At 36.0% G+C, this 72,089-nt stretch overlaps 1 long non-coding RNA gene across 1 annotated transcript; it reads right to left on the bottom strand.

Moving 5' to 3' along the window:
• Positions 1–36,367: 36,367 nt before the first annotated feature.
• LOC116599147 lies at positions 36,368–48,426 on the bottom strand. The gene is made up of 4 exons (XR_004289258.1): positions 48,387–48,426; positions 45,008–45,160; positions 42,915–43,007; positions 36,368–37,858 (listed from the first exon to the last, which is right to left on the bottom strand). It is a non-coding gene; the product is annotated as an uncharacterized LOC116599147 (long non-coding RNA).
• Between the last annotated feature and the right edge of the window lie 23,663 nt (positions 48,427–72,089).

Genomic DNA, 72,089 nt, shown 5'->3' with positions numbered 1-72,089 from the left:
GATCCTGGAGTCCTGGGATCCACCCCTGCATCGGGCTCTCTGCTTAGCAGGGAGCCTGCTTCCTCCTCTCTCTCTCTCTGCCTGCCTCTCTGCCTACTTCTGATCTCTGTCTGTCAAATAAATAAATAAAATCTTAAAAAAAAAAAATGTAGATGGTTTCTCTGTAAATGGCCTACTCTGAATATCCTCTTCTATGCTGGTTGCTGACTGGTTTTTCATGGTGACAGTCTCTCAGTTTTCCCTTCATAAGGTGGTGGCTTGTTAAGTAAGCTCATGCATGTGAAAGTCAATGCACATGGACTCTACTCTTACATTCTGTTCCAGTTTAAACTGATTCAATTCTATTTTCCCAACCATTCTCTGTCTACCAACTACCTAATGAAACCAAAGTGGGGATTATTAGCCTTGGTTCTAACTTAAAACTGGCTCACTCTCCTTCTGATTTGCCTGGAGCACTTTCTAAGGTTGCTGATTCCTCATAGCAGACTTGACAGTTACTCTAGTTAGAAACAATTCTGTTTATTCATTCAGACTTCCTCACTCTCATTTTGATTCCTACTTTGAAAAAAAAAAAAGAAAAAAAAATCACTGGAAGGAAGCTCGTAGTTCTTACTTCTTATATTGTTATATAATAGGAAGGACAATACTGAACACAACTACCATTTATTAACTAGCATATAAGGGACTGAGAATGCGTTAAATGATCTACATATGCTCTCTATTTTAATCCTTATGATGCACATCTGTAATCTATGCAATTTTTTCCCACTTTATGTAGAAAGAGAAAAAGTGACATAGGTGTGAGATAAAATCAAAATTCACAGTGTGGATTTTACTTTTACTGTTTTTCTAGCGTTGACTTTCTTTGACAGTGTGAGGTTTTAAAGTGCATATGGCTTAAGGAGAAACCTGATTCAACTCCAGCCTCTGTGCTGAATACCTGTGGGCACTGGGTCAATGCAATCAATTTAATTCAATTTAGTGCAGTTCTACATTTAGTAAATACCTGCTTCATGTAAGAATCTATTAAGGCACCAAGAGAAATGAAAGTTGAAAAGGAAATGGTGTAAGTTCTTATTGAATTGAGAACACAGTATAGGAGATTAGATATATACACAAAGACCTTCATTACAAAACACACTATGACAGTTCATGTTAAAAAAAAAAAAAAAGGCACAGACAATTAGTAATAGAAACAGAAGAGAGAGACATTTTGACAGGGAGGATCAGGAAGAAAGAAAATTTAGACAAGGGACCCAAGAGAAGGCAACTGATCTTAATAGTTTGAGAGACAGCGCTCTTAAAGACCACTAGATTCAAATCCTTGCTCCAGCAGCAAACAGAGAGCTACAAAGACCATTAGCAAAGCACTTGACCTCTGGCAGCTTTGGTTTCTTTATCTCCAAAAGGGTCTAAAACAATTCATACCTACTAGGAAGAGGATTCTGTGGATGTTAGAAGCAAATACACTGGATATAGAACATATCACAGCATCTAGCATACTTCCTGACACCAAATAAGCATTTGATAAAGACTAACACTGAAAACAAGAGAGCTAGTATTTGTTTTTAAAGATTTTATTTATGTGAGTGGGGGTGAGGGGGAAGAATAGAGGGAGAGGGAGGATCCCAGGGAGAGTGGGAAGCAGAGAGGGAGAAGTAGACTCCCTGCTGAGCAGGGACCCCCCCCCCCCCGCCCGCCCAATGTGGAACTGGATCCCAGTACTCCCTGGTGATGACCCAAGCCAAAGCGCCAAGTCAGGCGCTTAACCAACTGAGCCGCCGAAGTGCCCAAGAACTAGTATTTTTAATAAATAGCACAAAAGGTGGAAGGACAGGATTTAGATCTCCAGGGACAAGATGACTCAATAGGGTGAAAACACATGGAGGAAGGAATATGTTTGTGGAATAGATTATAACTGAAACAGAAGTTTCAGTGTCACATTGATGGTTTGAAAGTAATCCAAGCAAGGAATAACAAGGCAGGCTTGATGTGGAACAGCACACCTAGCCTGGAGGTCAGCTGAACTAAGAGGGGCTAGGAGATCTTGGCAATTTCTAAGCTACAGGCTGGAAAGTGAAGAGTTAAATACAGCTTTACCTATGCTCTCCCCACCTGTGTACGAGACAGCATGATGACGCCCTCCACAAATAAAAACAAACCAAAAAAGTGAAGGTTTTTAAAAACAAAATCTTCAGTTTGAGGTGAGGTAATCTGTAGTTGATGTATGCAGAGTTTGAGAAGGAAGTTAACCACATCAATAACAATTGGAGCAACTCTTAACAGCAGATTCTTTGCCCACACTGGTCTAAATTCTATACTCATATTTTCCAATACTAGCCATACAAAATGCTCTGAGCTGGAAAGTACTGTTATTTTATAAATGAGAAAATTGAGGTTTCAGAGGTTTTAGTAGCCTGTCTAAAGTTATGAAACTGTGGACAAGCAAAAATTCAACACTGTCTCCAAAACAATCAATCTGAAAGAATTACATCTGTTGTAACCAACTTAGTATATCATGGTAAGTAATAAACTAAATAATGAAATCTAGTGATGCCCTCAAATACACTGTAAATTGCTATAAAAATGTTGGTTACTATTTTACTAGTGGTAGTGTCACTAATAATAGGGGTCTCTAGTGAATAGCCCCTACTTTCCCATCCAATCCTTTTCATGATTATTTATTCAACAACTGAGTCCTAAAATAGTCATTAATTCACCCTGTGGGGATCTGAACCAGGAGAGAAGTATTTATAAAGCCGTGGCCCAGAAAATAAGAGAAGACTGTAGAAAATGCCTGACCTTCCGACATAAGGATGAAAACTATGATGGCACTCTGGTTTGGCCTGTCTTCTAAAGAACTAAAGATCAGGTTTACACATCAGATGATAGATACATTTACAAAGACCTGGTCAATCTTCCTTTACCTGAGAGAACTGGAAATTCTACTTTCTATAGGGACTTTGACAACTCTTTTATCCACTCCAACCTATTTTTTAGGCAGACTGTGGAACAGAAAGCCATCCATGCACAAATGGACCAAACCAAATACAAATAAATGTCCAATGTAGATCTCAAATATAAATGAAATTGTCTTTGAGAAATCAGTAGCAAACAAAATACTACCAGTGAGTCAAAATGTCCATTTACCCACAACAATTTAGCAAGAATTAACTGAATGTTTACTATGCTTCACACACTGTACTACATTCTTTACATAATATGATGAATTCTACCGAAGCCTAGGCAAGTCAAACATTATCTCAGTTTCACAAGTGAGGAGATGGGTTCTGCAGGGTTTTTCAAAATCATGTAGAGTAAGTGCTGGAATGGATTTAAATCTGGATCTGTTTGATTTCCACCCTAAACCTAGATATTGATAATGGAAAGTGAACAAGACATGATTTTTATGTTCAAAAAAAGCACAGCCTTGGGGCGCCTGGGTGGCTCAGTGGGTTAAGCCTCTGCCTTCAGCTCAGGTCATGGTCTCAGGGTCCTGGGATCGAGCCCCACAAAGGGCTCTCTGCTCAGCAGGGAGCCTGCTTCCCCCTCCCTCTCTGCCTGCTGCTTTGTCTGCTTGTGCTCTCTCTCTCTCTGTCAAATAAATAAATAAAATCTTAAAAAAAAAAAAAAAAGCACAGCCTAGTTGGAGAGTCAGATTCCTAACTGATATATTACAACGAGATACAACTGAATAAAAGATGTAACAAAGGAGCTCACTTGGGTATGACTCTGAGTAGACTTTATACAAAAGCTCAATTGTGAAGGTTTGGTAAAAATTTGTTCAGACAAACAAAGAGATTAGAAGGCATTTTAGGCAAAAATAACAGAAATTGCAAAGCATAGGATCACTAAATGTTGTGTATTCCCATTTAGAGAACTGGAGAGTTCCCTTCCATCTCTACCAGTGGATATATGTAGGTTGAGAGCAAGAGAAAGAATACCCAACAACTAAGCTGGAATATCAAACTAAGGGTTTTGAATTTTTTCTGACTGATAAATAGGGAGAAATAAGGAGGTTGAAGTATATGAATTCTAAAATTTTTAAACTGTATAGCTATAAAAGGAAGCACAGCTTAAAAGTTGACAGGCTTATAGAAAACACAGAAATATACTGATTCTCCTTTTGTTTCCAAGACTGACACAAGTTAAAGTAAAGCCATCACACAAAAATGCATTAATAAAAATGTCACTGCCTATCTGGACAATTAGGGTAAGGAAAGTAGAAGACATTTTAAATTTCTGATTGTACTAGAATAGCTATGAAAAAACTTGGTTTTCTAGTCTCACAACTTTATAAAGCCATAGCAATTACCATTTTTATCTACCCCATCAAATATGATGCACTATCAATGCTCAAACTATGGCTAAGAACCTGGTCTCCTTCCAAATTAACAAACAGAATTAATGGATTTGAGCCCATAGTATATCTGCATTAGAAAAGTTTCCAAGGTGAAGCAATCATCATTAGAAAGGAAACTACAGTAACTAAACAGAGACAATTTAAAATATGTAAGCAGTAATCTAAGAGGTAGTTATTATTGATAACAGTTTATATATTGATGCAACATTCTTGGGGTAGCTCCTAGAACATATTCAAAGAAAAAGGAAATGTGTGTCCTCTAGTTTGAAAAAGCTCTTGTCCCTATTGCAGCACTATCACATGGGAACTAATAGGATTGGAAAGGTGCTTAGTATGTCCTTGGAAGATTGTCCGCTAATTCAGTGACTTTCAGTTGAAAGTAGGGATGTGGACTAAAGGAAAAAAAAAAAAAAGTCAAAGAACAAATCTGAGAAGTTAAAAGAAAGTAGAAAACCAACAAATAGTAATTTTAAAAATACAGTAGTTTCCTTTGATTAAATACAATGTAGACTAGAATTTGAATAATCAAGTTATTAACCAAAACACAAGAAAGGTAAAATATTGGTTTGAGTGTTTAATAATGCAATAAATCCAGAATCCACAGAAAAATGTTTATTACCTATCTATCTAATCAATATATATATATAAATCATTATTACTCTTTGCTTTATCAAGCTTCCTTATCTTTTTTTTTTTTTTTTTACAAAAACATAAAGCATAAATAGTATGTTCAAAAGTCATTTCCCTGGCATAAAATCTTGTCTTTACTGTCATCCAGTCTAAGAAAAAGAGAATGTGACTAAGTTGGAAGAAAGAGTGTTGGTGAGGAATGGACCAGCAATTCCTATTAGCCTTTCTATAAGCTGATACTGCTCAGCCTTTGAAAATGACATCTTAAAGTCATGGATTCTGGCACTCACTCTACTGTTAATTAAGACATATCTTTGTTATCCAAGTGTCTTTTAAACAACTACACTAAGCTTTGCAATAATAGGGTCACTGGTTAACCATCTAAGCACCTGCAGTATGAAGGCAGCTCTAGCCTGTCTCATATTGGGGAACCTCAGTTTTCCTTCCCTGTGAATTTCCTTTCTCAAATACACCCTCATTCACTTCTCTTCCTTAATTACTATTCATTTATCTGCTAAAATTAAAAGAAGGTATGGCACCTCTGAAATATGGACATTTATAAGATAGGATTCCTACCCCTCTTTTCAGTGTTGCTTCACTGGATAGAATACAGGGCTTGGGTTCTTTTTCTTTTTGTATGTTAATGATAAAAATAACAGCACATATATTGAGTGTTTACCATAAGCCAGGCACAGGTTAAGAAGTTTTGTGTACCCATTTAATCCTCACAGTAGTTCTCTAGGGCACTACAGTCATTATCATTTAGCGTCTGGGGAAGCAGATACGGAGCAAGTAACTGCCCCACAATTCCACAATCATTCCTGTTGGGTTGGGATTAAATTCCGGATCATCATATATCCACCACCCTTCTCTTAACCAGTGATTCCCAAAACAAATTGGGGAAAATTTGTTTTCTATTGAACACTGATTCCTTGGATTGGTCCACAAAAAATTATCAGTGACTAGACACCACACAAGTTTTAAAAACAGTGCACATTTTACACTTGTCTTGGAGATTCAAAATACATGCTGGGACATCCAACATTCTAAAAAGTCATGCAGTCAAAAGACCAGTTTAATTTTGATTAGCTGTAAGTTTGTTTCATCATGGAAACTTGTTTCATTCCTTGTATAACATCTAATAAATCATCCATTTTGGAAAATATATGCCATACTTTCTTCTCCTGAGTCATTAACTGTAAGCCTTGCTGGATTCTTCTCTTCTACTTTCATACTGCATATATGACTTATTCCTCTACTCTACCTCCTGAAGTCCATTTTAATGAAAATGGTGACACTTTCTTCTCACCAGAAAGCTACTCTTCATTGGATATATGAATTAAGTTTTAACTAAAGAAAAGGTTTCTCTTCCTGGACTCCTCCCTCTTCTTGATCACCTTCCTTCCATCCTCTAGCTTGGGCCTGACCGCATCTGAAAGGAGCTTGAGGATGTAGCCAAGCACAGTCTGCACCAAGAAGTAGCCTTCAAGAAACACAATGCCCTTCAGACAAGGTGATAATCTCATCTCTTATCTCCATGGTATTATAGTATAGAGTTCCAAATATTATGTAGCTGTGAATGTTACACTCAGCTCTCAATTACTCCTGTATCTGCTACAAAGAAATCTATGCTACAAGAAGGACAGCATCGCAAAACAACTTAAAAACTTCCTGGATGCAGAGCAAAACCTAAGTTCTATACTCACAAATTCATTATCTGGCAGATTAAATGCCTTTATTTCTTGAAAAGAATATGCACAAATTTGAATTCAAGCTCTTAACCCTGGTCTTTAAGATCCTTGATATTATGAATTTATTAACTTCCATGGCCTTTCTTAGATCTGTTAATTCCTACTTTTCCAGTTCAAGGATCTTTCTTTTCATTCCTTTTCTAAATAAGCCACAAAGATACTGGGAAGAACAGAGACACCAGGGACAGACAAAATACCACCTTGAAGTCAAGTGAACACTACCAAGTTAGGCTGCTATCTTGTGTTTAATTTTCCCCACCTGTAGCTCAAACAAAGGAATGATGTCCCTACCTATATAACATATATGAAATGACCTGGTGTCTAAGCAGTGCTTGATCAATGTTAGCTTTCCTTTCAGTGCTAAAATTTTTACTCATGCCATTCCTACTATCTGGCTAAGATTTCTTATACAAATTTAAGAGTGTTAACGAGCTTGGCTAAAGCTTGCCAGTAAAGCCAATCAACATGGAATGGGGGATGGGGATATGTTTTACAATTATATAAACCTAGACCTGAACTCTGTCCCCTCTCCATTTCTTAATTATGTGCCTGCAAGCAAATTATTTAGCCTCTCAAAACCTTAGCTTCCTTATCTCTAAAGTTGGGGGTGTAATAACTACCACATAAGGTTACTTATGCATTCAGTGAAAGAGCAAACAAAGAAATCTCTAATGTTGTGCTAATGTTAATCTCTATCATTTCTTAGAGCATTCAACAATAGCATCATTTCTTAAACAGGATGAATAAGAAAATGTTTCTTTAGGTTAATACTAGAGATTACTAGAGGTCACACTGAAGAAAATACAGCAGGGGTGTCCCAAAGTTGATGAGATTTACCAGATAGGATTTGCACTCTGCCCTGGTGGGTCTGGGCAGTGCAAAGAGTTAAGAAGGTATTAAAAAGCTTGCAAACAGAATCAGACAAAACATCTCACACTTTCAGATCATGCAACCCAACCATCAGACTCATTAACAGCACAAGGCTGCTTATCCCTATTGAGCTTGGCAGAGAAAGAGAGAATCTATGAGATACCCATGTCATAGAATTAGGGTCTGAAGCCTGGAATTAAATTAAAAAATAGTATGTAGTCCTTCCCCTTTGTACTGAAACTATGTATTTGTACAGCAGATCAGATATCATGATAGTTAGTTTGTTCCAGATTGCAAAATGGATTTCTTTTTTTTTTTTTTTAAAGATTTTATTTATTTATTTGACAGACAGAGATCACAAGTAGGCAGAGAGAGAAGTGGGGGAAGCAGGCTCCCCGCTGAGCAGAGATTTTTTCCCCATGCGGGGCTTGATCCCAGGACCCTGAAATCATGACCTGAGCTGAAGGCAGATGCTTAACCCACTGAGCAGCTATCCAGGCCGCTCCAAAATGGATTTCTGATAGAAAATGGATTTTAGGGACATAGAATCTTCTCATTCAGTGACTGGGTTACTGAAAAAAGTTGGCAATCTTTTTTCTCTCACTGCAACCCCTCACTTCTTCAATCCACCCAACATGTACTTTGCCAGGTTTACCTTCTCCATTTTCCTTTATTATGGCATTCAAAAACTGATTTTTGTACTGGTGGATCTAGATTCTAAAATGCCATATAGTACATCTAATCTCTTTATTAGCATATCTCCTAATCCACAAACTTCCTCAGTTACCTCAGCATTCAGAAGTACTGAAAGTTGCTCCATTTTGAATTTCCATTCTAAAAATAATAAAAGAGCTTACTGATGTAATAAATAACTGCTCTGAGTAGACACAATTTAGGCATAATCTCTATTGATGATTTTCTAATACCTTACTTTTTAAAAAATAATTTCATTGAGGTATAGTTCACATGTCATGCAATTCACCCCTTTAAATAACACAGTTAAATATTTTTTTAGTTATCCATAATCGCAGTCATTACCATCATCAATTTTAGAACACTGACATTATTCCCACGCTGCCCCTCAAAAAAACTATGCCCATTAACAGTCACCCTGAACCTCCACCCCTCTCCAAGTAACCATTAATCTACTTTATGTCTATATAGATTTGCCTATTCTGGATATTTACACACATGGAATTATCCAGTATGTGGTCTTTTGTAACTGGCTTCTTTCACTTAGCATGATGTTTTCAAGGCTCAACTATGTTGCAATAGGGATCTGTACTACATTCTTTCTTATTGCCAAATAATATTCCGTTGTATGAATATACCACAATTTATCCATTTATCAGTTGATGGACATTTGGGCTGTTTCCCCTTTTTGGATATTATGAATAATATGTACACATTTTTAAGTAGATACATGTTTTTTTATGTCTCTTAGGTATGTACCTTGGAGTTTCATTGTCTTGTATCTCTAGGCAAAAGTATTTTTGAATGCACTTTTATAAGACAATACCTCATTTTAAGTAGGAAAAGAAGTTAATTTTGTGATCTCAATTAATTATAACTCCTATTATTATTATTAGGAAAAAATTACTTAGGGGACTAAATGATAACTAAGTCACAGAGCTAATTGGTGAGAAAATAAAAATGCAATGTAAGAAATACAGATGTAGTGAAAAGAAGGGCCATATGTACCCCAATGTTCATAGCAGCAATGGCCACAGTTGCCAAACTGCAGAAAGAACCAAAATGTACTTCAACAGACGAATGGATAAAGGAGATATGGTTCATACATACAATGGAATATTACACAGCCACTAGAAAGGATGAATACCCAATTTTTGCATCAACATGGGCAGGACTGGAGATTATGCTGTATGAAATAAATCAAGCAAAGAAAGTCAGTTATCATATGTTACAATATAAAGTCAATTATCCTATGTCACATATCACATATCAAGGAAGTTTTACTTACTTGTGGAGCGTAAGGAATAACATGGAGGACATGAGGAGAAGGAAAGGAGAAGTGAATTGGGGTAAACTGGAGAGGGAGACAAACCATGAGAGACTGTGGACTCTGAGAAACAAACTGAGGGTTTTGGAGGGGAGGGGGTAGGAGGTTGGGTGAGCCTGGTGGTGGGTATTAAGGAGGGCATGTATTGCATGGAGCACTGGGTGTGGCGCATAAACAATGAATCTTGGAACACTGAAAAAATAAAATAAAATTTAAAAAAAAAAGAGTCCATTCTTTGACCTCTAGTGCTATCTTCTTCCCCCTGTGCCTTTCTGGACAAGGCATACTGCACTATATGGTTTTGTGGCTTATGTCAGTCCATTGTATCCTTCTTCTGAGCCACTTGAACAATTTGAGTAAAAACAATCAATCTTATAAACAAAATAATTTGTAGGAGAGAGGTAACGTTGGTAAGCGGATAGACCTTTAAAATCAGTTAGGCAAAATATGAACCCTCCCTCATCCACTGCCTGTGTAATGCTGAGCGTTTCATACAGTCAGTGTGTATTTTATGGGGTTCAAAACAGCCCCTTTGCAGTACATACACGAAGCTAAAATGATAAGATATATATATGAAAAGGACTTGGCTCTAGCTAACATTAGCTTCCTCTCTGCTCCCCTAAACCAAAGTCAAAAGGGACTAGTAAACATAAGGGCTTATACAACTGATGCAAAATGAGTGTTGCTTTGTTTCACCTTCTCTCCTTGAGACCAACACTTCCGTCCTCCAATAATGTCCCCATTGTGAACAACCTGCCTCAATCCATGAGAAATTTGAAAAGACTCTCATTTGGGTGAACTAGTTGCAGCTGCTAACGCAACAGCAGAAATAAGGTGCTATATATGCCCAAAGTTGATTACCACCACCGCAACTCATTATTCTGATCAGCTAGAAGCAATTTACAATCATCTTTAAGCAAGTGCACATCATTTTCATAATTGGCTTGCAGAAGCTTTGACACAACAACTTGTTGTAGCTGCCAATCACTGTCAAAGGACAGAGGAGGAGGAAGCCCTTCTGAGCAAAGCAAAAGTAGTGCTTGGCCATACGGGCCAGTGGACAAGGTGGCTAAGCATCCTTCTCCATGTTGCTATTTTCCCAGCCTTAGGACAGAATCTCTTCTAGAGAGAAAGAAACCAGAGAAAAGGTGGAATTCAGTGACTCAGTGCCTTGTTAAAAAAAAGAAGAAAGAAAGAAAGAAAGAAACAAACAAACAAACTTGGAGTGAGACTGACAGGTCTCAGCCACACCTAAGTGCTCTCTTAGCCTTGATTTTTATTATTTTTGGTATCTACCCTTCCCTCAGGTAACCACTCTGATCATTGATAGATGTAGTGAAAAAAAGCTGGTTTGCAAATGCACTTTTTCTCTCAAATAATTATAGATTTTTGGGTGACCCCAAGTATACAGCACAGCATCTAGAAAGACAGATAAAAAATATATAGATCCCTGGGGTGCCTGGATGGCTCAGTGGGTTAAAGCCTCTGCCTTCAGCTCAGGTCATGATCCCAGGATCCTGGGATTGAGCCTCCATCAGGCTCTCTGCTCAGCAAGGAGTCTGCTTCCACCCTCTCTCTCTAACTGCCTCTCTGCCTACTTGTGATCTCTGCCTGTCAAATAAATAAATAAATAAATTCTTTAAAAAACAAAAGAATACATAGATCCCATCTTTTCTGAAATAAATAGGACTAGGAATATTTATTTAAAATTTGCACACTCGGGGCGCCTGGGTGGCTCAGTGGTTTGGGCCTCTGCCTTCAGCTCAGGTCATGATCTCAGGGTCCTGGGATCGAGCCCCACATCAGGCTCTCTGCTCAGCGGGGAGCCTGCTTCCGCCCTCTCTCTCTGCCTGCCTCTCTGTCTACTTGTGATCGCTCTCTATCAAATAAATAAATAAAAATCTTTAAAATTTGCACACTCAATCCAGTAATTATTTAAATAGTTTTGAATGAGAAATTGCCTAATTTTGTATCCACATTACCTAAGAAAGTGAGGAGGACAAGAACTAAAATAAAGGGTCTTGAAAAATATCAAAGAACAAAAACAAGAAAGGAAATCAAAACAGCAAACAAGTGGTATTAAATGTTAGTTAATAAAACCAAATTTATTATCAGTTTGTTTCTTGGTAAAATGAAAATAACAATATTTTCATGCATAATGATATAAAAGCACTTGGAAAAATGCAAAGCTGGGAATGCAGTACAATGTACAAACAAGCAGGAGCCTTTATGACCAAGTTGGAATGGATTCTAGTTCTACAAAAAGTAAGCAGTGATGATTAAATCACAGATTATTGCATATGATGGGCAATATGATGCATGACGCCCAAAGCACACGTGCAGATGAAATTCTTTGTATGCTCAATAAATAGAACTTGATTTATTTATTAAAGATAAATGCAAATATAAGGGGATATCTGCTTTCTATTGTCTGCAAGATAAATTTTAGAATGTCAGGATTATTTGAAAGAAACAATTTGAATGAACTATTCAACTTGCCTGTGTTTTCAGTCATGTAATTTAAATTGAGAAATATTTACTGAATACTATTTTTTTTTACAAAGACCCAAGTAGGCTTGTGTAAGTAACACACAATACTGGGACAAACGCTGAGAATGCCAGCATCTAAGAGGGTACATTTTACATGGAAAGTGTATCAAGGACGTTTAGAATGTGTTGCGCTGTGTGATTGTGCCTCTGTGTATGAACATTTAAAGATGGCAGAGATCGAATCTGAGCCATATCCCATGTTCTCCTTTACCTGGGTTATAAATATTGAAAGGTTGCTTTATTTTCTATTCAGCAAAGCCATTAACCATGTTTTTACAGAGATGATATAGCTGATCAGGTACTACAAAATGGAAATATGCTAGATTGTAGTTCCATGAGGGCAGAAAACATCATTCTTCTTATCATTTAACCTGAGGGTCACATGCAGAGCTTTGCACATGAGAAGTCCTCAGTAACTATTTGTGAATGCATGAAAAAAAAAATCAACTTTCTAAAATTTAGAGCACTACATAAAATTGTACTTTCATATCCTTGGCTTGCATCTTTTGACCATCATTTATCTTAGATTAATGTATTGCTTTTTTTATGAAACTGTCAGTAACTCTTAGTATCTGGCAAAGGCCAAGAGAATAGGAGCTTTATTTACATCCTCTCTTCCTCAGAAGTCAGTTCAAAGATAGATGACTACAATTGGTACTCTGTTGATAATCTGTCATTTCCTTCTGGCACATTTTTAGGGTTTCTTAAATGCCCTTAATATTTTGAATTTTCACTGTGAAGTGTGCACGTGTTTGCTTAACACTATCTGAAATACTGTAGATCTGTAGACAACCTCTAGACTCCTGTCTTTCATAACTTCTAGAAAATTCTCATCAGCCATTATTTCTTCAAATATTGATTCCCTTCCATTTTTTCTATACTTCTTTTTGGAATTTATAATAGATGGAGGGAGAAATTCTGTGTCTGTCCTCCACAGCTCCCAACTTTTCTTCCATACTTTCCACTTTGTTTCTTTGTACTGCTATCTGGAAGAATCTTTCTCAATCTTTCAGACTTTTAATTCAGTAATAGCTTGATCAGGTCTACCTTCGGGTCATCCATGATTTTACAGCTGTGCTATTTTACAATTCTAAGATCTCTAATTGTTTTTATTCTGTAACTGCATGTTCTTTTATGCCTATTCTTACATTATAGAGGTGGGTTCCTCATTATGGATCTGATGATATTAAATATAGCTATCTCTTTTCCATTTATATTTTAGATCTTTTCACACTTGCCCTCTCTGAATTTTATATTATCAATTTTTTGGTATATTCAACCTTTTCCTCTAACCCATTATTCTTCTCATTGACATTTAAAAATGCTCAAGTTTTCCATCTTGAAAAATAAATCTCCCTCACACCATCATCCAACCCTGAACTCTCTTTTATCAAAGGCAGTGAGCAAATATTCTATATTTATACTTTATGCTTCCTCATCCTCTATTCATTTCACTCTGGTTTCTGTCCCATTATCAAATACCTTATAATGATAAGGCAATGAATTTTGTTGTCGTCGTTGTTATTTTACCTGGCTTTCATGAACACTAACCACTATTGTCAGCTCTTTTTGCCCTCTTCCAGTCTACTCTCCACAGTTTAGGCAGGGAGATCTTTTCAATATACAAATCATATCATTCCTTCATTTAAATAGAAGGTTTCTACCTTTTTGTATGTAAGCCAAAAATCTTCAATATGACTCACAATGTCCTCCATGGTTTGGCCTTATTTATTCTACTAGCCAAGTCCAACACTGTGATCTCACTCAGCTTCTGAACTCTGGCCATACTAGCTTTCTTTTAGTCTAGTCCTTAGACTGCATACCATTTATCTCTACTGTGAGACTTTTGCATATCTCTTCCCTGTCTGAAATTTTCTTCCCAGTCCTCCACATTTAGTTAATACCTACAATCCATCATATCTCTGCTTATATATTATTTCTTCAGGCTAACCTTCCCTCACCCCTGGACCCCCTGTTACACACTCTTGTACTAAAACATTTCTTCTCTACATGGCATTCACCACAATTTAAATTCTCTATTTGTTTTGTGTGACTGATGACTACCTATACATCTAGACTATAAACTGCTTGCCCAAACAATACTTTGGCTCAGCCTTTTGAGTAGTGAGGAGGCACTCAAGAAAAGTTTTTTAAAAATGAGGGAAAATATTTGAAAGAAGGGTGAGATAGAGTCAATGTTAGCTGCAGTGTTTGACTACCTTATAGTTTCCATTTGTTGTTACAAGTTATTTTTTGTTTTGGGTAGACCAGAAGATATTTTAAGATCTCTATGCATATCATCAGAAAATAAATGACACATTAAATTAAGTAACTTGAAGAATGTTTAATAAAAAATGATTTACCAAGGTGTGAGATGGGTACAGGAGAATCATAAGAGACACTTGTAGTGCTTCCCAGCTAATAACAGCAATAAGAGTAGATGGCAGAGGGAGAATCACTTTCCTCCCTTCCTTTAGTTTCCTGATTGTACTCATCTTTGGCTAAACTCACGCAAAGCCAAAAGAAAAGAGAATCAGTTGTTATAGTTTGTATAGATAAGCTTCTCTGGGCAAAACAAAGGTAGAGAATGGATTTAAAGAAACAAACAAAATATTCAGCACATCAGGCAAAGATGATTATACCTAGAAGAACAAAGTCACTTATTTATTTACTGGTTCATTTAATTTTACTTATTTCTTTAGGAAAAGGCTGAAATTGTCTTTTGTCAATACTTTGTTAGGTAATGTTTCCTTTTGTGGGCTAAGATGTCCAAAATCACTTGTGAAAAATGGGGAAAAAAGTATTAAGGAATCTAGCCACATAAACCTTTCTGAGTAGGCATGGCCAAAGTCAGTAAGATACCTGTCTAGCCCCGTTTTCTACAATCTTCCACATTCATGGGATGGATGACTCAGATCTTTCTTGTCATCATCTTGTGGTCAGAAAACTCTTCCTCTCCTTATCTCAGCAGTGAGGAAATATGCACAGAGAGGAGGAGGAAGGTTTTTTTTTTCCCCCTCTTTCTTCTCTATTCTCGTATTTTAGATAAAATCAGTTTTCTCTCAAGTGCCAGTTTTCTCTCAAAACATCTTTATATTTGGTCTTTTAATCCAAATGATGTTGGAACAAACTTTATAGATAACATCCCCTCTTCTTTCTGGAAATTTGTAAAGGAAAAGAGGCAATACAAACCCAAAATAGATGGATACAGCATTTTTACTTTTTTAAAGGACAAGTATCTCAAACTTGGCCTCAGATTAAATTCATAATTATTCTCCATGCTTATACAATAAATTTAATTAAAAAAAACTTGACAATAAAATTAATGCACGTTTCCTCATACATGTCATGAGTTTTGCCTTAAATTGTGCTCCACTGATAGCTGATGTTCATACAAAGAAGAGAAAAAAATTAATTAAGAGTTTTGAAGCTTGAATGAATGTTGGATTCCCCTTATCTAGCTACATTGTTGTCTTGTCTTCTTTAATCCATTCAATCTCTATACTTGTCATGATGACATTACACTCAGAAGCAGCTCATTCTAACCTGGAACATCTCCCATTCTGTGTTCTTCCTTCCCCTCTTCATTCTATCAGACCCAGAAGGATATAGTCACCATTTATTAAGCAATACTGTGGACTGTGGATTACCATAAGTCTTCTGCAAATGTTACCTTGTTTAGCCCTCACAATACCCCATTAAGTAGATTAAGTAGGTTAATCACTATATTTAACAACTAATCCCTATGACCACACCTTTTGCAATTTAACTGTTTCTGCCCCTATCATTCAGACAGCAGGGCTCTTTCCTCACCTTCTTAAATCTGCACTAATCCCTTATCTTCCTTGGAAAAATATAATGTGGTGGAAGTGACACTGAATATATTTTGTATCCTACATCTCAAATATCCCTGAAGGATCTTCCTTTCCTCTCTTAGAATCTTGTCCTCAAGGCATCAAAAAAAAAAAAAAAAAAAAAATCTAGATTACTGAAGAATGAGAGGCCATGGGGAGAGGATCCCAAACACCTCACCCAATAGTCAGAACCATTATCAAACATAAGTGAGTCCGTTTTGGATATTCCAGTCCAGCTGATACTCTGACTGAATGTAGTCATATGTGGGAGTCGAGGCAAAAACAAGAGGGACTGCCCAGTTTACCCACAGAATTGAGAGATTTTGGAGCAGTTTTTTTTTTTAATTTGTTTCTTAAAAAGGCTAATTTAATTGATAGGTATTATAATTTTCTTCAACTTATACATGAGGAGAGGGGGCAGGAAAATATTTAGAATATTGTTCAGAATACCATACATGTTTCACAATGAGTCCAAGTCTTTCTGAATCTAAATTCTAAACCTGAAGATGCAATGATACACCACCTCTCTAACCCTATTTCATATCTGTCTTAAATTTACTTAGGGTACCTGGGTGGCTCAGTGGGTTAAAGCCTCTGCAGCTTAGGTCATGACCCCAGGGTCCTGGGATTGAGCCCTGTATCAGGCTCTCTGCTCAGCGGGGAGCCTGCTTCCCCCTCTCTCTCTGCCTGCCTCTCTGCCTACTTCTGATCTCTGTCTGTTAAATAAACAAATAAAATATTTTTTAAAAAATAATTTACTTTTAATTATTTAAAGGTGGCAACCATGTTGCACAAAGTGCTTTCTTTTCCCAAGTAGGTATTCATTCCATTTTCTTTTTATTTTCTTCATGTAGCAGTACTTTTCAGTCTTTTTTTCTTTTTTAGGATTTTATTTATTTCAGAAAAAGAGTGCATCTGCAGAGAGTGCATCTGCAGAGGTGGGGAAGAGGGGCAAAGGGAGAGAATCTCAAGCAGACTCCCTGCTGAGTATGGATCTGATGCAGGGCTCCATCTCAAGACTCTGAGCCCATGAACTGAGCCAAAATCAAGATTCAGACACAACTGAGCGGCACACAACTTAACCAAATGAGAGCCACCCAGTTGCCCCTAGTACTTTTCAGGCTTAACATAATTATATGCATTCCTTTTTGAAAACCTAACAATTTATCTATTTCTGTTCAAATGGTTAGCATCCAACAAATTCTATGAGGACTCAGACTATAACAGAATAGAGCAGTGTTTGCTGAACTTTGGCCTGTGGACCAGGTTTAGCCTAGTTTTGTATGGCTCATGAGTTAAGAATTTTATTTATTTATTTTTTTTTACATTTTTAAACAGTTGAAAGGAAAATTTATAAAAAGAATACTTCAGACAATTATACGAAATTAAAATTTCAGTGTATATAAAAGTTTATTGGAACATAATCACTCATTTATTTACCTATTACCTATAGCAGATTTCCCATCAGAGCAGAGGGATTGAGTAATTGTGATAAAGAAGAACTTATGGCCCACAAAGATGAGAGTTTGACTATTTAGCTCTTTTCAGAAAAGTTCACTGGGGCTTGAAATAGGCAACTACAATCTTCTTCACTTGGGATGCTCTACTTCTCTTATTTCATCCTTAACTCATATAATTTTATGGATAGTAATGCCACTACTTTGAATGATACTGTACCATATAAAACTGTGCTTTCACTCATTTTCCTAAAGTCACAATTTCTCCATTTTTTTCATTGATCTTCTGAACCAAAATGATGCTATTACATTTAGTCCCATTAAATTACATTTTGTAAGTCATACCATGATTTCAGTCCTTAAATACCTTACTGGACATTAATTCTGTCCTCTAACATGTTCAACCTTTCCCCAGGTGATCAAAAGTACAAACTTAAGAAACATAATTGGAATGTCTTAGATGAAGTGATAGAATAAGTGTGGAACAAAAGAGAGATATGAAACACTACACAAGACATTTCCCTCCAATTGGAATCCCCACCCCTTAGCTAAAATATTCTTATCAGTAGCCTCACATATTTTTTTTTTACCCAACTTTGTCTCCAAGGTCATTATTCAATACCATATTCGCTTATTCAACACAAGTATATTGAACCCCTACCATGTCCACGCTGGGTGCAGGGGAAACAATGACACAGAGAGCATAAAGGCGCCCTGCCTGTAAGAACTTTTAGCTTCCTCAGTTTCATAATCAAGTAGTCATTCCCAGAATATGTAATTACAAACTGTAATGACTGTTATGAATAAAAATGCCTTGAGTTTTAGAGTGTCTCTTCACAGGTATACAACACATTGTTAAAATCACCCTTATCTCCTTAAGCAATGTCTTTGATAACCCTATGAAAGAAGAAGCTGGGTTAGGGGAGCATGACTAGGTTCTCCTTGGTATATCAGCGCTGGTACCTAGTAATCAGGGTTTTCCCAAAATATAAGTCTGAATCTTCCAAGTGTTCACAAGGCACTTGAAGGATCTTGTTAAAATGTAGATTCTGGTTCAGGAGGTCTGGGCTGGAGCCTGAGAGTCAGCATCGTCAGCTCTAAGCAATGGCAAGCTGCTGCTCACCCACCTCACTTTGAACAACAAGGCCTCAGTAGACGCTCACAACCTAGATTCTTTAATGATTTGTTCCTGCCCTAAAAGGGCAGGCCATTTTAGAGAGGCATTACAGAAATTTTTGAGCAGAGTAAGGAAATAACCTAGCAGAAACCACAGTCCCTGGAGTCACAGAGATGTGAATTTATACACAGACCTGCACCTTGATAATTTTGTGAGCTCAAACTGTGTCCTCACCTTACTGTACCTCAATTTCCTCATCAGTGAAAATGGAAATGATAGCTTGCTAGAGGGTTATAGAGAAGAATAACCTTGAAACACAGTAGACTTTAAGCAAATGGTACCTTTTATTGTGTTTAAAAGAGTGATATGAACAGAACTGTACTTTGAGAAAATTAATTAGACAGCAAGACATAGTTTGATTTTGAATAAGGAGAGACTGGGGGCACTTGGATAAATCAAATGTCAAGTCAACCAATATTTAATAAGCATATACTATATGTCAGAAACTGGGCTAAATGCTAAAATATAAAGATGAATCAAGCAGAGTTTCTGAAGTTCATTTAGGAAGACCCATCAGCAAACAGGCATTAGATACAGGCACTTAATGAACCTGGATCCACAGATTCATTTGACAAATGCCAGGGAAGTAGCAATTGTGATGATAGGATGGAAATAGGTTTGTTACATATATAATAGTGGTTAAAGTAACAGGATAGGATATTATAAGGAAAAGAAAGGTGTTAATGATAATTCTGAGACCTTAAGACTTGAGAGGATGGAGGTCTCATTAACAGAAATAAGCAACATGAAGAAAAAATCAGGTAAGTGAAAGACAAAATTGAGTTTCCTTTTATACATTTGAGTTGAAGAGGTGCCAGGTCATCTCAGCGCAGATGAATTCAAAGACATTTTGAAATAGAATCACCATGGGTAGTAATATGTGTAATTGAAGCTCATTTGCAGAATTCAGGGAAACTAACATGCACTTTCTGGTTATTTTTGTAACAATATGATTTGGATCACATGTTTGTGTATCTACCATGCATTTACAGATATAGAGAGAAAGGAGTGTATGTTTATGTTTGGTGTTTATTCCACATCAGCAGTTCAAAAAAATTACTACACTGTTTCTACTCTATTAATGACAGTCTGAATTTGGAAGCCTTGATAAGTTGTTTACAAGGAAGTTCAGAGAGAGAAATCAGAGCATGTTTGCAGAATATTGTGAAAACATTTTTCTCAGGGTGTGTTGCTGGAAATGGCAATTCAAGTCACACTAAAACAAACACCCAGACCAATGCAGTTAAGCTTCTGAGAGAATAAATGAAATTATGTTGATATATAAAAAGTTTCACACAATTTACATTTGCTACCCATGAATTCTCATCAGAGTTTTAAGAATAAGCCAAAAGGGAAGCTTTCATATGTATGGACAAATACAGTGAGGAATGGGGAAACCAGGGGCTTAGAGACTCGCAGACAAAAGGAATGAGGGCCTGAAGGTTTTATGTAAATGACTACTGAAAGCTAAGCTCTGTGCTAGGAACCTTCACATTGGCTCTTTTGTTTTGTCCTCGCAGTAATCTCCTAGTGTACTAAGTATGATACTATTCTCATCATCTTGCAGACAAGATAATGCAGTAGCACAGAATGAACATAATTACATCAAGATCATGCAGGTGCCCTGTGGAGCATCTGTGGGTTGCCTTTACTCCTCCCTTTCCCCTTGACAATGGCTGTAATCTCTGTTTAGGGGTCGACATGGTTTCAGGGAAACTGAATTTATTCCTGGCTCCATAGGTGAAACATGTGCACTAAACTAAGCCCATCAGGCTACTGTTTTATCAGAAGAGCTAGGTTTATGGATGGGTATGCCATCTAATTCCTCCAACCAGACAATCTGAGAAGAATCTAAGAACTTGCACCAAGAATGCTGAGCCAAATGCCACTCTCTCATGCTGGCTGTATGAATAAAATGGGATTGGCAGTCATTTTAGAACCAATGAGTCTCAAAGTGAAGTAAGCAGAAAGAGAGATGGAGAGAAATTTGGTCCCTGGTAAGCTGCTGGATCAAACCTTGCAGATTTTTGGAGATTGGAGGGATTTGGGCCTCTTAATTTGGAAGGCCCATAATTAACCTTCTGCAATTAACTAAGTTTGAGGCTTCCAATTACAGCAGCAAATATTGTAACTGAGATAGAAATCACCTAGACCAACCCTTTTTCATCAGAAATAGGTTATGAAGCTGAAATAAAGAAATCACTTTTTTTAAGGTAGCAAAGCTAAGTCAAGACAAAGACAAGTCTAACATTAAGGATTCTGTTTACCCAATCTAGCAATCTTTCCAATGCAACAAGCTCAGTTACCAAGGTACGCAGTAGGGCAAAGGTCTAGGATTTCTAGAATACCTAGAATTTATCATTTCTAAAAGAGGTATGGTTAAATACAGACTGGTTTAAATGTTCAAGGAGAAAAATACCAAAAGAAAAAAAAATACATGGGATGAATATTTTCATTTTTTATTAGGAAATGTATCTGACTACTTTGAAAATTCTTTGAAGCTGGATACTCTGACTTATGTACTTCTTTATATCTCTTACTGTGCCAAGCACCACATTGGTCAAATTAGGTATTCAAATAAGTCTTTGTTTAACATCTGTCTTCCTCACTAGGTTATATATTTTGACAGCAGGGATCATGGTTGCTTATTTCAAACTTGCATTTTCAGTGCTTATCGCAGGGTATGCTGCATGGTAGATTCTAAATAAACATGTATTAATGATATTATATATTGCCACCCTCTGTGTTTCCACCCAAAATTCAAGGGCAACACACAAAGTAGCCACAGAAACTGGCCCATTTACATAGTTTATCTAGAATGGCACTGTCAAAAAGAAATGTAACCTAACTCACAAATGTGAGGCATGTATGTAATTTTAAATATTCTAGTAGCCAGGTTAAAAAATAAAAATAAACCACTGAAGTTAATTTTTATTTGAATCAATATACTCTAAATATTATGATTTAACTATAATCAAGACAAATATTAATAAGACATCATTCTTTTTTCTGTCCTGAATTTTCAAAATCTGGTATATAACTCATCCTTACAATATATCAGACTAGCCACGTTTCAGGTGATTAGTACCCACGTATTTATAAATGTGGACATACATTACCTCAAATTTAGACTAACCTATGTCTACAACATTGTATAAAACAATGCCCCCAAAGCTAAATTGTGATAAGATTTTACATGAAAAAGTCAGAAATTTATATTAAAAATGCAGAGTACCGTTACAATATGCATAAATTTATCAGAGTTACTTTGAAGTCTCTAAAGTAGTTCTTGTCACACCAAAGCTGTTCCTTCACAATGCCTAAACATTAAGATGTTAGTATCATTATGGAACACGCATCTGGTTAGCACTCATTGTCTTTTGAGTTTTTGTTTTTAAGTCATGTAAACCTAACCCCAAAATACTATATCATGGCATAAATATAAGTCTAGTTAGAAATGTTAAAAACAAGGCAATGGGCCCAATATGGAGTCACATATGCTAAGCTCTGGAGTCACCCAACTGTGACTTACTACTTACTTGCAGTTTTAGTCTCCCCAGGAATGGAGTCTTAAACAAGTTGATTAAAATTATCTGGTCAGTGTATCATAGACCTCTGCTTTCCCCTAAAGAAAAGTGACCTTGCCACAATCAGCTTTTTTGCTAGTATAACTTCCTTGCCCCACCCCTTCTGCCTAAAAGTGTTTCGTTCTGTACAACTATTGGGTGTGCCTTTCTGTTTACTAGATGGGATGCTGTCTGATTCATGAACCACTAAATAAAGCCCATAAGATCTTTAAAATTTACTAAGTTTAATTTTTTTTTTGACAAGAAGTCTTAATGTCTTATGTAAATTTAAATGGCCTGTGAGAAACCTACATATGATTTCTAATAGTGGGTTTGAGGAGTCATAATAAATCATTTTTAATCTATTCAGGAAAGCCAGTTTACTATTGCATAATTATATATTATATAATGTTACATAATGTTATATGTATTATATAACAATTATTGTATAGCTTAAATCAATTTTCTGTGAGCTTCTACTCAATCAATAATCATGTATTGAGTAGGTGAGGTAACATGTAGTTGCTAGGAATGCAAAGAGGAGTAATAATTCCTTGCCTTCAAATAAGTCACAATCTAGTAGAACAAACAGACAGATGGATTTGTGAGAAGCTGTTTGTTTGTTGGTTTGATTGAGGTTAGCACAGGACACACTGAGTTCTGACAGGAGTCAGTGGCGGTTTTACCTGGAGGTACACCAAGAAGGTACAAACAACTTCTCCATGGAGGATAAGAGCTTAAAATAATTCTGAGAAGCGGACAGCCACTAGGACCTAGAGAACTAAGAGAGAACTAAGACTAGAGAACTAAGTTTACTCTACTCAACTGCTCAGAACTGTAAAGCAGGATTCCAAGGAGAGAAGGGGGTGGCCTATGCCCAGGTGGGGGCAGCAGCATGGGAACCCATGCTGCAAAAGGCACAGAGGGAAGTTCTGGGCTTGGGGGGAGATTCAGTCAAATGCAAAAGGCCAAATTTGCTGCAATTTACATATTTCCATTCTGAGACTCCCCCAACCCTTTTAACCCATATGGTTTTGATAATTATTTTTAAATGGAAATTCAGAGAGCAGCAGGCAGTAAGTATTTGAAATAGGACTTCACATTGGGAGACTCTGTGGGGCACTTGACAAGTTTTATTTCCTACTCCCAATAAACCAGAGGAGGAAAACTGGCATTTCTAATTCTAATTGCAGGAGCTCTACTCCCAATCTGACCATCATTCTTAAAGAGGTGAATACAGGGGAGGCTACTCACTCCCTCCTCCATGATTCTCTCTACCCTCATGAAAAATAAGCACTTGTTAAAGACAGGTTGACCCAAATGTAAACAAACACAAGGTATGATGATGCCTGTATTTGGACTAGCAGCACACTGGCATGCTCTGACTAGTGTCTATCCAAAAAGAAAGGGTGACTATTAAATAGCACAGCACTTGCCTAATTGTCCCAGGTCAATTACTAGTCCACTGTAGTAGTTTCTGAATACTAATCCACAAGAAAGTTTTCAGAAATATGAAGGAATAAATTTTAGAATAATGCGGGATGTGTGTGTGTGTGTGGAGGCGGGGGGGGGTTATATGTGTGTGAGATAGAAACTGCCAACTCTACTTTCTTGAAAATGACTGCTTTTGTTCTGTACATATGTCTGTGCTAATTTTTTTATTAAAATTCCTTCTTTTTTTATTAAATGGGATTTCTAATAGATAATAGCTATTTTTCAAAATACCATTACTTCTTAAAATGCAATGTATGATAAATCTCCATTTAAAAAAAAATTACTTTACTCATCTGTGAAATCCAAAAAATGAGAACTGGTACAGCAAAGAAATTGGGCTTGAGAAAAAAATCTGTTAAAAAGCAAAATTAAACTGAGTAAATTTTAAAGATCTTATTGGCTTCTTTCAATGATTCATAAATCAGGCAGCATTCATCTATCAGAGAGGGGCTCTAAGGAGCTATACAAAATAAAAGACTTTTTTAGGGAGAAGGGAGCAGGAAGAAGGAAGTTACAGCAAGCAAAAAGCCGTCTTTTTTTTTTTTTTTTAAAGATTTTATTTATTTATTTGACAGAGAGAGATCACAAGCAGGCAGAGAGGCAGGCAGAGAAAGAGAGAAGGAAGCAGGCTCCCCGCTGAGCAGAGAGCCCGATGCAGGGCTTGATCCCAGGACCCTGAGATCATGACCTGAGCCGAAGGCAGAGGCTTAACCCACTGAGCCACCCAGGTGCCCCCAAAAAGCCGTCTTTATGGCAAGATTACTTTCCTTTAGTGAATTGGAAAGATCATCAGGCAGATTACCTAACTAACAATGATGAGGTGATCCCTGATTTTCTGGTTTAAGGAACCATTTCTAGGAGCATTGAAACAGTAATTAAGTCTCAGTTTGCTAACATGGAGTTTAACATAAGAAACTCCATTTTAGTCCTGTTGTTTTGTTTTTAACAAACCAATATAGCATTAAACCATTGCTTGAATAGCTACTAAGTGATGATTTTGTCGAAATTACTTAGCTTCTCTCAGCTTTGGTTTATTGTTTAGAATTATAACAACTGATGCTTATTTAATAGGGGTAATGTGAAAATTAAATACTATCATATACATAGAATGTTTTAGAATTAACTTTCCTCCTTTTCTTGCCATTTTCTACCTAGTTAATGGCTGTATCCTTTAAGGATCAAAAAGGGTCTGGAAATTAGGTTTAATAGACTCAGATACCCTCTTATATGCACCATCCTCTCCATACACAAAATAAGTTAGACCCCACTTGACATTTGTATTTATGGAACCACTAATTTTTGTGTTTTTAGTTCTGCTTACACTATAATGAATTACTGTTCATCTATCATCCACATCATATGTGATAGAATTCTGTGTATCTTCAGCACAGAGGACAATGCCTGTGTTAGAAGAGGTGGCATCTAAACAACGGTCAGCAGTACAGGAAGAAGGAACACAAGCATCTATTCCAGCTCTATCATCATTCCCTACTCTTACACAGAGAAGGTTCAAGACTAGAACATATAGCTTGGTCAAGTTATCATTCTGAGTGAGTCTGAACATATCTAAGGACTACATTAAGTAATAATGTGGGCCTTATCTGAATGAAAGTAAGGGTTTTTAAAAGTCAGTGGCAGTGAAAGTAGAAGAAAAGGAACATACTGAGGATATAGGACAAAGAACATTCTTGCTAAAACATCATCTTGTACACATATTAGTAGCAGCTGGGAATTCCTTAATCTAGGATTAAATTGTATCTACTGCTTCTCACCATTAGATTACTGTCAATTTATTTCTGCCGCTGTCATTATGTGAAAGGATAGCTGATTAAAGGGGAGACAAGTTGCTTTAAAAAAAAAAATATATCTTGCTTTAGGTAAATAGAAAAAAATTCAAGATAAATATAAATATCCATACATGCATTTACCAAGACATTAGATAATAATCACATAAAGAACAGTAATTAGAATCAATACATGGCTTTAAAAAAGGACTAGAAAGACCTAAATAATTAGGACAATTAATAATGTATACAACATAAAACCATCCATACAACATAAACAAACATGAGTTCAAACAATTTATAATATAAAAGCAAAGACAACAACAAACTCAAATTGTCTATAACACAAAAATAAAACTTTAGGTGGTTATGGAGCAAAGATTATTTTAAATCATGTTATAAAACACTTTGACTCAATTCCCACTAAATATCTGTGCACTAACATCCCCAAAGTTTGAGGTACAGGAAGAAGGGTGGGAGGTAGCATTTAGAATATTATATTATAAATATGAATCCTTGTCTGTGTCTTATGAGCTGATTCCCTTTGAACAAGTAACTGAATTTCTTTAAATATTCGTTTTCTGAAATATAGAGATAATAATGCCTATTTTACAAATTTATTTTGATAATATAAAGAGTTGCATATGAAAAGATCTGACTTAGTTTTTATACCTATTAAGTCTTTATATTAAAAGTCCTCTTTGTCTATGAGGAAATAAATGTAGCAAGAAAGTACGGACTTGAAACCAGAGAACGCCACCCTGCCACAAAGTGTAACTTTACTTCTCTTAGTCTCAGTCCACTTAGTAGTAAAATGGAAATAATATCAATCACACAGTGTATATGTTATAAAGGCAGAGTTCATAAGTGCTCGGCAACTATTTTTATGTATGTTTCTGTTTGCTTTCTATGCTTTTTTCTCTCTAAAGAAAGACTAAACATTCATTTGCAGCGTCCTAAGCCACATTCAACTCTTTTTAGCCTTGTGCAATGCCATAATAAAGGAAGAGCTTCCTTACTCGCAGCCTCACACCTCCCCAGGTGTGTAACATATCAGCTCTAACACCACTCTCTCTTATTCCTAGAGATAAATGTGTTTCCAGCAATCCAGCCTAACTGACGTGACAGTAATGAAGGGCCAGCAGGCTTGTTTTGAATGGATTTGGTGTGGACAGACTGCCTGTCCAATAAATCTAGTAAAACCTCACAGCATGTTTTATAGCCAAGAAGGATGCTGAGTTTGGAGGGTGTCCCCTCACCCCACTCCCACCCCATGCTCCATTATACCTGTACATACCAGTCTCCTGTACCAAGGCCAAAATTTACATTATTTTCTAATGCTAATAACATAAATAATCACCAGAATGGTATGCTGATTCATTTGGGGGGGGGGGGATTTTCAGATGGTAATAATTACAATGTCATTATTCAGATGGTAATAATTATAATGTGTTGAAAACACTGAGACCGATATGATGGCAGTAGTTCTGGAAGTGATGGTGGTAGGAATGATGGTGGTATTGGTATGGGAGCATTGGTGGTAGGTGGATTCCTGGTGAGCTAGACTATAAACATCACTGGTTTATTGTATCTTCTAACTTCCATGGGATAAAAACCCTGATTTTAAGTTACCAGTGTGGTATTAGTGAAGGCAGAGTTGAAGAGAGATTCTAACAGTCATACCACGAGCTGGTATGAGCCAGTTCTAGACCACCACTAGGGGTAATGATATAGTGGTATCAGGGGTACTAACAGTTATGGTACTAGCAGTGGTAGGAGTAGCAGTCATGATGGTGATGATAGTGGTGATACCGATGACAATTCTGGTATTGCTAGAGGTATAGTGGGGATGGTGGTAGTTGTTCATGATAGTGGAGCTTGTGATAAAGGTGGTAACAGTAGTAGTGGAGAGGACGGTAATAGTAGTGATGATTGGGGTGTTAGTAGTGATGGTGATAATACTGGTATTGAGAGTGGTGGTGGCAGTAGTGATGGTGGAATTGGTGGTGATTATGGAGGTGACAGTGGTCACTTTTGCATAAAGTTTTATAATTTATGTAGTACTTTCACCTGAACTACTTTATTTAACACTGCAATTAATACTTGGTTAACAATACTTTTATCTCTTTTTATAGATTAGCAAACTGAATTTCAAAGGGTAGTAAAGCTTAGTGTTTAAGAATGAGGCCTTGGAGTCAGTATTACATTAGATTTCTAGCTCTTCCCCTTCCTAGCTATATAAACTTGCACAGTTGCCTTACCTTCTGAGACCAGTTACCTCATCTTTAAAATAGAGAAACTAACCATATTCCATTAAGAATTGTCATGAGAATATTGGGCACTAGGGTGGCAGTCAGTTAAGTGTCTGACTCTTGGTTTCAGCTCAGGTTGTGATCTCAGGGTGGTAGGGATTGAGCCCCTCACCAGACTCCAGTCTGGTAGGACTGAGCCCCTTATTGGGCTCCAGGCTCAGCACAGAGTATGCTTGAGATTCCCGCTCCCTCTCCTTGCCCTTCCCCTCCACCTCCCTCAAATAAATAAATTCTAAAAAAAAAAAAAAAAAAAAAAAAGGAAAAAGAAAAGATTGTCATGAGACTATTAAGACACTGCAGTTATTTTTAAATTGTCATGAGATTTGACGGATACTGTAAGTAAAAATGAAACAACTCTTTTGTAACAATAAGAAAATAAATTCTCACTTTGTAGCTATCATGGTTTCTATTAAATAGATTTTTGTTTACTATTCCTGTATTTTTTGTTTGTTTTGGTTTTGTCTGGAGTACCTTGATAAGTACGCAACAGATGAGTATATAACCCTAAGGACTGAGGAGGATAAACTTGTTTTAAGTAATACATGGAGAAGAGTTTAGCTGTCCTTGAAAGGAAGAGGTTGCTAAAACAGAAGAGGAGGAATAAAGAGAAGAGGAAGTAACAATATGGAGATAGGCTGTAATTAGCTGAGAATACTGTAGGATAAATAATGGCCACTCAAAGATAAATGGTACCCTATAGGGAAGGGGGGGGTGTCTTTGCAGATGTGATTAAATGAAGGATCTTGGCATGGGGAGATTATCCTGGATTATTTGTTTGGGCTCTAATGTCACCATAAATGTCCTTATAAGAAAGAGGAAGAGATAAATTAGACAAAAAGAGAGGAAGATTTAATATAAAAATAAAAGCTAAGTTGGAATGATGTGGCCACAGGCAAAGGAATGTCAGCAGAAGCTGATAGAGGCAAGGAATGGATTCAATTTGAGAATTTACTGAGGGCATGTGGCCCTGTTGATACCTTGATTTTGGTTCAGTGATACTAATTTAGGATTTCTAGCTTCTAGAACCATGAGATAATACCTATTCATTGTTTTAAGCCACGAAGTCTGTGGATTTTATTCTAACAGCCATAGAAAACTAATGTAAAAAGTAAAACTTTGGGGGATTCCCACAGAGAAAATTTAGAAATAATCTGTTAAATATGGATTTTCATATTGTTTGCATTGCTTCATCATTACTCCTATTTCAGTATTCCCCTCCCTCAAAAAAAAAATCCAAACATAACAGCAACAGAAAACTTCAGCAAAGTCAATTGTGCCCACAAATCTTTTACTCAAATGGATTTTTGTGTTTCTGTTTTATATGCAAAGGAATGCAAAGTTGCATGTCAAGGACAAGGAATAGTATCACAGAGCTGGTGTGTGGAAATAAGAGCCTACGGAGCAGAGAGACCATGACAATGAAACAACAGAGAGGTTGAGCAAACTCTAGGAGAAAATGCTTGGTTTCCCATGATCTATGAAATGAGAGGAGGCTCAGTTCAATAACTAGAGTGGTGGGGTCAACAGAGAAAGAATTCTTCTAAATGGTCTATCAGATACATTATAATTACGGCTGTTGTGTTGTTATTTTTATTGCGATTTGTCATAGCTCTGGCTGCTATAACAAACTATCATCAACTAGGTGGCTTAAACAACACACATTTATTTCTCACTGCTTTAAGAGATCTTAAGAAGCCCAAGACCAAAGTGCCAACAGATATGGCTCTTGGTGAGGGCTCTCTTCCTGGCTTTTAGGTGACCACCTTCTTGCTGCAACTGCTTATCATATGGAAGCAGCTCTGTTATCTCTTCCTTCTCTTTTTATAAGGAAAGAAATTAATCCCATCATAGGGGCTTTAATCTTACAACCTCACCCATACCTAATATCCCTCAAAGGCTCCACCTCTTAATACCACCTTAGAGAGATAGTTCCATTTTTCTTAAATATTCAGAACACTCTAGAAGCAAGTTTTTCTGTCCACCATAAATAACCGGGGCAATTCACTAGCTTTCTACAGGGAGTGTTTTAAGGGTGAAGAACAGAAGCACAGGGAATCCCATTGACTAAGTGAAAGCCAAGGAGCATTCATAGGTCTTTTGGAGAGTATGGGTTTCAGACATCAATAATTATGGATTCTAGTCAGTTTTCAAAATTTGAGTGAGCTGACTTCCTGATGACTCTCACAGAAGGCAGCCATCATATTAAGAGGAAACTTGAACTGCAATCCCTCATTTTCTTTTCATTTTCATGAAAAAAGTTAGCATAATGGGAACTGATAAGAGAGCCAAATCACTGAAATATGAAAATCACAGAATTAGCATTTATCCAAATTCCTCAGCTGAGTCTATCATGGAAAGAGCTTGTTTTAATCACATCAAGTTGCTGCTTTGTGACTACGGAGTTTCTTATGAGCTAAAATATTCCTTATTCTTAGAGGCAAAATTAATGGCTCCACCAAAGAATTAGATTAGTGAAACGAAGTGCCTTTGTAAAGCTCTGGGAAAGATATCCTCAACATTTTCAAGTTGTCACCCCATGAAAAAGAAATGTCAGTGCTAAACCCTTTGGAATTAATCAATCTAATGGTCACCTCCTTTATGTTTCCTGTGCTCAGACTAAAAATTTTGCTCTGTTCAAATGTTAGTTTTGTTTAAGATCTAGGGTAGTTTGCATGACCACTGCTCTTTCTCCCAGATAACTTAATGAAAGATAAACCAATGAAATATATCCATGGACCTTATTTTCAAAGGCCTTTGTCACTTCAGATTTGGCTTTGCCACTGAGGGGTCCAGAAGATAGATGTCAGAAGTTAGCCTGCCTTATTTATGGGTCATTTCATTTTAATCCTCAGTTTATATATATGAAGACATAATATATTCATGGAAAAAAGAATCTTTATTGTCTTAACTGTTTTTCTCCCCTATTTGTTGACTGCTAAGTTGTTCTTAAATTAATCATGCAAATTCTCTTGGCCTCATTGAAAATTATGTGTTCATTCTGATCTGAAGAATAAAAAACTTGGTTAGTCAAGAGAGTAAACTCTAAGTAGTCACAAAATACTAGTTTGTCTGAAGTGAAGGAGCAAATTTGGTGTGTAAGCCAGAGTGTTATAGAGTAATATCCCTTTAGTGATTAACATATGCCAGTGTAGGTCAGAACACAGCAACATAGCAGAGTTTTGGAATCTCTTTCCATCACACCACGCTATGGACACCGGAGCTCCATCCTCATCAACAGATTCAGGAATGTCACCTGAAAGTTCTGGATGTACTTTATATCATCTTACTTTATTTCACTGAATGATTTATTCAAAAGTTATGTGCTGGGGCGCCTGGGTGGCTCAGTGGGTTGAAGCCCCTGCCTTCGGCTTGGGTCGTGATCCCAGGGTCCTGGGATCGAGCCCCACATCAAGCTCTCTGCTGGGCAGGGAGCCTGCTTCCCCCCCACCCCCCGCCTGTCACTCTGCCTACTTGTGATCTCTGTCAAATAAATAAATAAAATCTTTAAAAAAAAAGAAAAGAAAAGAAAAGAAAAGTTATGTGCTACTTCTCTGCCATATACTTTGCCTTCTTCTTTGCCCCATATACTCTATAATCTACTATCCTTTATAATTATTCTCCCAGATTAATTTTCAAGTTCTAAATGTATACATGTATATAAATGCAAGTACAACAAATCTTCATTATTCATGGATTCAATATTTGCAAATTTGCCTACTTACTAAAATTTATCTGTAGCCCCAATATTAATACTTACAGGTTTTGATGATCTTCCTCATATACATGTAAAAGGGTGAAAATATTTGAGTTGTATGACATGCAAGTTACCACCTGAAGTCAAAGTAATGCTCTGCTTTCTTTTTTAGCACTTAGACTGTAACTATTTCCCCCTTCTCCCCAGTATATTTACTACCAGTTTTTTTTTTTCACTTTAATACATTTTTCTGATAATTTCACTGTCTAAAATGGGCCCTGGAGAGCACTAAAGTGCTGTGTGGTGTTCCTAAGTGTAAGAAGGCTGTAATTTATTTTGTGGACAAAATGCATGTATCCAAGAAACTTTGTTCAGCGTCAGTTATAGTGCTATTGGCCATGAGGTCAATGTTAATTGAATCAGCAATGTATATTAAATGTAATGTCTTCAGGGGTGCCTGGGTGGCTCAGTGGGTTAAAACCCCTGCCTTCAGTTCAGGTCATGATCCCAGGGTCCTGGGATCGAGCCCCACATTGGGCTCTCTGCTCAGCGGAAAGCCTGCTTCCTCCTCTCTCTCTGCCTGCTTCTCTGCCTACTTGTGATCTCTGTCTGTCAAATAAATTAATTAAAAAATAATAATAATAATAAATAAATAAATGTAATGTCTTCAAACAGCAACACACAGAAAACAATGTTATGTATTAATGAGTTGACAAAAAAATGTAAACAGGAGCTTGCAGGCACCCAACCCTGTATTTCCTCTAGGAACAATGTTTAGGATTCACTAACTCAGTGTTCATGGCTATTTTATAGAACATAACTACCATAAATAGTAGAATCAACCATTTTTATTTACAGTGGGAAGTTTATCAGTTCTTAAAATATTAGAGTAGAATAGGGATGAAACTGATCTAAGAGTCAGGAAGTATTTAAGCTCTAGGCTCATTAGACATGCAGCTTTTTTCTCTAAGACTTCTGATCGATTTTTTAGATGTTCAGAATGACTTGATATGTATCTCTTTGCATCTGAGTGAGGAGCGAGGCTTAGGGTCGCCCTACTCCTCCACCATCTTATATCCCTCCAGCTCTGCACTCATTAATGACTACTGCTCTGAGATTCAGGTACAACACCTTGTTCAAAAACATAATAAAACAGGAAGAAAAAATATATATACATACACAAAATATGATAATAAATGGATTTATTTTGAATGATCATCGTTCCTTCCGTTTTTACTTTTTCCTCTACTGTGGAAAACTGTGTTTAAACTTGAGTGATCTATTGTGAATAAATTATTGTTAATTGAATATGATAATACTATTTGGGTTGTTTTTATACAAAATGACTTATTATCCAGAGAAACATACTTAAATGTTTACAGATACATTTTTATGATGTTTGCTACTTGCTTCAAGATAATGCTCAGTGGATGGGAGACAAAACAATCTGATACTTGTTGAGGCTGAATGATGGACGGACAGGCTCACTATTCTCTTAGGTCTATTTTGTATGCTTTTATAATTTTCTATAGTAAAATGTTGCAGAGATAAATAATAAAGTATGAGCACCATTTTTCTGTGCCAAAATCCATGCTTAGAAATTTACGTATGCTGTTTCATTCAACCCATAATAATTTTGCGTAGAAGATACTGTCTTTTTTTAATTTAGAGCAAAAATATATATATGTAATATATATATTTATATATCCAAAATTATATATAAATTAAATATATATCCCCAATTAATCAGTGATAACAACTATATGTTAAACATTTAGTCTTCATTCTTTATTTTTTCTTATAATGTATTATGTAGCTTGCAACAATGATAAATAAATGTCTTTTCCATTTCCAATTTTTTAAAATTTCTTTCTAATCTTATAGTAAGATACATATACATTTTGGATATATATATATAATATAGAGAGAAAATCTATAGATAAATACATACATATATATAGAAAGATATCTAAAATATATATACTATATATATAAATATATACAGAAAAAAAAATATATATATATTTTCAGAGTCACTTAATCTTTTGTGTTCACTTATCAAAAGTCCCAATTCACATTTCTAGATGTAATATCTGAAATGGCAAATGACCAAGACAAATTTTGTTCAAGAGTTCTAGAACTCAGACCCAGATATGGAAGACATAGTCTAGAATGTAACAACAATTTTCTTTCTGAAGTAGATTTCATCATTATTAAATTTAGAATCATAGTATTTTAGAGTTTGGAATTCTAGATATCTAATCTTCTTACATTTCAAGAAAATAAATCCCAGAGAAAGAGAGTAGCTAAAAGTGGAGACCAGGTCTCTTATTTTCCAGGAACAGAAATTTACTGACACATAGATTTATATTACCATACTGAAAAATGTATCAGGAGTTCTAGTCAAAGGTGGAAGAAAGAATAAATAAATGTGCACAAACATGTACATGAACACAGATGCACTACACATACAAATTCAGATTAATATAAGATATTTAAGTTAACTGAAACTTTCCCCACTTTAAACCCAGAATAGGCATAGGTCAGATAGAGATGATTTTATCTAAAGCTGTTTGCAAATCCATAATTAAATCCATGCACACTGGCAGTTACACAAAATATCACCCTGTGGTGTTATACTTGGTTAAGGATTAATTAGATTAAAAGCTTCTAAGACTAATTCATTGAGATAAGAAATGATAATTTGAGAGTCTATAAAACAGAATTATTCTTACCATATTGCTTTTCTAAAGAAAGTTTTAATTATCTCTCTTTAGCCAAATGTAAAAGTATCTTTTCAGCTTAAAATATCTACTGAGGGAAGAAAAAAATAAAGCTCTATTGAGATGAAATATCTACTTAACACAGAAAAATATTCTACTATGCAATTAAAATATTAAAAATGAATAACATAAGTTAAAGATATACTATAACAGATGCTGTGAGTCAATGTAATGTGCCTGTCTATTTTTCAAAACTCAACCATCACTTGTTAACTTAGATGAATATTTCTTTTCAGGGAATAAAAATAAAACCAAGACCAAAACAACACTAAAAACATAAAAATGCCTCAAAAACCATGTCTTCTTGCAATACAGTGAATCGCTTTTAAAAACTATAGTGAGATAGTATTAACCTACCATAAACTTTGTTGCACTTCAGCCTATACAGTTATATATTCTGCTCTGTACTTAAGTAAAAGGATCTTCAAAAATTGCACACAGATAAGGAGAACTAGTAAAGAAATGGCATAGTAATAAAATTCAATAGAAAATTAAAAAGAAATTATATTTGGAGGTCTTGTAAGTGATAAAGCCAAGATTTTTAGCCTGTCAGGAAAGAAGAGAATTGTCAATGTATGGATTCATGCAAATTTGAAAAAAAAATGGACTTGAATTTTCACATATATCACATTTTGAATAAAAATATACATGTGAAAAAATTAAATCGCCAGATGCTTTTGAATTTATAGAAAACTGTATTTCTACAATATTGGGGTTGAGGAGGTCAGTTATAAGAATCATACCAAAAGAAAAAATAATAATAAAGGAAAATACTGATTGACCTTACTGTTTAATATGGGCACATCTTTCAGTTTTGTAATAAAGTTTTGCAAATAAAACTGAAACTCAAATAATGAAAAAAAAATTTCATCACATATAATAATCAATTTTTTATGTGACTAACAGACAAAAAGGTCCTAAAAATCATAGAAAATCTTTGTATTCCTATAGAAATACAGGTAAATATGTGGAACAGCAAGCTGTAAACCAAGACATGCCAATAAACATTACACAGTATGTCAGTTATTTTTCTATCATTATAGATATTATTCTATCAATATATAGATTAAAACAATTAAATATGATTTCCACTGATAAATTGAAAGGATAAGAAGAAAATACAGAATAGTAGGAAGTGTCACCTATTAAATATTCTCATATATAGCCAATGGAATTTCAAATTGATCCAATATTTCTGGAGAAAATATCATCAGAACATATGGAAAATACAATATATAGCAATATCTGTCTAGAATTTTTTTCAAAAAAAATCAAAATTATAATAATCAAAACAAATACTAATGTCTAATATTCCTTTGTGTCATGCATCATTCTTAGTATTTTCCCTACATTAAGTCATTTAATCATTTCCATAAGCCTGTAAAGTAAGTTCTATCATTATCACCCCATTTTACAGGAATAAAAAATTTAAGAAACCAGATTCTGGTCTGCTCTGCCTTTTCCTTCCTTTTCTTTCTATTTCTAGCCCCAACCTCTGTATTGTTCTAATTATGCACAATGGAGGATATTCAGCTATATTCATAAACAAAAAATTTTAGAAAAAATATACACATATACACATAAATGTCTAGGTGTGCATATATATTATATTTATATATACATAATATATGTATGCATATATGTGCATGTATTTGAATTTTATATAAGGAGAATTCACAGGTGGAAACAGATTCATGTATGTGGGGTATTTTCTGGCATAAGTGTATATGGTAATTGTTTGAATATTTTTGATTGTAACAACATTCTTATAACCAAGGAAACTAATGTGCACACTAGCTATAAAATTTACCCAACTTCTGTCTTATACACCTATATTATATTATTAGCTATTTCTTTAATTAAAACATTCTTCAATGAAGGACTACTCTTCCATAACATAGATTTATTCATAATTTATTTGACCAATTCCAAATCTATATTGTTGAACAACCTATATATTTTACATGCAGAATTTATGGCAACATTAATAATCTCTCATTAACCAAAAACATGACCATTCAAATCAAAGATGTTTGAAATCCATCATGAAGATTAACAGTTATTCAAAATCATAATTACAAACCATATTAGGCACTTAATTGATGTTGTTGCAGTATTTTGTACTTTACCTTGTGTGTCTGTACTTGTGATTCATTTTTAGTGTTCTCACTTGAAACCAAACGACAATTCATTTTAGTTTGGCACAATTACTAATAAGTAACAATGAAACAAAGTAATATCGATATTTTCAACATGAAAGTTTCTTCATTATTAGCATGGTGCAAGCATTGTCATTTCTGATTCTCAGAACTTGAGGCAGAGTACCAAGGGCTTGGAACATGAGCTTCATAAAAGTTCATGCCAACACATCACCATAAACATCACATACAGAATGCTAGATGTGAAAAAACTAAATATATAATCAGGCATAAGAGGATCAGCTGAAACAATAAAGAACAACAGAATGTGGGTTAGTTTTTTTTTTTCCACACACTAATGACTTCTTGGGCTGAAGCTCAGTATTCACAGTGAGGTTGCTAGATACAGCCTCTCAGATGCTTCCCACTACCAGCAATGCCTGCCTTACTCATCATTTCCTGGGATAACTTACTTATTTTTCAGATGTCAACTAAGCTGCATCTTCTCTTAGAAGTTGTCCCCTGCCCTCCCATCTGCATAAACACACACACACACACACACACACACACACACACGTGCATGTGTGCGTGCACAAACACACACACACAGCAGGGGCAGGGGAGAGGTTCTGTCCTCTATAAAATTTTTTCAGAGCCCCTTGTTATGGACTGAGTCATGGCCTCCTGAAAGATATGTTCATGTTCTAATACCTGCTATCTGTGAACGTGAACTTATTTGCAAATAGTCTTTGCAGATGTAATCAAATTAAGATGAACTCATACCAGTTTAAAATGGGCCCTAATCCAATGACTAGCATCTATTTAAAAAGAAAGAAATTTAAACATAGATATACAGGGAGATCATTACACAATGACAGAGAAAAGACAGGAATGATGCATCTATCAGCCAACCAAGGACTGTCGGCAACTACCAGAATGAAGCTAAGAAGAGTCAAAGAACAATCCTTCTCTAGAGCTTTCAGGAGGATGATGGCCTTGCCTGTATCTTGACTGCAAGATTCTAGCCTATGAAACTGTGAGAAAATTAATTTCTGTAGTTTTTAAGTCATCCCATTTGTGGAACTTTTTGATAAGGCAGCCCTCTGAAACTAATACATCCCTAACACTTTCTTCCTCATTCATTCATTTAAGCAAATTTTACTAAATGCTGACTCCATGTCAGATGGTACCTTTGCTTGCTTTCCTCCTATTCCTCTGCCAATCAGTGTAGCCCCTCAGGAAAGGAGCTTTATCATTGTATTCTCCAGAGCCTACACAATTTCACACACAGAAGAGGCTACTAATAAATAACTGCTGATTAAATGATTAAATGCCACTCTTGATCTTTCAGAGGGAGCTTCCTTTTAACATTGCTTTTATCTCCTAGTAAAGAGCAGTATCCAAAGAAAACAGAGCTGAAAGAAAAAGGAGCAGTCTTTTAATGACAATCACAAATCTATCCAAAGTAAATAACAGAATATGTGCATTTTAAACAAACATCTTAGATTTGTTGTTGTTGTTGCTGTTCTCATCAACCATGCAAATAAAATGCCATTTCTCTTTGATTGTCTGAATGAATGTTCTTTACTTCATCAACATGAAAACAGCCACATGGACTTTAACTGAACTTGAAGGGTATGTTTGGGAAGGCATGAGAAAAAAGGACAGCATTATACATAACTCTGAAGTCCAAACGCCTGAGTTTGAATTCCGGCTTAGCCACTCCTTAGGTATAACCTTAAAGAAACATTCAATCTCTCAGGATCTGCAGCTGCTCATCTATAAAATGTGACTAATAAGTATACATTACATATGAAGCACATGTGAGGATTCAGAGACACACTAGATGCTTAACACAGTGTCTTAGATACAGTGAATGCTCAATCGAGTTAATTTGCTTCAGTTCTATTGTATTACTTTCATTATTAATACCACTTCTATATTTTTGGTGACAAAATCTTGGTGCAAGTCCTTTAGAAATTCTTACTTACCCCATTGGATAAAATATGTAAGATCTAGAGAGAAGAAGAGGTCACTCATTTATTTATATATACTATGCAGGTGATCTTTCAAAATAAGGACTGAAAAAAAGACTGCTTTTTCCTCCAAGAAGTAGTCAGTCTAGCCAAGTATCTTGAGCACCATTCAAAGAACTTTTGAAATTGGAAGTCTCTAGTAGCACTGAGACACATCACCACAGCAGTAGTTATCCATGTGAATATACAGATGAATCAGAAAGAATCACCTACTTATGGTTATACAGGAAGAGATACAATTGCAGGATTCACTGACTCCCTATTTTCCATGGAAAACTATTATAACACCCTAGCTAAGTAACACAAGATACTTCATGTTCTCATTTCCCACTTACTGGTATATATGGAGCTACAACTCCCACGTTATATCATTTTATTTATTTTTTTTTAATTAATTTTTTATTTTTTATAAACATATATTTTTATCCCCAGGGGTACATGTCTGTGAATCACCAGGTTTACACACTTCACAGCACTCACCAAAGCACATACCCTCCCCAATGTCATTTTATTTTTTATTGGTTCTTCTTTCCCTATGCTTTTTTTTTTCTTTTTCTCCTTTCTTTGTTTATAACATTTCATTTTTTCTCTTTCTCAATTCAAAAACTATAAATTCTTTTTCTGTTCTTTTTGAGGTTGACTTTTTATTTTTAACATGCATATTTTAAGTTTAAAACTGGTAACTGCAGCATCCTGTGGAAAAATTGAAGGGCGTGATAATATTTCAATCTCATTATTGCCACCTTCTCCATTTTAGGTATTCATTTCCTGTATGTTGGTTCTAAGTTTCTGTATTCATCCAATGAAATTTTTTTATTGTTTTATACAATTTCAATTAAGTCACTTACTTTCTTTGCTCACAAGTTCTATTTGCATCTCACATATTTTTTCTGGAATTATTCATCTAGAAAGCACTCATTAAATTCTATTTAAAATATAGCCTTTAGAATTGCATTTATTGAAGTGTTGTAGGTGGGAAATATTGTTTTTCTTTGCCCATAAAAATTTTGATTTTATTCTTATTCTTGAATAATACTTTATCCCTTGAACATACTCCCCCACCCTGACCCTGGGGCACTCTGAAGATCTCCCTTTCCTATTCTGACTTCCATTGTGTTAATGGGAAGTCAAACTTAAGACTAATATTTTATTTTAAGTGATCTGACTCTTCTCTTGATCACTTTTAATATATTTTATTTATGTTTGGTATATCTCAGTTTCTCTATAATGCCCCCTGTTATGCATTTCTTTTATTCTGCTAATGATTCATTGGACTTCCTAGAAGTCAAAATTCATGTCTTTATGACATTTAAGTTAAGAAAATTAACATTAAGTTAAGAAAATGAGGCACCATTAATTAACACTTTAGCTATTATCTCTCCCCGCTCTAATTCCTCACTTCTGGAATTCCAATCAAATTACACGTTAGGCCATCTCCTTCTGTCTTGTATGTCTCTTAACCATCCTTTCTTAGTCTCTCCACATTTGATATTTGTGCTACATTCTGTGTGAGTCTGTTCAATCTATCCTCTATATTCCCTAATTCTCAATTTAGTTTTTTTTTCCCCCTATTATGCTTTTACTCATCCAATCAATTTGATAATCTCTTCTGCTTGTTGTTTATGCTGACTCTTGCTCTTTTTGAAAAATGTCCTCCTGTTTTGTAATTCGTGTTGTGTGTTATTTACATTTGTGCTGCATTTGTCAAAAAGATAAAAAAATCTGTAGAAATAACAAGACAAAATTATTTCCCTCTAAATAAATTTTACGTTCGTTAGTTGCTCTCTTACGTTTCCAAACCAGACAACTCTTATTTGATTTACCAGCTTATAATTAGAAGAACTGTAAATCTCAACCCTAAATGTGTATCAGGTTACAGTTTCTCACAAGAATTAAAAACAAAACAAACAAAACAAAAAATTATCCAGACCCCAAGTTAAGACATAAATATTTATTTTGTTTCCTTTTGTTAATTAACAGATATGTATTCACTTAACCAATATTTAGGGCTCTCTTAAAGACTGAGTGATATAGTGATAAAAAAAATCTTGGTAATACTAATAGTAGTTACAGTAACAACAACATTAATAGTCATGAATCTTGTTTATGATTAAATCACATTAGATAATTTTTATTCTTTGTAGAGTTAAGTACAAAGTCTTGCATATTTAGACATTCAGCACTTTTTCTGTCGAAACAATGAGAAAGCAAATGTACAAATTAAAAATTTCTACATGTCTTAGTGATTTTTTATTTTTTATTTTTTTTTTTTTTTTTTAAGATTTTATTTATTTGACAGAGATCACAAGTAGGCAGAGAGGCAGGCAGAGAGAGAGGAGGAAGCAGGCTCCCTGCTGAGCAGAGAACCTGATGCGGGGCTCGATCCCAGGACCCTGGGATCATGACGTGAGCCGAAAGCAGAGGCTTTAACCCACTGAGCCACCCAGGCGCCCCAGTGATTTTTTAAATATTTCTAGCTACACAAGTGGTTTTGTGTGTGTGTGTGTGTGTGTGTGTGCACTTCCCCACCAAACTGCCCACTGGTTAACCCCACTCTCTCCATACTCTTCAAGGTGGAAAAGCAAAGTATGTTTTTGTGTTCCTGGAGGAGGTCAACATTAGTGTTTACCACATTACTTCTATTCACTGGGAGACATGAGGAAGATAATTACATCAGAGAAGACAAGGTCTCTGAATTGAGGATACCTATACTAACGGAGTGGGTGAGATGCCATATACTTATATTTTAACCTGGAGGGGTCTCTATGAGTAAGAACCTTCTTTTAAACTAACCATTGAAGAATTTTTAGGAGACACACATGAAATTTCTGTGTTTTTAAACAATTCTCATAACTCCTTTCTCATTAATTACTAACTTGCCTTTAAAAAAATAGACTATCTTGATTCTTATTAAATTTAGATTATAGGGGCGCCTGGGTGGCTCAGTGGGTTAAAGCCTCTGCCGTCGGCTCAGGTCATGGTCTCAGGGTCCTGGGATTGAGCCTTGCATGGGCCTCTCTGCTCAGCGGTGAGCCTGCTTCCCCCTCTCTCTGCCTGCCTCTCTGCCTACTTGTTATCTCTGTCTGTTAAATAAATAAATAAAATCTTTAAAAAAAAACTTAGATTATAAACTTTATATTTTTTAATAGTTCTACTTTCCACTATGAACAATAATTCTAAAACTGTATATTCACATCTGTTTGGAGTATAATATTTATTTTTATAGTATAGCTGTCATTTGTATAATTGGATTTCTTTTGTTCACTGAATTCAGTTAATTGTTATATTAAAAGCATTACCACCACCATTTTTGCAACACTGATTCAATGCCCACAAGGTAACTTTCTTGTTAACCTCTTAGTTATTTACTAAGTACCCAGGTGTTCCCTTGTTTTATCCTGACAAAACTCAAAAGCAGGCATCACTACTAATTTTCTTCTTCTTTTATTTCATTTTAATAAGGGCTTTTAAGTCCAAAGAATATAGGTCAGTAGCCCAAAGACTCACAACTCCCAGTTCACTGTTGACCTCCAGGTATCTTTCATTCTAAAACCCTACACAAATCTGTCAAATGAAATCCTATGAGACTTACAGGGAGCAAGCAATCTGGTCTGAAAGGGACTGGTATTAAAGGTGATGCAGTATATTTCTATTATAATTCAATTTCCTTGGACTGGATGGTACAACTGTTACAGAGAATTATAAGATCCTAGAATAGATGTTGATGTTTTACAGAAAAAATCAACCTCTCCAAAGTTTTCCTTATCTTTCCTGAAAGATTTTAAACTTTCTTACGTTCCTAGTGCAATATTTTTCATAAGTTAGATAATTATCGTTCAACTCCACTATGTTTAAATGCATATCAATGAGCTCGATGAATGCAGTCGTAATTGGCATAATAGGTTTTTCTCATTTGCTTTTTCTTGTTTATCACTCCAGAGAAGGAAATGTCATTAACCTACTCTATGTTTAGCAGACAGGTTCAAATACGTTTCTGTCTCTCTTTGTTGATAACCTTCCTTTATTTCCACTGTCATCTATCCTTCATCATGAATTTAAAATTAACATACTCTCTTCTTGCATAAATCCTATACGAATTTATAAAAGGCAGTCCATCCCACACCAGCAGTGCTTGACTGTTAGTGGATGGAGGAGACTGGGTATCTGCTGAATAGAAGGAAATTCCCCTGCACAGTGAGCCTTGGGGCTTCCTATTTTTAGGCTAGTGATTCTTTAAATATGTCATGACTGAATAAGTAATTAGTCCACACAAACTTGGATTTTACCTCACATTAAATATTCATAGGTTTCCATTAACCTGGTCTAAATTCATGGAGACAGACTTGATGAGACTACCTCCAACACCACCCCTCCACTAATTTCAATGTTTTATTAATTTCTTTTTTGAAAATATAGCTCTGATCCTCATACTTACCTGCTCCCAAACCTCTCATGGTTCCCTGTTACTGATGCTCAAACAAGCTGTATCATCCCCAAATCTCCCCAGCAAGTAGAGGCCACTGAAATTCTATACAGGAAAATAGAGGGTATGAAAAATTTTAACAGGTCATCAAGATATGAACTTATGCACTCTTTCCCATCTATATATAACCTACAAAATTATTCTAGAAACTCAGAAATCATGTTGAAATGAACATTATCATTTCTCTCCCCTGCCTCTGTTGCCACTACCAGTGTCTTAATTCAGGACCTCATTGTATCTCCTTTGGGCTACTTCAGGACCAACCTAACTCACCGGCCTGAATCTTACTGCTTTAGCACCAGTTCATCTTTCACTCTCTAGTCAGTGGAATCTTTGCAGCAGAAATGTGTTATGTCCTCCCCCTCCTTATCCAGGCTGTTAGTCTAAGACCTGCCAGGTACCTGTGTCTACAGCACCCTGCATGCTCCTTCTCTACTCTCATGTTCTTGTTATGCCAAACCTCATTAGGCAACCTGTTAACTTACCTCATGCTCTCTCATGTGTAGAACAATCCCCTCTCCCTGTTCATCAGGAAACCTCCTATTTATTGTTCAAAGTCCTATTCTGATGATTACCTCATCTTTAACGTTTTCAAATGTTAAAACTGAACGTTGTTAAAACTGAATTAGTCATCCCTTCCTCTGAACTATTTCTAGTTCTTGAATGTAATTTTCATTGCTCGTATCTCACAGTAACTCAAGGCATTAGGATTATTACCAATTATTAGTCTAATTTTTGAATCTTATAATTCTTCAAGGCAATAAAAAATCAAAAGACTTTTCTGAGTCCTGCTATATAACAGAACTTGTAATGGGAGTTGCCATAACTACCCAGACAAAACCCCTGCCCTTCTCAACATGATAGATTAGCAACAGTGTCACTTTTTTTTTTTCTACTATGAGGAAGAGAAGGTGCCAAGCTTTATCTGTTAAATAAGCAAATGGGGAAACCATCTTGTTAAATAAATGGATATGGTATCAACCATGAAGAGAATTCAATTTCATTTTTTGAAACGAACTTAATTATTTTTTATTGGATTTGGCCAGTATTTTCAGACACTGAATAACAAAGGATGGCAATGCCATCTTCAAGCCAAACTACTAAAGGAGACATAATCAGCCATCTGAAGACTATAATGTGTTCTTAGATATAAAAGGCAGATAGGAAGACATGCCTCAGGGTATCTTACCCATCCTGCATGGAGCTCTCCAGACGTGAGTTCACATAATTCTAAAGACTCTATTATAGCCATGTCTAGACTTGCCTTCAATAGCTCCAATAAAAGCAAATCCCTCACCTCCCATCACAAGTTGTTCCATTAACAATTGTAAATTTTTTGGGAATTGAGAAAAAAAATATTATGTATATATAGAATTTCAGCAACAACTTGGTGTTTCACTTTTCTTGATAATGCTACTCTTTTTTTTTTTAAGTGGATTTCCAATATTCTATTCCAATATTCTAAATGACAAGGAAATAAGATACTTCTTCTGGGTTTTGTTGTTATTGTTTGCTTGTTTTTTTGTTTCTGAGAGAGAGAGTATGAGCATGAGCAGAGCGGTAGAAGGAGAAAAAATCCTAAGCAGGCTCCACACTTGGCACCAAGCCTGATGTGGGGTTGATCTCATGACCCTGAGATCATGACCTGAGCTGAAATTAAAAGTGGACACTTGAACTACCAAGCCATCCAGGTGCCCCTGTATTTGTTCTGTTTTTGACAAAACAAGACTAGAGGAACTAGAGTCCTCTCATCCAATATAATTGTTTAACAGATGGTGTATAGGAGTCCAGGGAAGTAAATAACCTTTCAAAGATGAGTTGGATATTTAATGGATAAACCAGAACTACAAGCGATCTGTCCTATCTACATATAATTTCATTGTACTATCTCCTCAAAGAGTTTAATCTGAACAAGATTTCCTCTAGTTTTTGGTCTCACCTACATTTTATAATCTCCATAGTAAGAAATATAAAAATTACTTTATAATTGCTTTTTTAAAAACTAAAATTCAATAGTGCTAATGTATTCACTATATTTCCCTTACCTCCTACCCCACTTCCCCCTCCAGCTTGAGCCAGGCACACTGTGATCACCAATACAGCCCTTCCCATTACCCTGAGAAGAGATAGTCTTTTTCTGCCTGGTTCCTGAGGAATTTGTGAAATGGATCGACAAAATGGGTCTGAAAGGACAGACTCTGCGAAGAAGAGGAGGAAAGAAATATTAAAGGAATACAATTTACTAATGTCTAGATCAGAGAAATCCAGAGAAAGGGCAGGGGCAGAGGCTAGGAGATGCCTTTTGATGCAGAAAAGGGGGATTTTTGGTAATGGAGGGTGGGGATGGAGAAATACCAAGTGATGCTTCTGATGGTGCTTGGGTGTGAGAATTTTAAAGAGGAAGAGACATTTGGGATTATGGCTGAAACCCCCTTTATCATCTAATGAAGAGTGATACTTTGTTATCGTTGTTATTATCGTTAGATCTGTTAGAACCGTTTCAATAAATGTGGCCTGGAAATAAAAGCTGTGGCTTTATTGGGGCTAATGTAAATAAACAATGTAACAATTCTCGTACAAGTAGGTTTAAGTGTATTTAAGAATATTTCTAGACCAGATTTTGTCAAATGATGGCTTAGTTTTGAATGACTTATGACTAAGAATGGATTTGTACATGTATATTGTACATGTTGTAACACCAACAAAAAAAATAATAACTGGCAGGCAAATAAGTATTTATTCTCTGACCCTTTACAGAAAATGGTTGTTGGCTCCTGTTCTAGAAAGGGCAAAGTAGGCCGTTGCTAATTCTTCTAAATATTTGGATTTCAAGTTATCCTTTGAAAAACAGACAGAAGCACTGTCAGATGAGGCCTTTATGAATACTCTGTAGAGGCTGACAGGCTAAGGAGAGAAGATTCAACATGAAATATCTCATAAGTTTAGGAGTCATTTATTGAATAAGAATCATGGTAAGATTCTGTTAATATTAGAATAAGAACCACTAAAGCTTTGGAGTTAAAGTTAGTATCTTTGAACACGGTACATGACTTCAACAAACATCTGTTTATTCATAAAATAAAAATAAAATTGATAGCTTGTTAGGGTACAGAGTTGACCACCCCTCAGTTAGACAGAGAACACACACAGTGAGGTTTATTTCCAGCTAGCTGGGGTCCAAGTATCTGCCCGGCACAGTGGGTTTCAACAAGGACCCCAAGCACTCAAAGCCAAGGGTTTATATAGCATTTTCAAGGTACTTTTTCATAGCTACATACATATCTTGTGCCCCACTTTGACAATTTAACTTTGTTTAACTTTGTTTAACTTTTTGCCACCCCGGCATCACCCTGGCGGTTAAGTGAGATTTAGGTTTAGAAGAAATTTAACTTTATTTACATTTCCCTCTGTCTCAGCCTCCTTCAGTTTTATGGTGGGGAGGGCGACATCAGGCCTCAAGGAACTGAGCCATTTGTCCCTGGAAATTGGGCTATTGAGAAGACAGCTTCTTTGCTGTAAATCACTAGTAGGACATTCGTAAACCAAGGGAGACTCCTGTCTTGCAGAATTGTGATCTCTGTAAGTTAACTATTTGTTTTTCATTAACATCTGGTTCCTGTGGCGCCACCGCCTAACCGCCCCAGTGGTATTTGATTAAGTTGTTTTTTTAGGTTTTAGCTAGTTTCTCTTATCTCAAGTCACCTATGCAGTGTCAGCCAGTTAGGGATGCTCAGTAAAATGGCTTCCCCGCCTTCAGGATGGCCATTCTTATGCTAACCCACTCTTACAAGCTCTTTTATAATAGCATGGTAAAAATTAAATTAGGTAACATTAACTATCAATCCTTTATATCACCTAGCCCAGACTAAGAGATAAATAGAAATAATTAAATTGTAGGTATTTAATTTTTGTGTGTGACTTTAAAAAAAAATTCCAGTTCTTACAACTAGTTCTTAAAATTGACATATTTCAGAGAGCTCAGTAAGACAGTTGAAAAGCAAATACTAAGCTATTTTAATGTACAGGAGACATGGGACATTTAGTTTCCTCTCTAAGTAGGTTCAGATGCCTAAATGGAATGGAAAGGCAATTACTACCCACTCGTTCCTTTCCTACGGAAAAAAATTAAAGTCCTTCATCCCTTTACCAACAACTCAGACCCTTCTCAATATGTCACCTTTAAATAATTATATAAGTGACACACTTGGTCCTGTCACTGAGTCATATACTTGCTCAATGGTATTTCCTTAAACTACTTTATGGCCAACCACTATGTTGCTCATATATGGCTGATTAGGCCTAGAGAGTAGATGTTATTGTTATCCTGGCAACTGACTGGAAAGAGCTAGAATAACTCCTCACAGGAACCAGGGACAGTATTAATTATAAAAATTCTTAATTCTATTATCATCAGTGAAAGTAGTGAAAGGGTATGTATATAATTGTTTCAAACACCTCTTCAGTTCCTATTCACAGCTGCATTCTCAGTCAATTAGTACCTAACGTGCACAGAGTCCCAAAAAGGACAAGGGGGTCAGTATTGGGTTAATATGTCCATGGTGTTTAATACTTGGTTAAAACAAGTAAACAAACAGAAAAAAAAAAAAAAAACACAGAGAACACAAACACAAAACTGAAAGACTAATAGTTTGCATTAGAAGTTTTATCAAAATCTCCCTCTGCCCTTCAAAATGTCTACATACCATGTGCAGGGGTCATTTGGTAATTTTGTTTTTAATAAATGACTGAATGAATCTTATACCAGCTATGTGGGAAAGATGATCTGGATATCTTAGCATCATTCCATTTTATTAATACCTGTATTTGAGGAAAAGCTGAAATAGGATTTGTTACGCCAAACTTCATGACAGCATAACATTATTTATATGGGTAGGTATGGGTAAGTAAGTGAGTTAATGTTGCAGTATTTTTAAAAGCCAGCTGTTCCCCAAGCAAGAAAATAACTGGCTGTCGTAAATGATCAATTGTATAAAAAGGTCCAAGCTTTGCAAATTTCTACACAAGATATTCAGAAAAGTTCTCCACCTACCTAAATAAGCTCATTCCAGCAACCAAACTGTGGGACTGAGAGCTATGGTTTCATGTTCAGAGATATGTTTTCCTTACCTCAGAGTGTCACTAAATTGGAAATGTCACAACCCTTGGGGGCATATGAAAAATGCATATTATTTCACATCTGGTTTTCACTTGATCCCAATGGACCTGATATTTCTCCAAATTGCTGTGTGGAAAAACCAATTTAATTTGATTGAGGTATGAACAGAAACTTACAAGCAAAGTGGAATACCTGCTTTAAAGTTAAAATGGGAAACTTTGCTTTGTGTTGTTATTGCTGAGAAATGCTTCTAGGAGCATTGCTCTCTTTTTAAAAACCTTCTTGTACTGATGCAATCCTAAACTCACCTCTGTAAGATCTCGTTCAAGAAGCATCCCAAGACTGCACCCCCAAATATGTATTTCTCTCTTTTCTGAAAATTTTGTGCAGGTATAATCTATAAAGTTTGATGATGAAGAGATAAGAGTTTATTAGTGAATACACTGAGCTGAAGGCACAACGCTGTTCCTTGCTAGTTTTGTGACTCTGACCAAATTATTTAACTACTCTGAAACTCAATTTCCTCATATACAAAATGGGAATAATGAGAGATCATAAAGACTAAATAAAATAAGGGATATAAACAGCTTAGTAAACAGAAATGTCTAAATAGACGCAAAGAAATGCTAATTCTATTCTTTTTTTTTTATTTTTTTTATTTTATTTATTTTTTTTTTAAGATTTTATTTATTTATTTGACAGAGAGAAATCACAAGTACACTGAGAGGCAGGCAGAGAGAGAGAGAGAGATGGAAGCAGGCTCCCCGCTGAGCAGAGAGCCCGATGCGGGACTCGATCCCAGGACCCTGAGATCATGACCTGAGCCGAAGGCAGCGGCTTAACCCACTGAGCCACCCAGGCGCCCAATTCTTTTTTTTTTTTAATTTAAAAATGTAATCCATTGAATTAAGCCTTAGATGATGGAAAATTCGAGCTCTTGGTCTTTTCCTGTGTGATAATAATGTGACTCCCTTTTATAAACATTTCCTGTATATAAGTACTCCTTCATGTATCCTGACGTTTAAAGAATCTGATAAACATGGTTTTGACTACCAGAACATCAAAAATCACTCCAAATGCAAGGAACATAAAGCATACCAAAATTATGTTGAAAAGAAACATTGGCATTCTAAAGGAAGATGGACTAAATCCCAATCCATCAACCCTCTGATCATCCCCACATTTTCCCCCATCTCCCCAGGGGGAGGCGTCAGATTAGATTTAGCACAATTCATTCTGCAGCAGAGCTGTGTGAGCTGATAAGCACACTGAGCTGCAAGAGAGCATTGTCTGTGGCTTTCCCCTAGAGCGCTGGCTATTTATTTCACTTCTACCCCAATTGAGCAGACATTTACTAAATTTGCCTTGATGTTGTCATAGGATCCCTTTGAAAAGCACCATTTGCAACGGCCTGAAAAGGCTGGCAAAGGAGGAGCCTTGTGACTAGCTCACAGGGCGGTATTGGCATGTGTAGGATTTCTTGGGGAAAATTATCCCTTCACTGGGCAATTAACATCCATCTGGTTATTCTGCCAGCTGAAGAATTCACTGAATTCAGTGCCAGCTACTATCAGGTGTGGATGTTTCAAATTTCCTTTGAATGAGATGTTGGAACATTCATCCCACAATGATATGTCCCTTCTGAAATGTAGTTAAAAATACAGACTAGTATAAAAGGGTCATACAATCACAGAATAGTTTACCAAGGGTTCTTCACTGTTTTTGTACACTTAACCTCATTGACTGTCTGAAAAAGCCCATGGACTCCTGTCTCATAATAATACTTTAAGTGCACAAGATAAGTACATACCATGGTGAAAAACTAACTGTATTGAAATAAAATTATAAATATTTATTAGCATATTAAAAAGTAAGTTCAAGCAACAGGTCTGATAGCTAGTGTAATTTCAAAATAGTAGTAAGCATAAATGGTATCTCAGGATATATGTAACAACTTTAATGTGACACAAAATTATTTTTATTTCTATTAGTGATAAAGTCAGAGGAATTGCTAACAACTAATGGATTTACTGCCCACATTTATAAACCAAGAAAATGCTTAAAAATTTTCAGTTAGAGATTGGTAAATTACTGAATTTCTCCATTTGTATATATACCCCTCAACTTAGAAATATGTAGTAGAAAAACTTTGGTCTCAGGGTGAAAGCACTGTAACTGACAATCTAGTGCTGGCACATTCCAAATGTGTGCTCCAAGGGAGACCTTTTAGTAACTGCGAGTTAAAATTTCTTCAACCCTATTTACAGGAATTTAGTGAAAACCAAATGACATCATAATGGTACCTATAATAAAATGATGTCTAATATTTCTTGAGCACTTAGCATGTATCAGGCACTGTACTAGTTGCTTCACAGACATTAATTCAAGCAATACAGGGAAGAATTTTTGTATCTAAATATATACTTAAGGTTCCTATATGTGACTAGAAACCTTAGGATATCCATTTTAGTCTAGACTTTATACAGGGAAAACCTTCAAGTCTGCAGACATTCCTCCCAGTCACCAGCAGAAATTATACTGACTGTTACATTGGTATTATTTCAGCAGAGGAAAGGAAATGCAGGAGATCTATTACAAATTCCTCATTTTGTTGAATGTCACTCTGAGGAATGAAGGAAATTCCCACCAAAAAAGTGATCCATTGAAATTTTCAAGCTTTTGCCTATACTCCTTCCCAAAGTTCTCACTCTGCAGTTTTACAATGATAGCAGTTAGGATAATCATCAAAATACCTAACCACATAGGCATGGAATAGTCAGGAAGGACTCCTGACCATTCAGAAAGAATGTCAGTAGCAAGCAATGGACTTAACATTGTTAAGAAATAATTTCGATAATATTTCCAAGGTTTTAAAGCACTGCAAAAGAAAGAAATGCCTCACATTATTTTAATGAAGCAAGTACACCTTGATATCAAACCCAACAACTGTTGGCTTAAGGGATTATTATTACAAAAATATAGGTATATATCAATATTAATAAATATATTACAATTCATCATATTAATAAAATAAAACACATGGGCACTTCTCTCAATGTTAATATGCCCTTTGAAAAAATTTATTAAAAATAAATAAGAAATACAAATATTTCACAGACATTATAAAGCATATCTATATCAAATTCAAAGAACATCCTACTTAAAAGAAACTGATGAAGAATCCTAAGAACCAAACAATGACATGTATAATCAAAATTTCTACTTAGTATTTTTAAGATCATCAGTCAACAAATTAGAGAACTGGCAGAGAGCTGTAGTATAAATTTGGAAGAAGCCAATAACACACGATTGTATACTTGGAAACTCAGGATGGTCTCCAAAAACTACTACCAATAATAAAAGAACTTTTGTAAAGTTCTAGGCACAGATTTTTTTATACATAAAAACAACTACATCCTTTATATGTAAACAACATCCAGTTAAAGGACACAATAAAATAAAAATCCCATTCAGAACAGCAATAAAACAGATAAAATACTTAGAAATAAATCTAACAAGAAGTGTCAAGATCCAGGGGCACCTGGGTGGCTCAGTAGGTTGAAGCCTCTGCCTTCGGCTCAGGTCATGATCTTAGGGTCCTGGGTTGGAGCCCCGCATCGGGCTCTCTGATCAGCTGGGAACTTGCTTCCTCCTCTCTCTCTGCCTGCCTCTCTGCCTACTTGTCATCTCTGTCTATCAAATAAATAAATAAAATCTTAAAAAAAAAAAAGAAGTGTCAAGATCCATACAAAGATAAATTTTAAATGCTCCTGAGGTACCCAAAGATGAGTAGAACAGATGAAAAAGCATACAGAAAGTTTGAATAGGAAGATTTGATATTATAGTGGTCTCCCTAAGTTATTCCATCAATTCATCATGAGACAAATACCACTGAAACCCAACTTTTTCTGTGGTGGGAAGTAAATAAGCTAATTAATGCATAAATTTTATATGAAAGAAACAAGCAAGAATCACTTGGAAAATTGAAAAAAACAGATTGGTGCTTAAGGTGAATAATGCCACCAAATATTGAAGGCCATTCTATAGCTTCAATAAGTAAAGCAATGTGATGCGGGCAAATAAATAAATAGTCAATGACTCAGATTAGAAGGTCCAGAAACAGACCCAAATATGTTTTGGAGTTTGGTGTATGACAAGATACTAATTATAAATAAGTAAAGAAAACACAAACTATTTAGTGAAAAGTTCTGCAAAAACTTGATAGACACTTGGTATATTATTAGATCTATGCCTCACTCATAACACCAGATCAAAACCATCAAACACTTAAAAATATTCTTTTGAGAATGAAACCACAAAGGAATCGATCGAAAACTTGGAATGTTTAAAAATAATATTGGGTTGGAAAAGGCATTTTTATAAGAACAATGCAAGATTCAGAAGCCATTAAAACATTGTTCAACTGTATAACTGCATGGCAAAAATCACTACACAAAATAAATAGATGAGTAGGAACATATTTTCAATCCATCATAGAAGAAAAATAGACTGCTGGCTTCCACAAGGCTTCAATATATATTTAATAAAGAAATAAAAAACTACCAAAAGCCCACAGAATAATGGGGAAAGGATTATAAGCAGAGTTTTCACACAAAAAGGAATGCAAATGATTCTGAAACACATGGAAAAACATTCAGTCTCATACAGAAACATAAAAAAAAAATTCAAATTACACTGACTTGCCATTTTTAACCTATTCAATTGCCAAAAAGAGACAATTTTGAGAATTTACAGTATTGTGCATAGCAAAGCAAGCATTCATATTCTTGGTGAAAATGAAAGTCATACAACCTCTACAGAGGAGAGTTTGGCAATATTAAACAAAAAAGAAAAAAATGCATATTACTTATACGTAAATGAGATGAGTGATATATAGTTATTCACTGCAGTAAAATTCACAATATAAAAAGATTAGAAAAAGCTTAAATGCTCATCAATAAAAAGCTGGTTAAATAAATTATGGTACTTTCATATAATATGTCTCTTTCATGGTTTAAATTTCTTATACGTAGTTGAACTATGTTCACTTCTACATATCTTCATATTTTTGCATGCTTAAGAAATAAATTCCCCAATATTTATAAGGTTACTTAAGTTAAATGACTAGTAACATATGTAACTCTTATAAACAGTTTAATGTATTCTACTCAGTTTAAATAAGTGGCACTACATAAATAAATAAATAAATAAGCGTCACATGTTTGTTGTAACATATTGCAGAAAATTCTAAACTCAATTTTTAAATAATACAACCTTACAGATTGTCACTATCCATTTATTTCTTTTTAAAAGATTTTTATTTATTTATTTGACAGGCAGAGATCACAAGCAGTCAGAGAGACAGACAGAGAGAGGCAGGGAAGCAGGCTCTCCGCTGAGTAGAGAGCCTGATGCGGGGCTCAATCCCAGTACCCCGGCATCACACCCTGAGCCGAAGGCAGAGCCTTTAACCCCCTGAGTCACCCAGGTGTCCCTCACTATCCACTTATTATCTGTCACTGTCAGCATTGACACATTAGCAGAGGTACTTCTCATCTCATCAGGAATCTGTATGGTCATTGACTGTAGGAAACTCAGGGAAGCCATTCTAAGATGATCTTAAAGAAACATAGATGAGCATTAAACTCATTTATTTACAGAACTATTTACAGAATAAGTAGTAGGTAGATAGGTGGATAGATTAAATAAATCAAAGTAGACAGACTGCAAGATAGATGGATAGATGGAAAGACAGAGTTATGGACTAAATGTCTGCATCCCCCCAAAATTCATATATTGTGATCTTAACCCATATTATTAGGAAGTGGGGTCTTTAAGAGATGATAAAGTCATAAAGATGGAATCCTCATGAATGAGAGTAATATCTTTGTAAAGGAAACCCTAGAGATCTCTCACCCCTTTCATTATGTGAGGATACAGCAAGGAGATATGTTGTCTGTGAACTAGGAAGTGAACCCTTGCCAGGAAATGAATCTCCTGGTACCTTGATGTTGGACTTCTCATCCTCCAGAACTGTGAAAAATAAGTGTTTGCTTTTAAAGCCACCCAGTCTATGGTATCTTGTGATAACAGCCTGAACAGACTAAGATAGACAGACATTTTCTAATTAGTCCTGCTTCTACATCATTGTTTTCCCTAACCACAAACACAGACAAGCACATATGTGCGTGCACGCGCACACACACACACACACACACACACCCCATACTGCTGCCTCCTCAGATTCTGACACCATCCTTTTAGTCAATCTTACTACAAAAAAAAAAAGTCTTGAAGCATGAAAGAGTTTTAAATCAGTGTGATACTTCCCTGTAAGATGGTATTTTTGAAAAAGTGGCTTTCAAATAAGTAGATCCTAAAATCAATTTAGTGGGTTATAAACAATAATTTATTTGAAGAAAATAACAGAACACAGAATATCAGCATGCATGATGTGGATTTAAATATTATTTCATGGCAATTTTGGTTTAGTTTTAATTGTAATTTAATTGTAATTTAGTTTTAACTGTAATTTCATATATATACTTCATATATATTTCATAAATATATATATATATATGAGTTAGGTTTTGACATAAAAGATATTTCTTAAAGTGGAACAAGATAAAAAGTCAAAAGTATGTGGAAATTATTGCCAGATTTTAGACACCAAAAAGCAGATGGAAGGATTTAATCTCCAATCTAAATAAGAAATCATTTTCCAAGGCTTTGCAAATTATATTGCAGCTATAGCAATTAATATTTACACTGAATTTACTAAATGTTTTTACATTCATCTTTCAATTGATCTTCTAAAGCATTCCTTTTTATGCAGATGAGACAACTGAGATTTAGTAGAGTTGAGTGTCTTTTCTTTTCCAAGTTTATTCGGCTAAGAAGCCATGAAGCAGAATTGGGAATCCAGCCCAGGCTGAATCCTATACCTTCTTTATCGACAGATATGGAAGCCAATTTATTCCCTTATTTATTCATTCATTTAAAAAAAAAATGTTTACTGCATAGTCATTGGGCTCCAGGCATAGTGCTGAATACAGGAAATATGTAAGGGCCGAAGAGACACAGTCCTACTTTAATGGAACTCAGGGTCAGATGTCCATGGGCTTGACAAGTGACAAAATACAACTGGCTCTCAATGAAGTTTAACTTCTCCCGGAATAATGATCTCACTGATACCTGAGAAAATTAAGATGCTGATACAAAAGTAGGGATTTGTCTCTACACAGACCTAGGTTTGAATCTTCACTTATTTTTCCACCTGGCATGTTTCTGACATAGACCAAGTTACTTTTCAAACTCAGCTTCCTCATCTTAAAATGGAGATTATAACATCTAAATTTCAGAAATGTTAGAAGGTTTAGAAATAATACCAAAAAAAAAAAAAAATTCCTGGTACCTCACTGCCATTATTATTAGCTATTACTGTCAGTGAATCCAAACAAATGTTGAAGAATACTTGCTTAAAAGAGAGACTTGGAGAACCTTCATAAATGTTAAAAGTGATAGATATGAAGACTCCCTAATAAGTGCCTGTCAAATCTTATGCATGTATAAATGCCAATTTGTAGTCATTGGTAAATATAAATATAAAAGCTATCTACTAGTAATGTGTTTAATGAGGACAAAAAAAGCAACACAGCACAGAAAAAACTGAGAGCTCAACATTCTGATCAGTGCCCAAGTATCTCATTTGCTTCATCTACACATGTCTGTAAAGCCAAGTTTGCTTGCTATTGAAAATTCTCTTGATTTGGTACCAAGTAATCCTCCTTAAGGCATCCATGCTTAAAATGTCCCCACTCCCAAGAAACTGATCAATCACAACTGCCAAAGCTTAAAGCTATTTGGCAACAGTTTGCTTGTTTGTTTTAATTTATTTGAGAGAGAGAGAAAACACTAGCATGGGGAGGAGCAAAGGGACAAGCAGACTCTCTGCTGGGCCACAATGTGGCACTCCATCCTAGGACCCCAAGATCATGACCTGAGCCAAAGTGAGATGCTTAACTGACTGAGCCACCCAGGTGCCCCAGCAACAGGTTTTTGTCGTCGTCGTTGTAGTTGTTTTAAAGATTCCTACAAACGTTTACTCTCACCTTTGATACCTTTCCATCCTATAGAGTTCGGTATTCCCAGGGAAAAGATGCAAATTATGAGGAATTAGGTGGTAGTTAGAGAATGTAGCTTCACTGAAAAGAAAGAGTTGTCACTTTTCAGTAATAAACATTCTATGAAGGTGTCCAGGGTAAAAACCTACAGTTACTTTGGGAAAGTTTTACTTAAGATCTGACATTTCAAAATGAGGCATCAAATATTCTTGGCTGCTTAATTTTTGCAAGTTGGGACTCTTGCGCTTTTGAAAGGGAGAAAAAAAGAGACCACTTGGAGTCTCTTGTCTTCTGTCTATTCTATCAACGCAACCCAATCCAACTGAAAAGGTTTCCTGAGCAAAGGCTTTTAACGAGGTTAAGGTAAAATATTTAAGAAAGCAAAGGTTATTTTATCCATGTTAAACACACTAATCTTAAGAGAAAAGTAAGTGGTTCACATTGGACAAAGACTTGGATTCTTCTAATTCATGGAAGGGTTAATTTACTAGACACTATAAAATATGGCCTCAGAATTACATTTCATGCATAATCATTTGTTCCTCTGAGCTTTCCCCACCCTTCCTCCTTCTTCTCATCCCAGCCCAAATCATTAACTTCATTCCAAGACTGAACCCAGGAATATTAAAAATTCAGCCTTTCTGAATTTTACTTACTGATGGTTAAATGGGTGATTCCACAGTAAGTGTCACATTTCCAGAGGTGGAACCAAGTCTAAGCTAGAGCCTTCCTTCTTTCCTCTCCTGCAAAATCTGACTTCTCTTAGCACAGAAGACCTCCTCCAGTCTAACCTCATGTGATCCAAAAACCCTTCCCCCTGATTCAATGCAGTCAAAGGAAAAAGAGAACAATTTAGACTTTGGAAAAGGGCAAAATGACACATAAAACATCAGAAATATGTTAAAATACCACAAATATGGTGGTAGAACAGATTAAAGAAAAATATATTCTTGAATAAAATAGTATCTCAAGCAGGGAGAGTATAAATAATTTGTAGTTGTTTGACCTATGCACTGCTATCTAGAGGAGAACACAAAATTCAGAAAGAAGAAAAGGTGTTAGTCGCCACCAGGGTCTCTATGACCTACAGGTGTCTTTTTCACTATGAAAAACCCTTCCCTAACCTGCCAAACCCAAGATATTTTGTATAGCGAAGGGAATTCCTCACACACACCTCTTACCCCGCCATCTCAGATGCACCCCTACCACCTTTCATATCATTTGGTTCTGAGAGCTAAGCTGAATTTCAGTTCCCACCTGACCTAGATGTATTGAGCAATACTCAATTGTTCAATCCTGCCTAACTTTGATCTAGAGTCATGGTCATTACTGGGTCCTTCCCACATCTTTCAACCTTATAGTCAGTTTCTCCCCTTTACAAGGAGATAACATAGTGGAGGGGGGAAATAATTGCATCCCATGCCCATGGTCTATGCTAGAGACCTGAGGATTTCCGAGATGCAAAAAGAAGGACATCAGAGGGGAGTCAAAAAGTTGCAGATAGCAAGAGAATAAAGGGAAGAAAGAGGTACAGTAATTCAAGCCTTCATAAGGGAATGGAGTAGTAGTATGGGGGTCATATGGCAAAGTCTCTGAAGAGCTAAGGAATTAAGTCCCACATTGATAGATGCATATAGAAATGGGTTAAGGACTGAACAACTTATCTAAAATCCCTAACCTATTTCTGTACCTCCTAACCTCACCTCCCATGTTAACCCTAGTGCCTGGCTTCACCAGTAGCAACCATAGAAACTATGTGAAAACTATTAACATAGGTAAACCAGTGCTTTTCAATCTTAGCTATTCATTAGTAACATCTGGAGAGCTTATTTAATAAGCCCATTCTGGCACCCTCACCACCAAGACCAGAGTTAGGACCCAGGTATCAATACTTAGTGGTACTCTCTAATCTGGTCCCAATATATAGTCAATACTGAGAACTACTGTTTTAGTTCAGTTGTTCTCAAACTTAAGTGCTACATCAGAATTACCCAGAAGGCTTGCCAAACAGAATGACTGGGCCCTAGCTCCAAAGTTTCTTATATAGCAGGTTTGGGGTAGAGCTTGGTGTTTGTACAGCTAATATTAATACTGCTGATCTGGTAGCACATCATTGTATTAGAGAAATAGCTTGGCAGTTGTAGTTAGGGGATGGGAGGAAGGGGTATAACACAATCATACTAATATATGACCCCTTAATTGATGACCCAACCCATACAATGTAATGAATAAGAGACATACCCCAACAGCTAAGAATGAGGGTCTTGGTCTCAGACATAGGAAAGATGGAATTAGTCCAGAACAAAGTTTATAGAATCTCAGTAAAAAGTTTCCTTACAGAGTAAAGCTATATAGGAATGGGGGTTCTGGATTTAAGATATTACCTACCAAGACTTGTACAACTGTGCCTAACACAAGAAATCTCAACTGAGTGATTAATTCTAGGAAGTCTGTGCTATAGCATATCGATCTCTTAGCAGATGAAGGTGACCACAGTTACCTCCCCTATAACATGAAAAAGTATTTAATTTGGAGGTCTCAACTGAGTCTTGGGGAGAAATAATAAAGGTGATTCATTTTTTAAAAACAAAATACTGGTTAGGAGGAGGGAAAAAAATATTCTTAGAGCAAAACAACATTTAGTTAAAAGGCTTCCACCATTCAAACAAAGGTTATAGGATAATATTAGGCTGAACCTTTAAAATTGCCAATACTCAAATGATTCTGGCCTATAAAAATGACAGCTTATTATGGTTCAACCAACACTAATCTCAGAAACAAAGTATGGTGTTTCATTGGAATCAAATGGAAGTTAATAGTTTGAAGCTCCATGAGCTAAAACACCTCATCCATTTTCTTCATTATTGACCACAACAAGTTCTTATGCCTGGGACATGGTTAAGGACTGTATTTAATAAATCTTGTTTGCATGAATAAATTATCTAAAAATAAAGTGTTTCCAGGGCATCTAAAAACCCTAAATATGTACATTTGGAGACAGAATTTGTTTTGATTTTTCATTTTCTATGCTGGGTTGTTAATTTTTGAAACTTCTTTTTTTTCTATTTTAATCAATTCATTGTTATTTGGGGTTTTGTGGGGGGTTTTGGTTTGTTTTCTTTGTTTTTATTTTACTCCTGTGAGGTCACCCATAGCACCATGGCCAATACATACCTATTGTCTAGACATGACCAGGATGCACTTTGCCCCGTCAACCCCTTCTACCTTGCAGAACTGAATCATTATTTCACTGTTACACTTACAATCGCTGTTCAATAAAGTTTCCAGTGGACCCCCTTTCACCTTTGCCAGATTTCTAGTTTCTTGCTTGAATGTCCTTCATCTTTTCAAATTGTCCTTTGGCTGTATTCAATACTTAAGTGACCATTACTTCGCAATGCATGCGCCGTAACCCCAATTTTCCATTCGTTGGAGTTTATTTTCAGAGGAAAATTGCACTTCATTACAGATCTATTCATCTGTGAGTTGGGGGAATACAGTATTATTCCAATCTTAAATGGGTCATTTTTTTTTTCTCTTTTTGCTTGAGTAGGGAATGGGAAAATAAGTTTGGGCTCCTTTGTAGTTGATTTGGCAAGGATACTTAATCGGAACTATTAGGGTCATGGCAATTTCTCAATGCCAAGACAGAATATATATTACTTATGAAATGTAAACAAAAGGGCCACACTTGAAAATTCTAAGTGCACTATAAACTCACAGCAGGTTAAAAAAAAAAAAATGTGATTCAAAGAACTCAAAGCTGTGCATAACAACACTATCTAGCTCAATATACTAGTCCCTCACTTCCCATGACAAAGGTGCTCTAAAACAGAGCTTGCATGTTAAATTCTTTTGTACCAAATCACATTTTTGGTGTCATAGAAAACAAACAGCCAAAAATTAAAGAATGCATTTAAACAGCACTGTAGAGTTTATGAGAGGCTTTAATATAAGTAACTGGATTCTCACTTAAAAGAAAACTATGAAGGAGATAAGACAAGCGGCGGTATGTCCACATAGTATGACCAGGTTAGGCTACAGAACTTGCCCAATTTCACACAACACATAAAGTTGCAGAGATTAGTTATTAACTTAATATTTAGTTCCGAAATTCAATGTTGTTTTCTACATTTCAGGCTACAGGCATCCATAGTTTAACTTTTTTTTCCCCAAGTTTTTACTTATTTATTTAAGTGAAAGAGAACAAGTGAAAGAGAGCACGAGCAAGGGGTGAGAGGCAGAGGGAGAGGGAGAAGCAGTCTCTCCAAAGAGCAGGGAGGCTGATGCAGGACTCAATCCCAGGATTCTGGGATCATGACCTGAACTGAAGGCAGATGCTTAACCAATTGAGCCACCCAGATGCCCCCATAGTTTAACTTTTGATTTTATATATCAGGCTGGTTTTGACTTACCTTTCTTTTAGTTGGATATCTTTCCTATAGATCTGATTGTATTTCTTACAAATTATCCTCAGATGATCTATATCAAGATCTGAATTAGTGAGGGGCAAGATTCTGTCTCTCTCACTTTAGTTTGACAGAAGGGGATTGCACAGAGTTTTAGTCAAAGGCAAATATGTTGCCTTTATATTCTGGATGTGTAACTCTCAGGAGACAACAGGGAAACAAGGACTCTCAGACCTCTGTGATATGGCCCAATTTCTCTGACATTGTAATGAAGACTGTCTAGTCTAAAAACCATAGGCTTATAATGGAGCATCTCCTACTCCTACTCTATTTTTTTTTTTAAAGTTTTTATTTATTTATCAGAGAGAGAGGGGGAGAGAGCGAGCACAGGCAGGCAGAGGCAGAGGGAGAAGCAGGCTCCCTGCTGAGCAAGGAGCCCGATGTGGGACTCGATCCCAGGACGCTGGGATCATGACCTGAGCCGAAGGCAGCTGCTTAACCAACTGAGCCACCCAGGCGTACCCTACTCCTACTCTATTATTTGCTTTTTAATCTGTGCATCTTTTGCTGGAGTTGAGCATGGCCTGAATGTTTCAAAACAAATCAAATTCAGACTGAGAATTAACAGCAAAAGCAACAAGCCAGACTTAGAGAAAATCTATCATTTCGTAATGTTTAACACGGCATGCAAAGATCTCTGCCATGAGGTCCCTGCCTCTATTTCCAACTTGGTTATGTTATCACTGTCTCTGCTGCCATCAGGTTTCCTTGAAAGCAAAAGAGGAAGAATGAGTTTTGAGCCACAGCCTAAACCAGGTTTCCAGAGAATTATTTAATTAGTATAAACAGGCACAAATATAAACAAAGTTGAACTTATCAAACTTTTTTCAAAGTCCATCTCAAGTATCACATCTTCAAGGTAGTAACACTACTCTGTCTTAGGGAAAATTATGTACTCCCTTTATGTGTTTTTCAGGAGTTTGTTTGACTTGTCATACTCGCTGTAAGCAACTGCTATGCTTTGGACACTAACCTTATTCCTATGAATTTGCTCATGTGTTTATTGTAGTATTTATTTTTTCCAATGTCTAGTATATGTTTTCCTGCCTATCTCCATAGCTAAACTGTGAACTGGCTGAAGGCAGACACCACGTCTTACTTACATTTCATCACAAGTGCCCACCATAGTTTCCAACACCAAGCATCCCCTGTGGCAACCATCATAGAAATGAAGGTGAAAAGGACACTGAGTCTTAGTGTATGCCATCCAAGCCCTCACGGTCTAGTTAGGGAAGTAGAGCAGAAAATTTTCAAGCATCAGCCACCAGGGGAAGATTATAGGTAGGTAGACATGATATAGGTATATAGGTAGATATAGGTAGATATGACTCTAAGAAATCCCCACCCCTAGTTATAAAGCAGAATATCTTGCTTAGTAGAGGTCAATTCACATCATGGTAGCCTGAGAACATTTTAAAGTGATTAATTGGGAAGCTGATTGCTTATGAAACTCACTGATGTTTTCAGTTAAAGTTAAATGTCCAGATCCAGTTGGGGAAACAAGGTAGAGGAAAAGTACATGGCCAAGAAAAGGCAGCACAAGTCAAACAGGAAAGCTGCTTCTTTTCCCAGTGCCAAGGTCCCAGAAGTAAACAAGGAGATTAAGACGGGAAGACGCAGGCAAATATTAGACTTATTCACCACCCCCACAACACCAATAAGGAATAGGTGGCAAAAAGCAAGAAGTCCAGGACTTCACTCTAAGAAACAACTGGATTCTTCACTCCTAGTGCTGGACTCAGGGGCCTCGTGAAGGAGGGAGAAGCTTGGGTTATAGACACAAAGACAAGGCAAATGATAGATAAGGTAAATTAGGTAAGGTGAAAAGCTACTTGCTACTGCCTACTGACCCTCAGATCTCTTTCTGTTTGCTGGTAGCACAACTGAAATTTCCGTAATTCCACAATTTTTAAAATGAGAATATTGATATTTTCTTGCATGCAAATACGCAAAAAGAGCAGTGTCATAGGAAGACATAAAGAGTAGAATGCAAGAGCTGCAATAAATTAAATAAATAATCTCCCTCCAAAACTCACTTTAGACATAGAAAAACTGAAAATCAAAGAGTAAAATGGATTGTCCAACATGTAAAGGTTCTGACATTAGGGAAACTGAAATTGATTTATTACCAACTAAACAACAGGTACTGTGTTAGGCAAGGCCATCATTGTTATTTCATTTAATCCTCAGCATAACTCTGCTGAGGGATACAGAACCCTCATTTTAAAAATGAGAAAGGTGAGGTACAGGAGTTTTAATCAGTTTTCTTCAGATTGTACAGTTAGCAAGTAACAGGAGATCCAGCATTCATATTCTAGCTTAGGTGAAAGCAGAGCTAATAGCACAGATCCAACCAAGGTTTTGCAGAGCTGGCAACATGCACAGTTTAGGTCATATCCTTCCCCAAATTCTTAAGTGACAATCTATATTAGTTAAATATAAGCAACATTTTCTCATTCAATTTTTAAATGTATTGTTCCTGTTCTTAAAGTGAATTTTTTCTCTTCCAGCAGGGCTTCCATCCCCCCTTTGGGTTGATGTTCCGCTGTGTCTAGCAAGGGTTCTGCTCATTATAATAAAATCTATTTTTTCACTGGCTCAATTTGCTAAGCACTGAGTGGAAAAATGGTAAAAGTTGTACTTCTACCTCAGGTATCTTAATATCCATCTTTCTGCCTTCCTATTCATGAACCAGAAAGAAGTCTGTCAAAAATATTGAGGCCATCAAATATAGTTTTCTATTTCTATCTTCTATAGACCTTTTAATTTCTGCCCCCACCACCCTGATGTCTAACATAATCTTCAATTTTTAGACTGACTCACCTGCCCACTACTGAAGCTCAGCCACCAATGGTATAAAATGCATCAGGAGCTACAGGAAAACACCTAAAAAGCATAGCCAAATAGCAACATAGATATCCACAGGTTAACAAGGGCCCTACAAGGTGAGTAGAAACTAGCATTTTTGAGGAGACTGTATTGTGTACTTTACATACTAAATTTAGCTTATTTATTTCTTATAAGCAACATTATCAGGAATATCATTTCTATTGGGCTCTTACTATGTACCAAACACCATTAAAAATTCCAGCCAGAAATTGACTTGGCTAATTTTAAATATTACTAAAAGCTTTTTTTTTTTTTTTTTTAAGATTTTATTTATTTATTAGAAGGAGGGAGGGAGAGAGACAGAGAGACAGCACACAAGTAGGGGAAGGGGCAAAAGGAGAGGGAAGAGCAGATTCCGGACTGAGCAGGGAGCCCTACAAGAGGCTGGATCCCAGGACCCTGGGATCAGGACCTGAGCCAAAGGAAGATGCTTAATTGACTGAGCCACCCAGGCACCCCACCAAAAGCTTTAACAACAATAACAATTAGGGCAGCAATCTTTAAAATTATTCAAATCCCAAAGTCATGTAGTCTATAGTAGCAGCATAACATTTTTTTTCTTTTTTTTTTCCCTAAAGATTTTATTTATTTATTTGACAGACAGAGATCACAAGTAGGCAGAGAGGCAGGCAGAGAGAGGGGGTAAAGCAGGCTCCCTCCCGAGCAGAGAGCCCAATGTGGGGCTCGATCCCAGGATGCTGGGATCATGACCTGAGCCGAAGGCAGAGGCTTTAACCCACTGAGCCAGCCAGATGCCTTCATTTTTTTCTTCTTCAACTGTTTCTAAGTGAAAGCAAATCCTATTTCATTCTAGTTTGGGTTTCATATTATCTGGAATTAGTGTTAGTCTGGATTATCTTCTAAAGGACAAAAGGCAGGGCACCTGGGTAGTTCAGTCCACTAAGCATCTAACTGTTGATATTGGCTCGGGTCATAATCTCAGGGTGGTTAGATCGAGCGCAGAGGGCTCCAAGCACTAGGCATGGAGCTTGATTGAGATTCTTTCTCCTCTCTCTCTCCCTCTGCCCTTCCCTGCCAACTTGCATGCGTGCTCCTGCTCTCTCTCTCTTAAAAAAAAAAAAAAAAAGGAAATAAAAATAAAATAAAAGACAAAAGGCAAGAGTTGTTATTGGTAGTTACAAGATACAATAGAAAGTGAACAATCCAGGGACATGTAATGCTATTTCTTCCAACAGCACTTCTCTTCATGCTTTGCAGACAGGGAGACTGAAACGCTCAGAAAAAAGGAAAAGTACTTCTGTCTCAGGCTACATCACTAGTTAATGGCAAAGTCAGTGTTTAAATTCAGTGCTCTTGTTTCTTATTCCCACAGTCTTTCCCCAATAAAGTAAGTTAGTCTCCTGGGATGTGGAAACACTGTTTTTGTCCATTACAGAAAAGGGTCAAACAAAACCGAAACAAAACCAAGCACACAAAATCTATTAAGTTTAAAGAGACCCCATTTTACTATACGGTGAACTATTCAGTGACAGTAACCTGAGTAACAGGATGCCTCCCTGTTGCCTACAGCCAAACATCAAAATTCTATATTTTAGAAGACCCTTAAATATCTGTACCTTGCTTTCCTCTTCGCCTCACACTACTGTAGCTTTTCACCTCAATACACACTAAATCCAAAAACTGTAATTTTACATGCACATGACTTATATTGTCTTATTTAAATATATATGTGTATAATTTATATATCAATATATGTATATTATAAAGATATACATATATATGTATGAATATTCCAGGTATCCTATGTATCTTTCATAAGGCCCATTTTAGAGCAGTGCTCATAAATGTTCGCTCAGTGAACAGATGAATTTGGTATTATGACACATAATATACAAAACTCAATTAGATTATTTCATCCACCTATAATTCCCTATTCTATCATATAGCATCTTGTCCTTCATAAAATTTCCTTCTCTCTGATGGGTATGGGAAAGAATTCCCAAAGTTAGAGACATACACGTAATGTGAAAGAATCTCTATATTCTTTCTATTTCTTGCTATCCTAAATGATACTAAAGTATCAGGAAATAGATCCAGCATCTCCTGAAGTAAATGTGGGTTTCTGAGAAAACTCTACTTCCTGGGAGTAGTTAAAGTCATTTTTTTTTTTTTTTAATATTAGCAAAGGAAGACTGCAGTTCTTCCCACTAAAATTCAAAGTGCTATCCACATGGCAGAGTGAAACCCAGGAAGATTCAGAGAGAATCTAATCTAGCACAGTGCGAGCGATAGACAATGTTATTTCCAACAAATTAATTTAATTGGCTCTACAATAGCGAGAGGAAGTAGCTGTGTGCATTTAGATGTTCCCTTGGGAGCAGTGCTAAAAGAGGCTCAGAGAATACATGGGAAATCTACTGTAGATCAAATGTTCTTACAGAACTCAGTCCTTAATGTGTTACCTAACTGCAATACAATTTTACATCCAAATGACAGCATTGTTTTATTATTTCTTTAAGAAAATACTCACAAAATACATTTGATTAAACTGACCCTCTTACAATATGTTAAGAATTCATGTTAATAGGGCATGATACCAACCAATATGATTAAAAAAAATCTTATGTACATAATTTGGAACCACAAAATAAATTTACCAAAACTGCAACAATTTTTTTTTTGCAATTTAAAGACTATGGAAGAGTTTGAGAGGTTATGTAATCATGAAAGCTCTTGATTGCAGTAGGAACTAAAGTATTCCTTTTACTTATCAGCATTTTTAAAATATTTTCTGTAACAAATCTATATTATTTTGGAATAAGAAAAGCACTTACTTTTTTTAAATGTTGTAAGTACTTTGAAAGAGGAAAGCTTAACGTATACCAGAAGCTAGAAGGAGACAATTTTCAGATATATCAGTAAAGGTTTTAAGAATGTGTACCAACTAGAATTCCACATTGAGCGAATACTATCCCAAGTTGGAAGCAAACATCCAATATTGTATATGTGAGTGAGTGGCTTAATCAACAAAGCTGCACATAGTAATTGTCTAAGCAAATAATGTATGCATAATTGAGAAAATGATGTAACCATGCTTTATAAGACTGAATATCTTTAAAGTAGGCACTCCGGTTTCTACTTTCATATATGCTAATGAACCTGAAGTAATCTGAGAGGGACATAATATTTTGTCTATTTTACAGATGAAAGAAAGAAATAATATAGAATTTATAGTGATTTATTCTCTCATTCATTCAAAACTTTTTATTGGAAACCTAAACGGTGCCAGGCAGTGTTCTGAGTGCTTGAGGATCAGAAAGAAACAAAACCTTATTGGCACTGTCTTTATGGGAGAGTCTCTATCTAGTGGGAGAAAGTTTTAAAGGTGCTATCTAAGAATTTGCATTTCTAACCAGTTTCTAGGTTAAACGTTTCTGCTTGCCCTGGAATCACACTTAGCCAACAAAGGAAAAGCCATTTGATGAAACCTAACAAACAATGGGAATGAAGTAGATGAGATCAGAGAGGCAGGCTGGGGCTTTCTGACTTATGTTCATAATTTGGAAATTTATCTTTGAGGAGAGTCATTAAAAGCTGTTAAGGGACGTTTAGGTAGTTGGTGATAGGATAAGATTAAGTGTTTTTAAGCAGTATTGCTTGTGTCGTGGTCTGTAGAGTGGACTGGAGAGGGGCAAGGGCAGATGCTAAGAAAACAGTTAAGAGGCTATGCAGTAGTTCAGAAAAGACAGTGGCTTAGACAAAAGTAAGAGCAACAGAGATGGAAAAAGTGAGTGGATGTGCCTTACTCTAATTTCTATAGCTAGCAAATGGTAGATGTAACGTTTGAAGTAAAATTTTATGACTACACATTTGGTGATCTACCCAACTGCTATTAAATATGTCCAGACCAACAGCAACAACAGCAGCATCTGAGAACTTGCTAGAAATACCAATTCTCTGGGCACCTGAGTGTCTCAACTGGTTAAGCGTCTGCCTTTGGCTCAGGTCATGATCTTGGGGTCCTGGAATTGAGGCCCACATCAGGGCTCTCTGCTTAGCAAGGAAGTCTACTTCTTCTCCTCTCTGTGTCCCTTCCCATCCCTTGTGCTCGCTCTCTCCCTCTTGTTCTCAAATAAATTTAAAAAAAAAAATTAAGAAGAAAGAAAGAAAGAGGGAAAAGAGAGAAAGAAAGAAAGGAAGGAAGGAAGGAAGAAAGAAATGCAAAATCTCAAGCCTCACCTGACACCTACAAAATCAAAAATCTGTGCTCTGAAAAGATTCCGAGTGGGTGCCTGGGTAAGAGTCCAACTCTTGATTTCAGCACAGGTCATGATCTTAGGGTCCTAGAATAGAGGCTCAAGTGGGGCTCCTTGCTCATCAGTAAGTCTGATTAAGATTCTCTCTCTCCCCCTCTTCCTCTGCCCCTCTCCTCTGTCTCTCTTTTTCTCAAATTTAAAAAAAAAAAAACTTTAAAAAGATTCCCAGGTGTTTTACATTCATATTAAAGTGGTCTACAATAAAACAGCTACCTTGCATCTTACAAATTTAGATAATGTATGCTTTTGAATGGCAAAATTTGTGAAAGGAATCCAATTTCTCTTCCAAAGACAGTCTAGGTTTGTTGTTGTTGTTGTTGTTTAAATTAGGACATACATAGTAATTTTTTTAAAAGTACTGCAGAAATACATAGATACTGAACTCACTGATAATAATCATATAATTTAAAATTAAAAAAAAAAGATTTAAGTTAATGACTATAATCTCTATCAAATTAAAAGTTTCTGGGTTTGATTTATTTTTTTATCCATAACTGAGATGTACTTACAAGAGACAGAAATGGTTTATTAAACAATTTCACTAAACCTAAAAATATCTTTATGAAATTAGCAAAGCTGTCCTCTAGTGTTAGAACAGTAATGTCCGGGGGCGGGGGGAGTAAAACCTGGGGATGGAAGATAATTTTTATACCTTTAAATACGGACAACTTAAAGTTTATATCAATTCAATATTTCTTTTTTTATAAAAAGGAATAAAATAGTAAACTATCTTCAACTTTCATAGTACGGTAAATATTCACAAGCTAAACAAAAGATTCAAAGATTCTAACAGGTGTTCCATTCCCAATATGCTAAAACTGATTACAAAATCCCTAATGGCAGCTTATCCTTTAGGCACACTGTTTAATGGTATATTTCTAGCACTGTACACTTAAGTTTTATCTTTCTCCTTTGTAACTGAACACAGAGTTGATTGGGCTTTAGGCACACTGTTTAATGGTATATTTCTAGCACTGTACACTTTAGTTTTATCTTTCTCCTTTGTAACTGAACACAGAGTTGATTGGGCTTAAGACCAGTGAATGCCTGATAGAGGCTAAAGTTGAGGCAAGCCTAATGATCTCCATCTTGCCTTAATTATATTGAGTTTATGAAACCTATGCTTCTCCTCATCAATTTCAGCAATTTCAGTTTTATCTGTACCATCAATTTGTGTAAAGTAATAAAGGCAAAGTGAATAAAATATTAAAATATTTCTACAAATGAGTATTACTTTAGGAGCAAAGGTGGTGATGCATACCAACTGAATTGCTGTTTTGTAGGGGGAGCCATTGTTGGATGGATTGAAGTGCCCTTCCTAAACTTACATAGTTTGAAGTTGGTACAGAAAAATCATTTAGAGGGTCTCAATGTACAATGCTTGAAAATGCAGGATGTACAACATTTGATTGAACAAAATCAGCAACTAGTAACTACCTGTTTATAGCTTTATTCATTTCAACAAGTTAGTATTGAGGGTCCATTTTCTAGCTAATTGGTACTGAGGCACTATGTTCAGTAATATGTTATAAGGTCCTCAATAGATATGGCTGTATGTAGGAAAAAATGGAACATATTCATAAGTGATTGTATTACATTCACACATTTGGAAGAAATCTGAAAGGCACTGAAAACAACGTAACAATTTAAGACCCTGGATTTCATAGGTAGAAATACAGAAGCATATCCATTTCAAACAAGCAAACTATAATGAACAATAATTTAAAAGTATAAAAAAGTGCATTCATGATTAAATACAAAGTAGAAAAATTATCAGCTATAAGATAATTATAGCTAACAATTATTAAATACTTTGTCATTCTCTCTTATATGAATCACTGCATTTAATCTTCACAACAACCCTAATGGGTTATTTTACCTTTTCTATTTTACGGACAAAGAAACTGTAGCTAAGGAAAATACAGTAACTTGCTCAAGGCCATACAGCTAGTATGTGGGGCAGGAGGAACTGGGTCATTGTCTATATAATTGGGAAGTCTACATTATCCCATGTCTTTAATAAAACAACACTCATGGCATGCATATTGGGAAGTAATAGGAATAAGGGCTAAAAAGATTCATTCCTAGATTTGAAATTGCCTGAGTCTTCTGAGTTATTTGTACGAAGGATATTGTAAGACTTAAAATAAGGCAAAACCATCTCTATTCTTTTTGACTCCATCCTGTACCCCCTCACTGTTTCCTTTATTGCGTTTTTCACAGTGTAATACATTTATCAAATATACTACTCTTCCAAACCTCTCTGTGGGTATAAACAGTTTCATTTATGTCCATATCTTTAACGTGACTAGGCTAGGCATCATGTAGTGTAGATTAGGTAGTCACTCAATAAACAAATAAATGGTATCTACAGAGGAATGAAATCATCCTTTTGAACTATCACGTCATTACTTTCATAAAAATTACTCCCAGGTGGAAACAGACTGATATTATAATAAAAGAAACCCCCTGCATTCTAGGATATCACATCTCTATCTGTTAACAATTACGGATTCTGAAAAGCAACATAATATGGTGATCATCAACAACACATTCATGAGTAGGTACTGCAAATTCTGTAAGAAATAACCAGGTAAGAGCCAAAAATCTCATTTGCAAAGTTAATTCCCAGTCATCTTTTAACGTTGCCATAACGGGCCATAACATTGGAGGCCCTTTTAACGGGCCATAACGTTGGAGGATGATATAGAAAATTAAAATATGCCACCTTTATAATCACGAGGCAAAATTAGCAAATAAATACTATTCATCAAAGTGATTCACATACTCTATTAAGTCCAACATGTTTAACATTACAAACATCCTGACAATTTATTTTCTTTATGGATGAAAGCATAGGTATCTGTAGATGCGTTGAAGCTGAACTATTAACAGCTTCATTCTTCCCCCTTTAGGATTTCATACAGACTCTCTCTGTAGCCTTCATGTTGTACCACATCTAAGAGATCTTGTTATAATCATGGCTATTTGGTATTCTGAGAATGGATTACCTTGGCTAGAATCTAGGGTACATCTTAAATATGAAACTCTCTTGAAAGTAAAGACTATTTGAGCCGGATCTCATTACCAGAGAAAACAACAGCACCTTCAGTTGAGCCACTTTGACATACCTTCTGTGAGAAACTGACTAGTTAACTACTATGGAGCCAACAGCACCCATAAAACTGAAGCTAATGTGGCTGAAGATTTTGGAAGCAAAAAGTAAAATGATCCATTCTCCTCCTGTCTCCACTGAATTCACAGGCAACTCAAAACCTGATTCATTTTATAGCATTTATTTCTTTGTTTTTTTTACCACAAATTACAGTACATGTTATTGTGGTCATCATTTTATAGAAGGAAACTGGAGCATAGGGCATATAGGGAATTGGCCTGAACAGCATAGTGGCAGACATTCCAACTGAAGCAGTATGGGCACTAAGATAACATCTTAAACACCTTTCCTCCTGTTTCCCCTATGTGTACCACAACTACCACCAATGCCATTTTTCCCATGACAACTACCATCATCACTACTGACTGCACTAGCCACGTTTTTTTTTTTTGAGCCAATATGAATTTTTATTAAAACACATTTGTCAAGGTCTATACAAATTATTACCCTTTGACTTTTTATATGCCAAGCATCATGTTAATGACTTTTACTAGCATTAATTTATTGATCCCCTAAGAAGGCAGATAAAACTGAGGTTCAGGGAATTTAAATAACCAAGATTATGGAGCTAATAAGTTTATGTGGCCAAGAGTCAAATCCAGATCCTGGGCTCTTAGTGTCCAGATGATCCCTACCTTGCTTTATCTCAGTAGTCCTCCACTAGGGAATAGAATACCCCTAGACAGCATTTAGAAATGTTTGTGTGTCGGGGGTTATTTTTTGGTTGTCCCAAAGTATTTAAGACAGTGATTCTAAACATTTTTTTTTTTAAGATTTTATTTACTTATTTGTCAGAGAGAGAGAGAGAGAGAGCATACAAGCAGGGAGAGTGGCAGCCACCCAGGCACCCCTCTAAACAACTTTTGATGTGCTACAATGTCCTTCAAAATGAACACTTGCCCCACCCCCAAAATGTCAATAGTACCCTCTCTGAGAAACACTAAATGATCACTCATTTTTCCATCACAGGGGTGCTTCTCATGTTGTACATAAAAGTATTTTCAGACGATTGTAACCATCTTTTGTATCTAGAAAGGCTCAAGGAAATAGTGAAGGTTCTTTAACATGGGTTACACCT

The sequence above is a fragment of the Mustela erminea genome, chromosome 9, assembly GCF_009829155.1.
Source record: "Mustela erminea isolate mMusErm1 chromosome 9, mMusErm1.Pri, whole genome shotgun sequence".
Classification (NCBI taxonomy): Eukaryota; Metazoa; Chordata; class Mammalia; order Carnivora; family Mustelidae; genus Mustela; species Mustela erminea.
The sequence above is the reverse complement of the archived record's forward strand: the minus strand, read 5'-3'. Positions and strand labels throughout refer to the sequence as shown.